The sequence below is a fragment of the Natator depressus genome, chromosome 5 (genome assembly GCF_965152275.1).
Source record: "Natator depressus isolate rNatDep1 chromosome 5, rNatDep2.hap1, whole genome shotgun sequence".
Classification (NCBI taxonomy): Eukaryota; Metazoa; Chordata; order Testudines; family Cheloniidae; genus Natator; species Natator depressus.
In genome coordinates, this window is record NC_134238.1 from 21,770,786 (window position 1) to 21,842,253 (window position 71,468).

Below are 71,468 nucleotides of genomic sequence, written 5' to 3' on the forward strand. Positions count from 1 at the left end.
TCTATCCCTTTTCTAATGATTCCTAAACTTTTTGGCCTGCTGATGCACACTGAGCAGATATTTTCAGAGCTAGCTACTAAGACTCCAAGATCTCTTTCTTGAGTGGTAACAGCTAATTTAGACCTCATCATTTTATATGTATAGTTGGGATTATGTTTTTCAATGTGCATTACTTATCAACATTAAATTTCATCTGCCATTTTCTTGCTCAGTCACCCAGTTTCATAAGAAACTTTGTAACTCTTCAAAGTCAGTTTTGGACTTAACTATCTTGAGTAATTTTCTATCTTCTCCAAATTTTGCCACGTCACCGTTTACCCTGTTTTCCAGACTATTTATGAATATATTGAACAGCACTGGCGCCAGTACTAGATCCTTGGGGGACACCACTATTTACCTCTCTCCATTGTGAAAACTGACAATTTATTCCTACTCTTTGTTTCCTATCTTTTAACCAGTTACTGATCCATGAGAGGACCTTCCCTCTTATCCCATGACTTCAGAGCCTTTGATGGAGGGACCTTGCCAAAGGCTTTCTGAAAGTCCAAGTACACTATGCTCATTGGATCATCCTTGTCCGCACATTTGTCATCTGCTTCAAGGAATTCTAATAGATTGGTGAGGCATGATTTCTCTTTACAAAAGCTGTGTCAACTCTTCCCCAACAAATTATGTTCATCTGTGTGTCTATAGTAAAGAACAGAATTATCAGTTTCAACCAATTTGCCTGATACTGAAGTGACGCTTACTGGCCTGTAATTGCCAGGATCGCCTCTGGAGCCTTTTTAAAAAACTGGCATCACATTAGCTATCCCTCAGTCATCTGGTACAGGAACTGATTTAAGTGATAGGTTACAAACCACAGTGAGTAGTTTTGCAAATTCATACTTGATTTTATCAATTTTCTCCAATACCTTCTCTTCTGACATCTCAATCGGGAACAGTTCCGCAGATTTGTCCCCTAAAAAGAATGGCTGAAGTGTGGGAATCGCCCCATATCCTCTGCAGTGAAGACTGATGCAAAGAATTCATTTAGCTTCTCCACAAAGGCTTTGTCTTCCTTGAGTGCTCCTTTAGCACCTCAATCGTCCAGTGGTTCCAATGATCGTTTGGCAGGCTTCCTGCTCCTAATGTACTTAAATTTTTTCCTGTTAGTTTTGTGTCTTTTGCTAGCTGCTCTTCAAATTCTTCTTTTGGCCTGCCTAATTATACTTTTACACTAGACTTGCCAGAGTTTATGCTCCTTTCTATTTTCCTCAGTAAGATTTGACTTCCAATTTTTAAAGGATGCCTTTTGGTCTCTGCCTTTTTTACGCTTTTCAGCCATGGCTTAGCTGGTGACCACACTTGCAGCCCTGTAGGAGATTCATAGATTTTTAAGGCCAGAAGGGACCATTATGATCATCTAGTCTGATCTCCTGCATAACGCACACCATAGAATTTCACCCAGTGTTCCCTGCAGCAAGTCCATAACGTTTCATTGAGCTAGAGCATATCGTTTAGAAAGACATCGTTTTGATTTCAATCCACTCCATCCCTAAGTAAGTTGTTCTAATGATCAATTACCCTGTTAGAATTTTGCACTTTATTTCAAGTTTGAATTTGTTTAGCTTCAGCTTCCAGTGCTTGAGTTGAGCCTTCATTAGACAAGGAAAAGGCTGGGAGGGCTACAGGAATGATGTTCCTAGCCCAGCCAGGGAGAAGGGTTTCTGTTGCACAGCTTTGGATTACCCCCATAGCAGAATAGAGGGTGCTTCAGAACTTAGCGTTGTTCTGCCCTCTTTGTGTCATGCTGTCTTGTAGTAGCGATGCAGCTGCAGCTCAGACATTAAGGGGTAACAATATATTAAATTGGGGAAGGGATGCCTGGAGTGAAAGACTCCCTTGGATTTGCAAGAGAACAAGAAAGAGCCATACTGACCGATAAAGCAATAAAAGTAAATGTCAAAATATAGAAGAGACATGTAACACTAGCCAGTTCAGTGCAGAGGATGACCTTCCTGTGGGACACAAGAGGCCATTTAGTTTTATGCAGGCTGCCTGTCTAAATCCTTGGAGCCTGTGCTGTAGTAAACCAGACAAAATGCATGAACAGGCACAATGCCATTTAGCAGATGGGCATGAGGAGGAGGGAACTAAGAGGCCATCTCTGATTGTGTTCTACAGCTGAAAATTTCTGCACAGCTATTCCTCTGCAGATTATGTACATGCTGACCATCACCGCTCAAGCACCTGACAAGACTGGCTTTCAGAAACATAAAACATTGCTTCCGCAGCTGGGCTGTGGAGAACAGAAGTGCATGCTGCATGGAAAGGAGTAAGGAATGGGAAATATAAGATTCTCTAGTCTCCTTATCAACACCCACTGCTGTGGCCTACAGTCTTGCTCCCCAATTGCCTTTTTGCTAAATACTGTCTAGTACCATTTCCCCTTAGTTTCCACGTATAAAGGCAGCAAGCCACTTCCGAAGCCTGTTAGTAAGTTACCCCTGATTCACTGGTATCTGATACAGGGAGGAAACACCAAACCAGAAGTGGTCTTTGGTTCAACAAAGCCCTACTCTAGCTCCCTCCAAACTCTGCTTCCTAGTTGCCTCTAACACCCATATCCCTCACACATCACCTTGTCAGGGATTTCTGCTAACAATGCCCCCAAGCCCCGCATAGAGCAAGCAGCAAACCAGAGGCAAAGGACAGCTACGCAAACAGGTTAGATGAGGGCATTTTGGCAATTTAATCACCATAGTCACATGAGACCAAAGAGAGGGAAGCAGGGTTGGCATGCAGAGTGAGATCCTCACTCCTGTTCCAGGCCCATAAAGGGGTCTCCGTGCAAGAAATGAGGAAGACTGCTATAAGGGTGACTTCCTGAGGACCCCTCCGTAAGCCCTGTGGTCTGGAGAGGCATGGCCATTGCACGATTGAACCCCTGTCCATTAACGGACCATAAAAATGTTTTGGGGTAATTAATACTGATAATGCAAAAACTTAGAGCCCTTTAAAACTAGCAGTTATGCTCAAGCGATTCTTAAAATAAAGGGTGATCACCACTCCTGTTAGTGGGTTAAGTCAGTGAGAAGTTAATGCTGTTTGCCCAAGTTTAGATTCCGCAGAAGCGGAGGAAACATATAGCCAAAATGATTCAAGGGACATATTCTTAACTGTAATTCCGGCTGTATAAATGAAACAGTTGGCAGCATAAGGAAACTTCAGGAACATAAATATGGAAGTTTACTTTACCCCCGTCTTCCCATACTAGAGCGTCACAATCCCCGCTCCCTAATTTTAGTCTAAGTACTTGACAGACCTAGATTCAGGCATGAACAAACAGCCGATCTTGTCTTAAAGAAACCTTCATACTTAACTAACACTGGAAAACACCATAGCTCTAATATACATCATTTGTGAAGAAATCTCCCTGTAGCTCTCTGTTGCCAAGAGGTGAGGGACAGGTGAAGAGTTAAATACTTAATTACACTTGAATTTTAGAAGAGTTAAATTCCTCATCACTCACACAAGTGGAATCAGAACTCAGAGTAAACAACAAATATATTCTATATATATATATATATATATATATATATATATATATATATATATTAAACAAAGTATAATACCAAAGAGTTAAACCTCTGAAACCTTTTCTTATAAAGACTTACTTGTGTGTTAAAAGGGGAGGTGTATTTGATCCAGATGTAGGCTTCACCCACAGCAAGCTAACATAGCACTACATCCAGACACAGATGCTCCATTTAATGAGTAGAGATGAGTGTGGAACAGGAACAAGAAACTAGGTGGTGCAGCAAGTAAACAAACTTAGATTCGTAAAGTCCAAGGCCATAAGGGACCATTGTGATGATCTAGTCTGACCTTCAAGGCTAAATCCCCACTCTGGCACTTCAAGTGCAGAAGGTGGGGGCCCACAAGGATTCTAAAAATTAATACTTGCCACTCCAGGCTTCTATTAAACTCCCAAGGTTACAGTTTTCCTCTGACCTTGGCTTGGTAAACGCTGCCACCACTAATGCAAAAAACCCCCTTGGGCCCAGGAAGGAGCATTTGGAAATTCCTCCCTGTGGGGTACCCTCAAGCCCTTTCACACCCCCCCCCCAGGGAAGAGCTGAGAAAGGAAACAAAGGAAATTAGCGGTTGCCACCAGCTAATTAAACAACATATGCACAAACCTCAAATCCAATCCTGTTCTTAAAAAAGGTAAATTTTATTAAAAACAAAAAGAAAGAAAATACAGTTGGAATTTAGGTTTTTGCTAGATTTTAAAAAAGAGCAATTCCAAAAATTAAAGCACCCGAAATAGCTTTCTGGGGGGTTCAGCTTAAAAGGTTACAAGCAAACAAAAGCATCTGGCATTAGCACAGAGGAGTCCACAAACCTTAAAAGAATAACAGAAATAAACCTAATTGCGTCTTTCTAAACATTCCTAATTTACTTACATTACACAGCATTTCTGCTGCCAAGTCTCTTCAGCCCAGAGAGAACAACAGACAACAAAGGGACAGCTTCTTTCCCAATTTTTTTTTTTTTAAACCTGGGAGACTTTTTAACCCTTTAAGAGAACAAGGTAAAAGAACAGCTACCAAGAGGGATTTTACAGCTAACTGGCTGGCTGGGTGTCCATCAAAGGGAGCTATCCCCCCTTCATTTATCACATCTGCCAAAGAAGTTTCTCCCAAATAATTCCTACAGCAGAGCTTTTAGAAAAACATCCAATGTTGATTTAAAAATAGTCAGTGATGAAGTATCCACCATGACTATTAGTAAATTGTATTCATGATCAATTACTCTCACCATTACAAAGTTACCTTATTTCCAGGTTGTCTCTCTCAACTTCCAGCCACTGGATTGTGTTATACTTTTCTCCACTGCATTCAAGCGCTCATTATCAAATTTGTTTCCCATATAGATACTTACAGATTGTAATCAAGTCACCCCTTAAATTCTTACATTTCACTGCACACAGAGCATCAATTCTATCGCAACATTTTTAATCTCAATAATCTTCATTGACAGACTTTAAAAGGTATTAATATTTTTAGGGTGAGGGAAGAGAAGTATTTTGGGACCTACTTGACATGTTAGCATTCACCCTTCTCAGAAAACTTGCTCTCCTTTGGCCTTCCCAATTTTGTCCTCTGCTGGCTCTGCAATGTGGTCACTAGAGCACTGGAGAAGGATCTCTTAGCTTCGTCTATAGCTGTAATGTAAGAACTCTTTATGCTATCGCTTGTTCAAAGTCCTAGATGTTTTTCAACACCAGCACTTGAATATGCTCTACCTGTAGTAAAAGCAACATACTCTGTCTAGGTTGTGGAAGAATCATAGAATATCAGGGTTGCAAGGGACCTCAGGAGGTCATCTAGTCCAACCCCCTGCTCAAAGCAGGACCAATCCCCTAACACTTAGGTGTCAGGGCATCAACTGTGGGATGCAACCATGACCTGCTATTTGGGGAAGAGCATGAAGAATTGGCTGGCCAGCCACTTCAGCATCCTGAAGTTATGGACACTAGCCAATCAGGACAGCTGCCCTTGCTAACACTGCTAGATCTTCAATATTACCAACTATAAGTGGCCAGTTGCAAAGGCCAGCAGGAGTTAGAATGGATGAAGAGAATCACTGTTTCTTATCATTCCAGTCAGATCCTAGAGAGAGGTAACAGGACACTGCCTTTCCTCTTCAAGGACCTTGGCTGTGGAGTTGAACAGGGTGCAGAATTACCAGTCTTTGTTTCATGTTTACACAAAGCTGTTGAGAGAAACAACAAAGCTAACAAACATCAACATGTTGGAAGACAATCATCTCAAGCCCTTTAAGATCCAGGTGGTGCCTTACCTTACCAAACATCTAGCAGAGAGACAGCAAGCCAGAGGCTTGATTTAAGAAAGCTCTGGATAAGAAGAACTATGTCAATTGTCAGTGTAGTAAGAGGCCCTGAAACATAAACCCTTGTATCAGAGGCCTGGTCTGAGGCCTAAAGCCTGAACCAAAGTACTTCCAGGCACTGCTAAGCAAAGCTGGGCTGTAAGCCAGAGGCAGGCCCTAATTGCAGAACTTGGCAAGAAAAGGGCTCCTAGAAAGCACGCGCTAATGATATAAGTAGTAATAAGAGGAACGTGTGCCAAGATGGCACCTGGACATCCCAATATGAGGACACTTCACAGATATAACAAGGAACAGCCAGGTGCATCCCAAAGACAGGGTCAAAAGGACAGCATGATGGACAGATCTGTTTGTTTGAACCAACATGATCAAAGGCGGAGACAGCACCCTAATGAGTCAAGGGGCTGTACCTCAATAAGTCAGTAGGGATGAGTAATTTGTCCTGCAACTGTATAAAAATAGGTCCTGGAGTGCATATCTTTGTCCAGCCTAGGGGGCAGTGGAGTGTCCCGCCACTGACTGAGCTGTGTCCATTGCCAGGGGGCACATATTCGTAGTATGTCCTGTAGAGTCTATAGGAAACTATTACTGTGCTTCGTTTGACAATAAACCTGGTCGGGTGCCTTCGTACCTTACTAGAGTCTGTGGTCTTTGGGGGTTCTCTCGGGGTCTGCTGTGTCAGCTATCTGCGCAGAGCTGGGGCAGCACACAGGGAATACGCACGCAGCCGGCCGTTATCATCATCGAACCAGAGCAGAGCACCTCACCGGTAGCTACTGACAACAGTCAGAGGGAAGCATTTTCAGGAAGTGGTAATATGATTGTTTCCTCATTTGAAAGAGCCTGACCACCTACCATCTAAAGTGGTTTACAATCTTGTGGTTTTCTTATTAGCAGGTTTTTGTTTGGGGGGGCAGGGGGAGGAAGGTTTGGATAACATTTGAGAACCTGAAAGGAAAACGGACTTAAGTACCAATAAGACACTCAGCTCAGTAACAGGCAAAAGATAAGGCAGATCCTGCTCCAAAAGTAGCTTACAGTCTAGACAAAACACAACAGGAAACCACTGTGTATTTTTGTGTATAAAATGGAGCTGACTTGTCTATCTTTGTCCATGAAAAATGGAGAAAGAAAACAACCATCATAATGAGTGCAAAGTGAACTTGGTTTAATGTTTTGAGTTTTAATAATCTGTAAGATATTTTATTAAAATTTTTTAAAGTACTTTGCTTTGAGAGTCTTAGAGTCAAGGTACTAATGAAAATGCACTTAGATGTTCTTTTAAAGTTATATTTACATAAAATTCTGACCCTCAGCCTACCACTTTTTGATAAATTTGTGTAAGATTCAGTGGCTAAAGAGTGCAAGCTTTCATTTACATCTCCCCCTTCCCCGAGCCTAAAGGTTGCACAATATCTTCTTCTTCGGCTATGTCCACACTAGGAGCACTTTACTGGTATACTATACTGGCAAAGTACTCCTAGTATGGACCCAGTTATTCTGGCAAAGCTGTTTGGATCAGAAGAGTAAAACTGTCACCAGCTCCCACTCCGTGAACTGCATCCAAACTTGGGGCTTCTGTCAGGGATCATACCTCTTCACACCCCGACAGACATAGCTATGCTCAAAGAAGCCTGTAGCGTAGACATAGCCTAATGGCTGCAACCAAGGGCTGTCAATTAATCTCAGTTAACTCATGCGATTAACTCAAAAAAATTAATTGTGCTTAATTGCAGTTTTAATTGCACTGTTAAACAATAGAATACCAAATGAAAATTAAAATATCTTTGGATGTTTTTCTACATTTTCAAATATATTGGTTTCAATTACAACACAGAATACAAAGTGTACACTGCTCACTCTATATTATTTGTAATAAAAATATTTGCATCGTAAAAATGATTAAAGAAAGTATTTTTAAATTCACCTCATACAAGTACTCAACTGCAATCTCTATATTGTGAAAGTACAACTTACAAATGTAGATTTTTTTTTTTTGGTTACATAACTGCACTCAAAAACATAACTAAGCAAAACTTTAGCACCTACAAGTCCACTCTGTCCTATTTCTCATTCAGCCAATCGCTAAGATAAACAAATTTGTTTACATTTACAGGAGATAATGCTGTCCTCTTCTTATTTACAATGTCACCAGAAAGCGAGAACAGGCTTTCACATGGGACTTTTGTAGCAGCATTGCAAGGTATTTTACGTGCCAGATATGCTAAACATTCATATGCCTCTTCATGCTTTGGCTACCATTCCAGAGGACATACTTCCATGCTGATGACGCTCATTAAAAAAATAATGCACTAATTAAATTTGTGACTGAACTCCTTGGGGGAGAATTGTATGTCTCCAGCTCTATTTTACCCGCATTCTCCCATATATTTTATGTTATAGCAGTCTCGGATGATGACTCAGCAAATGTTGTTCATTTTAAGAACACTTTCACTGCAGATTTGACGAAACACAAAGAAAGTATCAATGTGAAATTTCTAAAGATAGCTACAGCACTTGACCCAAAGAATCTGAAGTGCCTTCTAAAATCCAAGAGCGATGAGATGTGGAGCATGCGTTCAGAAGTCTTAAAAGAGCAACACTCCGATGCAGAAACTACAGAAAACGAACCACCAAAAAAGAGAATCAGCCTTCTGCTGGTGGCACCTGACTCAGATGATGAAAATGAACATGCATTGGTCCAAACTGCTTTGAATCATTATCGAGCAGAACCTGTCATCAGCATGGACGCATGTCTTCTGGAATGGTGGTTGAAGCATGAAGGGACATATGAATCTTTAGTGCATCTGGCATGTAAATATCTTGTGATGCTGACTACCACCATGCCACGAGAACACCTGCTCTCACTTTCAGGTGACATTGTGAATAAGAAGGGGGCAGCATTATCTCCTTCCAGTGTAAACAAGCTTGTTTGTCTGAGCAATTGGCTGAACAAGAAATAAGACTGAGGGGACTTGTAGGCTCTAAAGTGTTGTTGTTTTATTTTTGAATGCAGGGTTTTTTTGTACATAATTCTACATTTGTAAGTTCAACTTTCATGATAAAGAGATCGCACTACAGTACTTGTATTAGGTGAATGCTATCTTTTGTTTATTACAGTTCAAATATTTGTAATAAAAAAATATCAAGTGAGCTCTGTACACTTTATATTCTGTGTAATAACTGAAATATATTTGAAAATGTAGAAAACATCCAAAATATTTAAATAAATGGTATTCTATTATTGTTTAACAGTGCAATTAATCATGCAATTAATTTTTTTAATCACTTGACAGCCCTGTTGCAAACCAATGTAAACTTTAGAGTGGTCTATACTTGAAGTCGTACCAACATAACTAACTGTATCTGTTAGGGATTGGATTTTTTTTTTTTTAAACCACTACAATCATACCAGTCCAAGTACTAGATTGGACGCTACTATACCAGCATATATATATATATAAAAAAGACTCCTGCTGGTAGTTATCTCCCATCCCACATAGGAATAGCTATATTGGGATAAAGCAGGTTTATACTAATATAACTGCATCCACACTATGGAGGTTTGTACCATTTTATCCATAGACCTATAACCGTACATGTCTAGAGGAAGCAGTACAACTTTCTAGTGTGGAAGAGGTCTTTGACTTTGACAGAATGAAACAGCAGAGAGGTGCGAACTATTCCAGCTTCTCATTAAAAGATGTTTGTTATGAAGCTCAATGAAAACACTTCTAGGGCCAAAATTGTCAACTTAGATGCACGACTGTGTGTGAATTAAACATAATCGTTAATCTTATTTATTCTACCCAACAGGCAGTAATACCACCCTGCATCATTCTCCTTACCTCGTATCTTAAATGAGACAGACAAGTAACTCCTATATCACTTATACTGATGTCATGGCAGTGGAGTTACACTGGTTTAAGTTGCATCCGATGAAGTGAGCTGTAGCTCACGGAAGCTTATGCTCAAATAAATCTGTTAGGCTCGAAGGTGCCACAAGTCCTCCTTTTCTTTTTGCGGATACAGACTAACGTGGCTGCTACCCTGAAACTGGTTTAAGTGAATGCAGAAATCAGGAACTAAATGTTTAGCTGATACAGAAAGGCCATATTCAATCCTAAACTTGTGTGTAACCCTACTACTGTAACCAGTGGCAGATCTGAAGTAGATTGAGAGTAGTCAAACGCTAAGATTTGTAGCTATAGCTAACAGAACATGATAAAAAGGATATTCGTTCCTTTCCACAAAATGAATTGAGGCGAGAGTTAGTGTAGTTAATCCTCATTGTAAGCATTTTGCATTATTAAACCAAGAGACAAATTGATGGAATCTTAGTCCCCAGGCCAATGAGCACGAAGGACTCGATACAGTGAAATGCTGATCATGAGTGTAAATTAAAGGCACTGAGCCCCAATCCCAGAAAGCATCCAATCTCTGCTAAGCAGCAACAGCAATTAGAGAATTTTTACAGTTTGCCTGCCCAGGAAATTTTCTAAAGTTATGCAACATGACACCATGAGAAATAGATTGAAGATTTTTGTTTTTAAAAGTGACTTCATTGACTGCTATACAGTAACTCCTCACTTAACATTGTCCCAGTTAACGTGATGATGTTGCTGATCAATTAGAGAACATACTTGTTTAAAGTTGTGCAGTGCTCCCTTATAACGTTGTTTGGCAGCCGCCTGCTTTGTACACAGGAAGAGCAGCCCATTGGAGCTAGCTGGTGGGGGCTTGGAACCAGAGTGGACCAGTAGCCCCTCTATCAGCTCCCTGTTCCCCTAATTCCCTGTGTCGCGGCCACGCAGCAGGCTATCAATTGCCAGCAGTTCAGGTGTCCCTCCTCTCACTGCCTTGTGCTGCTCCTGTCCTCTGCCTTGGAGCTGCTGCTGAGAGCCTCCTGCTTGCTGCGCATGGGGTGGGGAAGAGGGGTGCTGATGTCGGGGTGTCCCTCTCCCCCCACTCCTGACCCCATCTCCACAATGCAGAGGGGTGGGGACAGGACAGGATAGGGCTCAGGATGGAGGGAGCTTGCTGGCAGCAGCTGCTGTCTCAACTTGTTGATCTACTTAAGAAGGCAGTGTACTTAGAGTGGTGTCAGCCTATGTAAAGGGGCAAAGCAACTCTCTCTCTCTCTCACACACACACACAGGCCTGGTCTACAGGGCGGGGGGAGGAAAAGAGAGGAGGAGGGAAGTTAAGTCGGTCTAAGTTAAGCAACTTCAGCTACAAAAATAGCATAGCTTAAGTCGACGTACTTAGAGCTACTTACTGCGGGGTCTTCACTGTGGTAGGTCGACTGCTGCTGCTCCCCTGTCGACTCTGCCTATGCTTCTTGCTCCAGTGGAGTACTGGAGTTGACGGGAGAGTGCTTGGTGGTCGATTTATCGTGTCTTCACTAGACGCGATAAATCGACCCCCGCTGGATTGATCACTTTGGAGGTAAGTGTAGACATGCACACACACCCTCCCACCCCTGGCACTTTGGAAAGTGGAGAGTGGTGCACTCCAGTGGGATAGCGTGGGCTCATGTGCGTGGGTTCAGTTTCCGCAGGGAATGTTTGCAGCCACTGCCATGCCTCTATTGTGTCTCCTTCCTCCATTCCTGCTGCTTTGTAGAGTTTGAGGTTACATTAACAATGTGTTAAACCTTGAGGACTCAGCCGAGTGCTAGTTCATCGTTTAGCAGCAAGGCATTCCCTGGGAAATATCCCACCCTCTGACTCCACCACCTCAACCGAGCTTCACAATCATCATTGCTGTGTACAGAATTAAATTATTTGTTTAAAACTTACATAAACACACCACACACTGTCTTGTGTGGCAAAAAAAATTCCCTGGAACCTCTCCCATTTACATTAATTCTTATGGGGAAATTGGATTCACTTATCATTTTGCTTAAAATAGCATTTTTCAGGAACATAAGTACAACGTTAAGTGAGGAGTTACTGTACCAAATTCAGAGGGAAAAAGTTTACTAAAATATGAATCTTTATTCAAATAAGGTTATGTTCTTCACTTCCAAAACAGATGGACAACCTTTTCAGTGTTACAGTAATCGATACATCAATACAAGTCAAAGTCTCTCAAACAGGAAACATTCAATTTAAATAACAGTGATTTTCCATTTTGCTTAAAGGGCTCAGATGACTAATTACTGTACTCGTCACCAATGTGTTGAGATTCTCTCTCCATTTCCAAATTTAGTTTTATGTGCCATTTATTCTGCTATGCTCAATTTTAAGACTCAGACGAGGCTAATTTGCCCCTCAAAACATAAAATTAGACTCCTTTTTTTTCCATCTCTCTAAGACTTCAATTGTTATTTGAAAAAAGCAAGTGTGTTTGTACACAACATTGCAACACTTAGTGGCACTAATGAAACAGTATTTTAGCTAACAAGATAGTCTGATGAAAAAGCCACAATTCAAAGTCATGGTAGGAACGAGAGTAAAGTCAAGTAGTTTCCACCCCTCCAGCAAGTAGCAAGGATAACCCATGAATTATTGTTTCATTGCTAGAATTAGGTACGATCACCTTTTGAAAGTTACACATTTTGGGCCGTCTGTTTCCACAGAAGTCAATGGCAAACTGCTACTGTTTCCCATGGGATCAGGTTCACCCGCAGCATAAATGCATTTTAATTTAACATGATAGTGTAGACATAATTTTAGATAGTGAGCTAATTCAGAAACAAGTTGCCTCCAGTGTTTTCCTCTTCCCAACACAAGATACAATACCACTGGTTGCTTCAACATTTTAATTTTCAAATTGAATAAGTCATAGCTGGAGAGATTCACAAAATGGAGAAACAAGAATGTATTAATTGGAAGATATCTTTAAGAGCTGTACATCATTTTACCAAATTTATTCTGGAAAGTATCTCTCATATGATCTTACTCTTTCAGCAGAACATACTAACTATTTATCTATCATGAAAGTGGGGTTTGTTTGTTTGACCATGTTCCAGTGCCAGAGGTGAAAGAAATAATACTGTGCATTGTTGGAGAGATAATGAACTACAATACAACAATCTGATAAAACACTGGCATTTTCTTCATTAATTTATTTTAGTCCAAGGCACCTGTAAATACTTACTGGGGTGAGAGAAGAGAGCAAATTAATTACTGCCTTGTGTTACTGCAGGCAGTAACAAGGGTTCTGCCATTGCCTGGTCTTTATCTATCTAGATCAGTTTGGGGCAGTAGTTTCTCCTATCCATGCAGTAAATAAAGCCTCCCCATAATTTAAGTAAATTTATTAAACTATACCATTTATAGTGTATCACATACTTTAGCTATACAAATAGGTGTGGAAAGGATCTAATCACACTTTATTGGTAGAGCACAGACGCCCATATTTATAGGATAGTTTAATTTAAGTAACAAAAATATATTGCATAGATTATTTTTCCAAATTCTCAGGCACAATACTAACAAATAGTTTTTCATGACACTGAACTTGACAGCATGTGTTGCCTCCTCCAAAGGAGTCAAAGTTGCATACATTAAGTTCTAGACAATTTCTGCACGTATCGAGTCCAACACATTCTGTAATAAAAACTGAACAGTCGCAACGTCCAGTTTTCATCATGTGCCTTGCAGAAACTTAAAAATACTTTAACTCTGTAGGAGAGCTACTCAAGAACAGATTACTATGGATATGTAAACAAAGTAGAGTGAATCCTTTTCTTATTACTAATTTGAGCATCTGTTCCATTTTGTCCCTGAAGCAAATGTTCACATGATAAACAGTATTAAACAATCTTCAAATCCATCAGACTGAACACTTAGTTAACTTACACAATACTGGTTCAGTAAGAGTTGCTGGACTAACAGCAAAACACATCTGAGGCAACGGCTTGTGAGGAAGTAGGAAACGTGTACGCAAAACTCCTAGCTTTCAACACTTACTATGTAAAATATTAAGCAGTCTCTCCACTGTGATATTTCGATTAGAGTCATGAAACCACTTATAAAAATAAAGGCATTGTCAATCTAAATATGCCCTTATCTCAATTGGAGTTTAAGAAATATCAGCAATATTATCTCTTTGTCAGAGAGGTTCCATTAATCACTTTATAAAATTACGGTCAGTCATGAAACTACTGTAACCCTAACAATCCCCACACGACTGCTTAAAAGGACCTCTACTCTATTAGAAGGTATTGTTTTCTCCCACTGTCTCCAAAGAGACAAGCCTTTGTTTGCTTGTTCTGCATAGAGAGGCTTTGTTCTACGCTCCAGCAGCTACTAGTCAGACTGTTATTAAAAGCCTTTGTCTTTCAGGGTCCACACATTACCAAGTTATTTCTACAGACTCTTGTGAAATTTAGATCTACAAGCCACTAAATCATTACCAAACTGAAATCCAAATGAAAAATAAAAGATTTATAACAATGCTTTTTCCCCCAAATTAGAGGAATGCAATTTTTTATTTAAAAGAAATCTCGTATGTCAGGATGCTTAAATACATTTTTCTGCACAAATCATTGGACGTGAAATACTCAGCAATAGCAACTGGACCTCTATACCCCAATTCTCTACCTTGGAAACTTATTGATCAAACAATAGGAGTATCATGGTCAAGTCCAAGTATCTACCAGAAACGTTTAAAAAAAAAAAAAAAGTAAGGTCCACAGTTTTCCTTTGTACTTTCTCCATTTCTCCAAGGGCTGTTTTTAACCACAGTATTAATGTTTTAAACAAGAACTTATTTCGTTTAACAAAAATTCAATAATTTACAATATTGAAGCATTTTCAACACTAGAATTTCCCTCATTTACAGACTTATGTAATATTCTGTGCATACATACTGCAGGCATATACACACAAAAGGAACAGATCATCAAAAGAACTTTTTGGCTGCTGCTTCTTGCTGACTCCTAAAAAAAAAAAAAAAAAAGGGCAGAAGATAATGCAAGATAATAGTACATCTCATTACGTGAAGGCTACTCATTGTTTTTCCAATAAAGCTTCAATTACATTGCAAGCATGGCACGATCAGGGACATCAGATTGGTTAACAGAACATTCAACCCAAAATTTAGGTTTTATAAAAAACAAAAAAACCACCTCCCCCCCCCAAAAAACATATTTTAGAAAACCAAGCCCAATGCATAAAAAAAAAAAGTGTTAGTGTATTTTGAGAAAGTTTAACTGAAATAGTTAAAAAGATTGCTCTGCCATGTTTGAGTTTAACAATGTAGCACTGTGCTAAGGGATATATACAACAAAGAGGAAAGCTGAATATGCTATTTTAATTTGTCAGCCTGGACAAATAAATAGTTTGTGCCAATATATAATAAAAAATTTTTAAAAATCTAACTTAGTAATACAAGTTTGTTTTGAAAAAAAATGATTAATATGGTCACTTTAACTGTACTTAAAACTATCAATCTTTTAAAGAGTAACTTACCTGTACATGATATAACCGATGAACAACACTGTTTGAACTGCTACAAAAATGAAGAAGTGAGTTGTAGATAGGCATGATGGAAACGGTGGTAATTCTGGACACTTTGGTTTCTCATTTGATGGCTAGAAAGCAAAAATTTGTTAAGATAATGCAGAAAGATGCCAATTGAATTTTTAAGACTGCTATTTTAAAAAACAACATTTTCAAAAGAAAGTTGCACGTACAGGTTTATAGAAAGAACAGGGGAAGTGAAGGAGTATGTGGGTAGGAGACTCAAGATGTAAACTGTGTTTTTATTTTTGCGTACGAGAGCTGAACAGATTGAAGTTACTTGGAGGCTGGGAGTCTGAGGATACATTTTTAGTTAAGCACCCCAGACATAACAATAATTTCTTGCAGGACTCATAAGCCATTTGAGCGCAACAGTGGTGAAGGGGCCTTGAATTATCTAATCTGGACACAGAGTAGCAGCCGTGTTAGTCTGTATCCGCAAAAAGAAAAGGAGGACTTGTGGCACCTTAGAGACTAACCAATTTATTTGAGCATATCTGGACTGTAGTTGGGAAGCTCTGAATGCCTGAGCTATATACAAAATACTCTCCATGTTAAAGCACACCAGCACGCTTGGACTTTCCTCGCAGCAATAGGGGCAGCTGCAAAGTCTGCAGATGTTATTACTGAAGCACATGCTGAAGCCAGTTACTTATGGTCTTAGAAATTGGTGAAAAGAAAAATAATGTGCCATTGTTAGGGGAACTCATCAGGTTGTGGGACAAAAGGTACCGACCTTTTCTTTCAGTTTTTCGGAAATTCCAAGAGTTTTTGCTTTGTAAATACAGAAGTTAAATATGGCATAGCCAAAAAATATTTGAGATGCATTTACTCAGAATGCATCTCAGGCCTGTTACCAAAGACAGGACCTGTCTATTATGGATGGAGCTCTGCTAAATACATTAGATGGACAAATAGGAAATTATTTGAATCAACGTTCCTAGTTTACAAAGAAAACATTGCATCACTAAAAAAACAAAAAACAAAAAAACAAAAAACACACACCACCAAGACTGAGTGATTCCAAAGGTTACAAGTTTCAGGCTACTGTACAGGTAAATATTCAAACAGCCATACTAAAGCAACTAATATGCAGTATTTCACAGCAATTCCCACACAGCTTCTTACAGCTGGGTTTTTAAACTATTGCAGCTCTTGCTTTGCAAGTATGATAAAAATAGCCTATGTGCCCCCATGCACTAACAGGTACCTTTATAATAAAAGGGTTTTTCTAATTATTAAGCATTAGCTATAACAATTACTGTAGGTCCTCTTCATGCAATTAGGAAAAAAAATTTAGTGTATTCTGAGGAATTACCTTCTAATTGGTCACAACATTTATTTTTGATCAGATTCTGAACAATGTTTGTATTTGAGTGTGCAATTAGCACAACAGCAGACATTGAGAACTCTGCATGCTCAAATGGGCAGCTGTGCATTTAACTGGCCATTTATATTAATTCAAGAATATCATGCACATTATAAATGTGATTTCAAGTTAAGGCAGTTAAAAATATCATGCCTTTTATGCCTCTTATCAAAACACTGATCATGCAGTTAAGGCAAAACAGTTTCAGTAGAGCAGCTTAATGAAAGATTAATTGTTCAGTAAATTACATGCTGGCTTTTCCCAACATTTCAGTTAACAGCCATATGCTGAATTTCTGCAGCCAGTACGCAAATTACCATATTTCGCTGTACTAAATGCTCAATGTCCCTCTTTACTATATGAAGATGCTCTTTGATGTCATTGAAGTGCTGAGTTGTTTCATAGAGTCCTCCTGCAGAGCCAGGGTGCTGAACTCCACTGACCAACCTCAGAGTGTCACCCATGGAATTTCTGAAAACAAAAAAGACTGGTCTCATTTCCTGAAAAATTCCCTTTTGCATACATGCTATAGTTATAACCTATTAAGATTAGTTTCAATTTAACATCTTACAAACAAAGGTAGGGCACTTTTTTTTTTTTATAGCTTCCATGAATATCTATGAAGAAGCACTTACTTTTTCAAAATACCGATTTTAAAACTTGCATTCAGCAGAAGAATCTCAATTTTGTAGAGAGTGCAACATGTCCCAAAGCTATAGTAAAAGCAAAATCAGCTCTATGATGAATATTCTTTCGCTAAGCATCTGCTTTGGCTTATTTTTTTTGATGAAGTCTCAAACAAAATGTTCTGAATCTGTGGATCTGACCAAAGCTTTAGGATAAACATGATATAATGCTATCTTTTAAGGAAACTAAAAGCTGTTCCAAAAAAAATAATGCAGTCATGTAAGAAATAAAGAAGAGGCTTTAGGGATAAGAAAAGATTTAGGGCCATCCATGTTCCATGATTACCTTTTACATGAGAAACTCATTTCCCCATATACACTGCTGTAATACTTAATAATGTGTTCGCATGAATTCATTTTGTTGTTACAACAAATCAAATTAAATCCACAAAAAGTTGAAACTCAATAACTAATATAAACTAATCAATGAAGAAAACATGCATGCTCCTCTATCAATATGTTCATGTAATTTTTCCCTATTGTGATGCTTTTTTTCAGTTGCAAAGAGGATTAAAGTCTACAGCTAAAACATTACCATGTGAATGTTAATCCCTTCATTATTAACAGAATAATCAAAATTTATATCTTGGATTTAATTTACTTTAAACTTTACATTTTGTTCAGACAAGACAGCTTGACAACTAACTCTTCATCCAATGGTCTGTGACTCAACTTCCAACTAAACACTCAAGTCATTTGGCTTGGATGTTTACCATTGTTGTACTGCAGTTACCAACGTGTATAATTCCACACACTATAAAGACTTAAACCATTTTTATATATTCTTTAAAATTCAAAATAGAATTACGTTTATTGTAAGAGCTACAGAGGTGAAAGCAAAGATCAAGTTTCGCTGATAGTGTCTGATCATCTATAAACATAATGGTTAATTTAAGTATTTTAATTTATAGTTATAATACAAATTAATGAACTTTAAACACTGCCTAACCTTTGCATTAATTATCAGTCACATTGTTAAACTAAGCATCTGAATTTCAAGATCGGTCTTTTTATTTTTGGAATTCTGTAAGGGGAAAAAAAATGGCAAAAGTATAAGTATCCAAAAGGTAACAGGACAATGCACCATACATATCTACAAGCACTACACCACAAATATACTATTTATCACTGCAGATTCTGTGAGTGGCTTTGCTTGTAGTAGTATTTGTATTGTTAAACCACAGCTCACTAGAGGTTTCTCCCTCCATTGTGATTGCAGTGAAGTGAATTTAGATCATTTGGTGGGGAGGATTCTTAACTTGATCAGTACTGTATATCCTGGGCTAACACTCATCTCAGTTTTACCCCAGACATAACCAGTATTGAGTTAACAAGAAGCACTCAAGTTATTTAATTACTAACCATACTGGTATAATATTTAGGTATGACTAGACTAAAAATCTATTTGTTTCTTTCAGTTACTAATATAGAAATACTCTTCTTTTCACGAGCAGACAATTAGATTTTCATCTATTTCTTGAATTTGGTTACTATCCCTAGTTTCTTTGAGGCTCAGGGAAAAAAAAAAAAAACAACATGCTAGATTTTTATTCATTATTAGGTACATTTCTCCTCGGTACAGCTTTTCAAGAATTCTACTTTTCTTCTCCACCAGTCTTCTTAAATGACAAAACCCAGGAATCCCCTTTTCATTTCAGGTTTCTCACAAAAAGACAAGAAAATAATTTAACATAAGAAGTGTCTCTCTCCACAGTACTCTGTTTAAAAGCTATTAAAGAAAAAGTGAGTTTTAAGAACACAGTTACAGTCTGCTCTTCCTGGTTAAATCTCAAATTTAGAATGGGTAATTCCAGATTTACTTCACAATCAGCAAAATATTGTCAGTCATAAATTACTGCACGACTTTTGGTATTTACCAAAAAGAAGTTCCTATTCTGAACACAATTCAAAATGTAACAGGAGAAAGAGAGGTTTACCTTCTGAAGCCATTTTCCTTTTGCCAGCCACTGCTAACAACACTAGTCAAAGTGGCCATACAAACAGCTCTCAGTCTTTCTGTATTTTTCCTCTTCAACAGTCAGAAATACAACTAGGCTTGGCAGAATTCAATTTTTTTTTGTAATAATTTTGAGAGATATTGTTTAAGCATTTTTATTTTAATCTATTTAAGTTTTCACAGTTGAGGGAAATTATGGTGATCAGGCAAAAGGGGTGACAATTTAATGACAGCAGATATTGAGATCTGAACAGTTAAAGCTTTATAGCTATTAAAACACAAATTGTCATCACCTATCAAAATATACAAATATGCTTAAATCAAGTTCTCAAGCAGCATTTCTCACTTAGCCTATATGTAAATTTCAATCATCACTGATGGAAATATTTTTTCACCAGTTTGTGTGTATGGTAAAATTGTCGTTTAAAGACATTTACCTATAAAAATCTAATCCTTCCAAGACTAAATAAACTTTGAATGTGACAAATTATACACATGCTAAAAAAGATTAGTGAACTTTTCATCCAATGTTTTTTTCCCCCCACAGAGTTTTCTTTTTATCATCACTGTATCTGAAGTCAATTTGTGAAAGCGGGCCTTTGTTTGAATTACTTTTACAACAACTCTTTTTTTCTGGAACAGACGGCATATATTTGAGAAATAATTGCTTGTAATCTAAGCCATGCAAGCTATACTCAACAGCTATAGTGACCTCCACCTAACAAACACTTGTTATAATGAAATCTGTACCAATACAGTACACTGGTTTTTATAATAATTTCTGTCCATTATATATGGAATGACTTTATGGCAGCAGGTGTTCTAACTCTCTAAATCAACAACTGACTTCTAGCACTGAGAATACAGGATGGGGTAAGATTAAAAAAAGACAAAATTAACTATGATCCATTTTTGTTATTAAAAGAAAATATTAAGTTCTCTAAATAAATGTGGGCCATGTCAAATTTAAATTATGTTGCTCCTACAAAGACAACATGCCGTTTGTTGCTATTGTCTACACTGGCAAGGATTCTTCTGTAATCAGATGATTAAGAAATCTACAAATCTTGACATGAAAATTACTTTGACAATAAGTCCTTTTCCTCCAGGGATGACCAGTAAAGCAACAGTGGGCTGTTCATTTTTGTTATTTCCTTATCTATAACATAAGACATTACTTTAATCTAAGCAGAAAATATTAAGATGTTACGCAAATGCATACCTAATAAGTAGTCACTGAAAGGGCAGACTACAATGTTAACAAGAAAATCTAATTTACTTGCTTGGCGTAAGGATTGGTCAAGAATATTAAAATAAAAGCTTTCCTGGAAGAACAAGAGTGAAAATGGAAGTACTCTAATCTTCGTTCTACAAAAAAACCTGACCTACTTAGATGAATTACAAGATGTTTCTCTTGAACTGTTAATACTAACAAAATACAATTGTTTATAATTATAGCATAAAATTGCCTGCAAAAATTTTACAAAAGATCGTTAATTTTTTAACTTTTGTGAATACAAAGTTAAAGGAATTAAATTATACAATTGTGAAACATTTTGAATACAATGTATAAACATGCCTTTCAGAAAATTCCCAATATTAAAATCCATTAGTTTTATTAATACTTAAGCTACAAGCCACTACCAAAGAACAAAGTGATAATTTAGGTTTACAAAAGGTTCAAATAAGAGTAGATGTGTGCCAATATACAACTGGGAGCAGAGATTTTTAAACATGCATTATTTGGGTCCCTCTCAATCTCGCCTGGTGAAGTGTTCCACTCTTTATAAATAGTCATTGGAGTAGGGATTTGAACCTGGATCCCTCACATCCTAGGTAAGTGCCCTAACAGGCTATAGAGTTAATTCTTACTTTCTTTTCCTGGCCAAGAGACAACTGTAATTCACGGTAGAAATTCGCTATCATTCATGACATCAAACAGTCACTGGACCAGAGAAAGACAGAATGACTATAGTGCAGGAGTTAGGGCACTGACCTAGGATGTGGGAGACTTAAGTTTAAGTCCCTACCCCAATGAGCTTTTTTATAAAAAGTAGATCTTCAACAGAACAGACTGAGAAAGATCCATATCAGAATATCCCATAGCCCAATGGCTAGGACAAACACCCCCACCCCCAGTGTGGGAGACCCAGTTTTAAATCCCTTCTCCACATCAGGCAGAGGTGGAGAAATAGAACCTCGGCCTCCCAAATCCCAGGGGAGTACCTTACCCACTGGGATAAAGGTTATAAAGAAGGCAGTTGTCCTCCTCTGCCATTTTCTGACATTTAGTTTTGAAATTTTTATGGTTTTTTTGGTTCAGTCGAAACTATTAGTCAAACTCAACACAAATAGTTTTGAGTCTACCAAAACTGTATTTTTCAGCAAATAAACAATTTGCCGAAATATTTTTGCCCTGCTCTACCTCTAATGTCATTAATTGTGCTACACAAAAGACACTTTGGTGTATTAATTGATAGATCCATTCTTTTCAATGACTTGCCACATTCATTTCTAAAATGATAAATATCTGAACAGGTTAAATGAATACAAAAAACACATATACATGCTGAAATGCACAATGCATCTATTTTGAAGTGCAGTTACTGAAAGGCAAATGTTTTTCTGACTGCGAGATTGTTAAATGTTTCTCCCGCCAAAATCCAGGAGATTGTAAGAAACACGTTAATACAATGACATAACACATGAAGAACTCAGGAAATCTGAAGTTACAGTTAACATTTCTGTATTTAATGTGCAGCTTGGCATCAGATATTGTATGAGAGAGCACTATGATTAGAGATAATTACGGTTGATATTTTCCTAACTTTTTGCATTATAAACACAGTACAAGGTTTATTTTTCTTGTATAGGATTTCTTTGCTATTTAGGCCAGAATTTTCAGAAGGGCCCAGTGCATAGAACTGGAGCCAGGTTTTCAAGAGTTAAGATACATTTTTCCCAGCTCAACACCCAGAAGCTCTGACTCACAAGAGGTTCTGGACTATTTTGAAAATCCAGCCCCAACTGAGAGCACTCAGTCTGTGTTCCCTCTAATGTGCACGCCTGCGCGGCTGCACAGGAGCCCATCGACTGCACACCTGATGAGCAGAGCCATGCAGCCACAGGGGCCTGGAGAGGAGAGAGGGGTGGGGGGAGAAGAGGGGGAGTTTGGGGTGCCTCTCCCGTGGCCCCAGAGCTGCTGCAGCGGGGAGAGGCACCTCTCCCACGGCCCTGGTCCAGGGACTGCTGCAGCAGGGAGAGGCCCTGCCACACATCACCTCCTTTTGGTGCACATAAAATCCATTCCGCACATGGATGGAGAAAATCAGAGGGAACGTTGCGCTCAGTACTTTTTCAAGTCTGGTCCTTGAACTCTCATTCCAGTGAAGTCAACGGGAAACTGACTTAAGCAGGAGCAGGACTGGGCCCGGGCCCTCACTGGGATACTAAATATTTGTTTTTAAATATAGAGGTTTGGGGAGTGTCCAAACACAAAGGACAATGATACAAGACTTACAGAGATTTGAGTAGTCTGTGAGACTAATAATGCAAACAACTAAAAAAATTCTGTGGGATGCAAACGCAAAGACAGACTACAGATCAAGGTGGAGCCGTTTAAATATCATAGCGACCAGGAAAAGGATCATCTCAACTACTCATTGTGGTAAGGAGTTACGCTTCCTTCACTTCATCTAAAAACGTGTTTTTTTTTCTTCTCTCTCTCTCTCTCTCTCACACAACACACACACACCTGCCTGAAGTGATTCAAGCAGAGCTGGTTCACTCAAAACAAGCGATCAAATGAAGTTATATGGCAAAAAAGAGCATGAAGTTAGAATCATAGAATATCGGGGTTGGAAGGTACCTCAGGAGGTCATCTAGTCCGACCCCCTGCTCAAAGCAGGACCAATCCCCAACTAATAAAGTTAGTAGGTATAACATACAGCTAGATATCTTTAAGCAAGAGGAATGGTAAAGCAGAGCAATAAAGGTTAGATACACTTAGAGGGAGAGGTCCAACTGATCTAATCATAATAATTTTTGATGTACATACTGAAGAAAAATACACTTTTAACTGAATGGTAACTTCTGAACTTTTACATACAAATATTAAAATTTATGAACTTTTGAACAGTGCTAGTCGATGTCCCTGGAAAGCTAACTTCCTTAACATAACTTGTTTGACATCAAACACATATACTGGAAATATTTAATTTCACGTGTTTGTTCCTGGCATGAAAAACACCAATGCCTGGCAGAAAATGCTTTTTTAGAAGCCAGAATTCACTAATGCAGTGGTTTTCAACCTTTTTTCAATTTGTGGACCCCTAACAAATTTTAAATACAGGTGTGGACCCCTTTGAAAATCTTAAACAGTCTGCATACCCCTAGCAGTCCGCGGACCACAGGTTGAAAGTCACTGCACTAACGTTAGTCTTTTGAGATAGTTACATTGCTTACAATATCTTCTCATGATGAGGTACAAACCTGAGTTCAAAAAAGGATTAGATAAACGCAGGAGGGATAAGTCCATCAATGGTGATTAGCCATGATAGTCGGGGACACACATGCTCTGTTTGTCCCTTAAGATCTGGTCTACACGATACACCTCTACGCTGCTCGTGAAAAATCCAGACCCATGAGCGATGTAGTTATGCCAACCTAACCTCCCACGTACACAGCGTTATTTCATGGGGAAAGCAGTAATCTGAAGTGATACAATATTAATAGTGTGAACAAAAAACTTTTATTTTTACAATGTCCAGAGCCAAATTCAAGAGGCAACAAGATTGGAGAAATATCAGCCAAATAAAAAGTTGCCTACTTTTCAATAAACTATTAATATAGAACCATCAACTAAACACAGTTAGTCTGGGTTTTAAGCTACTATGATACAAACAGTAATTTTAGGTGGTGACAGGAAGATTAGAGAAAAGAATGTCTTTCAGCTTGTTTGCTGTGTGCATTTTATATGCAGGGAAGAAGAGCTTTGTATAATCAAGGAAAGGAGATGATTCCCTAAGTCCACAAAGGATCTTGCTGTGGCCAAGATAATTTGCCTGGGAAGCACAAATGCTATTAAAATATTTTCTATAGCACTCCTCAAAAGTCACTTTCACTGTTTCCCCTTCACAGTCAGTTTCCCGGTTTGCGTAGCTCCTTTTCCACAATGAAACAGGGAAGAAGCTTACTCTTTTAAGAACAAAAAACACAGGAAAATTAGATTGTAAAAACAGAAAAACTGACACAGGGACTCAGAGGCAAGTGCAGTAACCTGAAACCTTTTTAAAAAGTTGACTAGACTGCCAGCTGTGTCGTCCCTTTAACCTCATATTGTCAGAGTAACATCTGAAATCTTAATCCCTCATTTACGTATGTATGTAAGAGACATCTGAAGAGGCTCACTTAACTACTGTCTGTACATGAAGGTCCCTCTAGATTCATGTACAAATTTTTCAGATTTGAGTTTGACCGGACCTACATTGGTTTAAATCAGAAAGAATTAAAACGAAGTAAAAAATGGAGTTAGACCTTTGTAAAACCAGTGTAAGAGATCTGAATCAGGTCTTCAACAAGACACTAAGGACACACACTTACCTCATTTCATTCACTTGTCTGAGGACTTCCTCTTGAGTTTTCACAATAGTGTCAAGCTCTTGTTGGGAGACCTGAAAAAACAAACCACAAAAATGGTCAATGCCAGAGTACAGTGCTATGCATGTAGAAAAAAGTAAACTGATTACATGATTGAATTCATGTCAACATATTAATGACACGGATTTTGAGTTCACCTGTCCTGGTTGGCCTGGAATACCAGCTCCTCTTTTGGCAATCTCTTCTGTTACTGCAGAGACATATCTCCTCTGCTCATCGAGAATCATGTCCAACTGCCTATTAAGCTGCTTGATTTCAAGATGAATTCGATTCTGCCCTTCAAAGATTTGTCTCAATTCACGATCACTTACAGTTTCATAGAAATCATCCGCTAACAAAACAAAAATAAGTAGATTACAGTTCCCCGTTTTCAGATAGTCAAATATGTGCATGCATATTCATATGCCATAGACTGTTATTTCACCTCAGCCCCAAAAAACACCCAGGGATTATGAGTACACTCATTTTTGCATTTATATTAAATACCTGCAGCACCTCAAGACCCCAGCCTAGGATTAGAGCCCCTTTTTATTAGCAGGGTGGATAAAAAGAATCAATGATTTTTTTTTTATTTAAATCAGATTTTTTTGATAAGTTTTTTCCTCAAAAAGTGTTTTATCTAAAGATAGTTTTAATTAAGTTACATTATAGCTCAAAGATATCTCATCATGGAATAGGGATTATAAATTCTAATTCTATAGTATGAGACAATATATTCATGTAATGTTTAAGAAAAGTTTTGTAAATGAGTTCCAATAGTTCATGGATTAGGGACCCAATCTTTTGAGGTTCCAGGGGCTTCTATATAGATTTAGGTTAATCTTTCTATCTACCCAACGGGACTCAGTGCTCAGTCTAGAGGATACCATCAGAGATGCTTAGTTTTGCAGTTCTCAAACTGTGGATGTGTGTCTCCAGAGGTAACATTCTTGTTAACAGCAAAAATGTTGTTAAATAAATAAAAATAAATATATAGAGGTGAGAAACAACAGACCTCAACTCTATTGTCCCTCTGCAAATTTGTGTACACAGAGTCAATCCCTTACCTCTCTCTAAAAGTGCAAAGTTTCAGAAAGTTCAGTGAATAGAAGATTGTTGGGGGTGGAATAGATCTGGACAAGGAGAAGAAGTCTGGAGATAAATGTGAGAAGCGAGGGACATATGCTTGTTTTGTTAAAATACTGTATGTTTGCTGTTGAAGAAAAAAAATCCAGAATACTTAACGTTGTAGTTTTAGTTAAATAAAACAATTTAAATGACTGTCTGGTTATGTTCTCCTCCTAATACAGCATGGCAAGAAAATGCTCCAAATATTAATGATTAACCTGTTGAATTGGAGAGAGTTCACCTCCCAATGACTTCATAAATATCTGCTTCAATTACCTTTAGTAAATGAAATAACAATCATTCATTTTCTGATATAGCTGTAAAACTAATCTGAAAAGCTTTCAAAATAAATCACTGTTTAAAAATGTATAGTGTGTACCTTCTAAAAATAAAACCTACATCTATCTCTGAGTTGTGAAGAATATGTATTAAGATTGTAACAACCAACAAGGATGCACTTTTATGTAGGAAACCATGATTAAATCACGTCTTCCTGACTAGTGATTTAAATCATGATTTAATTCCATTTGATTTAAATCAAATCCACCCTGTGTATTAGTCACAGTAAAAAAACAAAACCCCAACCAAAGACAGTCCCTGCTTCAGAAAGCTCAAGCTGCGATTCAGACAATGAGCAAGAAGGACAAGGTAATAATATGGACAGCCAAGTTCACGTAAACTAGTAGTCACAGTGGCCTCAGTAGTCACCGGCCTAACCACTGTCCATCAGGAGAGATTTGAAGGAATAATTGTAAAAGTACATTTTAAAGGAGAAATTTGAGATAAAGAGGACTCTTTCCAAATTTTGACAGGAGTTCTTCCCAAGCAATGTGGGAATGGGAGAAAAGCAGTCAATCAAAACCAGCATTCAGTAGCAAAGCAAAAGCTGAAGTCAACTGTGAATCTGATTTGAAAGGCAAGTGAGGCTAAAATGGTAGATGGTCATAAAGTGAAGACAAGAAGCTTGAGTTTGATACAGTGGGAAAGCGGGTGTCAGTGGAGGAATGCAAACTGGGGGGGCAGAGTGGTCATATGACTGGACAGAACAGATGATCCTAGCAGCAGACCTGGTATAGCTAAAATTTTCTAAACTGGGTGTCTAAATCCATATTTAGGCATCTAAATATAAATGACCTGAATTTAAGACCAGCTCACTCACAAATCTCATTTAAGTCCCTGGGAGCTACATGTGAAGGATCCTAAATACGGGTTTAGGAGCCTACTGTTAGATACTTATATTTTAAATACCATGACATTAATAATTTGGTAATCCTATTTATTAGAGGTATGGTATACAATATACTTAGGCCATAACTCAGGGTTAGGATTTGAAAGTTAACATGAGTTACTGGTATTTTTAAATATTTCAGTGCTAGTTATTTCTGCAGAGTTGAAGTTAACGGGAGTCAAATATCTGATTGAAGTTAAACACGTGCTCAAAGGCTTTACTGAATTGGGATTGACTGTTGAATTAGGGCCTTAACCACCAACACATCACAGACAGAAAGCGGATCCACAGAAAACATTTGCCTGGCTCCTTACTTTCAGATCAGCAGAAGAGATTAGTTTTCTCAATGCATCTTCAAGAAACTGTCAAACTTTTTTCCCAGCCCTTTAAAAAGCCACTTGTCCACCCATCACCCCACAGACTTCTATTTGCTCCCTCAGTTACAAAGGAACATCATACATGTCTGTTAATATTTCAGCAATCCCTTGACATAGAGAAGTCCAAAGAACTTCTGGATATAGTAATTGACATAAAGGGAGTTGGGGGATCTCAGAATTTATGGGACTTGGCCCCAGTTCTAAATACACTGGCACAGCTAAGGTAACTGAACATGCATATGATCATCTTCAAGTTTAATAACGTGTTTTCCCTGACAATTAATAATTTGTTAATTTAACTTGCCTGGTTGCCCTTGCATGTCAGGATGATCCTTCTGAAATTCTTCCTTCTTTTTATCTAGTTCTTGTTGAAAATGCTCAAACTCCTCTTGATATTTCTCTTTATCCTGTTCAGGAATTTCTGCATCTGGGATAGGCTTTAAAACAATTTTTAAAAGCAAGATATTACTAGAAATCCTCAAAATTTTCAGTCTTCTTTCCAACAAATCTCATCTCCCAGGGGCTCTCTTGTCAAGATTTGTTCACATTCTGAGGCAAAACAAACATGCTTCAACGCTCATACTACTTGCTAGAAGATCTAAAACTTATGGAAACACATACTTCAGAGTGTAAAGTTGATATTATAAGAGACTATGCATCCCTATTGTGATTCCTACCATTTTAATTTTTCCTACTGTGTTTGTGGGAATTTTTTTTTCAGTTAGAAACATCAGAACTTTCAACTGAGAGAGAGACACAGACATTGTGAACAAATACTACAGTACAAAACAAGAGCCATGCGAAGTAGAAAGTGAAACTGGTGAAGCATTTTCCAGAAAAGAGAAATAGTGAAAAATACATTTTTAAAATTTTCACTATTAATATAAATATGACAGAATGGGTATATTTTGTTTTTAAAGCTATGCAATTTAATTCAGTGCCCTTTCAAAGTGTCTAGCCTAAGATTTTTTCCACATTTTACTATTCAGATGTTATACTGTATTCATCTCATTTCCCCAAGATAGTAGACTGTATACCCACATCAACATTTTGAAACAGAAAAGAAAAACATGAAATAAGGTGCTTCAATGCTGACATTTTAATGGACTCCCAGCCACATGCTGAACATATGCACATCGGTAAAATTAATATATTCTAGTGCATAAAGATGCTTACTGCTTCTTTTCCAGGCTCAGTCAACTGGAAAGTTAGGAAAGACAGTACATCGTGGTCATCTGGATAAAAAGTAAATACAACAAATTAGTCTGAATAAACTAGTATTTAAATTACCACTACTAGTTATGAAATATTTTTCCTAACACATTATAATTTATTATGGAAGTTTCTGATTTACTACAATACAATTCTAGCCTTCTTTTGATGGTTTGGATTTTGTGGTACGCTATCTCATCTCATTAGTTGGTCACTTGGATTTGTATGAATGATGAATGGCATACCAAAGACTGAAGAAGTGAGAAAAGTCTTGTATTTGTAACTTTTTAAAGTACTGTATAGAAGTTAAAGTTTACTTTAAAAAGTTACACTAACTAATGTATTAGATAATTTCCCTTCCACGCACCTGTCCCCTGCCTGCCCACCCCATCCATACACACACACACTTTGGGAAGTACAGTCTGTCTGGCAGCTTTAAAATGTTCTGATACTCCTTTGTTTAATTTGGGATGAAACTGCCAAGTTGCAAATCTCAAACCTAAATAAATAGATGGTGTTTGTTTTTAAAAAGTTTATTTTTTCAACAATTCCTTTGATATATATCCTCAAGATTTTTTTTTTCCTATGAGCTTAGTACACATGAATGGTGTTCAGTTAATACTGTTGGAGACTGAAGTCCTCTAAAATTCACCCAGATGCAGAGAGTGGGCAGTGGGACTGCACAGGGAGCAAGGAGTGGAGGTGGCACAAGCAGGTGTCCTTCTCCATACAGTTAAAGGAGTCTCTGCTCTAGCCACAAATAGGCCAAAGCATAAAAGGTGGTTTGGGGGGAGGTCATGACCACTGCATCTATATTATGTGGCCAGAAACCACAGTAAAGGAAGACTGCAATAGTAACTGTGCCGTCCACTGGTTGACAACATTCATTCCATTACTCACACAAACCCAGAATTGATCCTTACACAAGGACCAACTACTCAGGCATTGCGCAGTGCTGGCTTCTTGATTTCACATCCATAAACCAGGTGCAGCACAGACAGCAGTTGCGCAAGCTTTTTCAGACTATCCTGCTAATATGCAGTCCTTATCTGTAGGGACAGTGGGTCACCAACAAGGGCTCCAAGTAGTGCTAATTAGGGTGATGGCTTTGCAGCTGGGCTAGTTGTTTAATAGACACTAGAGCACGATCAGCAATTCATTTCACACAGGCCAAACAGTTATCATGGCCAGCACAGCCTAGACTCTTACTTTCAGCTCGTCACCATCATTCCATACCAACCGCTTCAACATCCCGTCATTTACAACTAGCCTCATTCTATCCTAAAATGTCAGTTGCCAAGTAATGATTTACTGAAGCCCTTTACATCACAGCTCATCAACATGGACCTCAAACTTAAATATAGTGAAAAATATTACCTGCAAGCCCCCCTGTTGCTGCAGATATTCCAAAGTACCCTTGCGATGGTAGTATCATATTTTCCACTTTAGCACAAAACTCATAGTCTTCTTTATCCGGAGTAAAGCCATTGTTAATCATTACCTAGAAAGACAGACACCTAGATTACACCTACAAATTTGAATTTGATGCTCCAAACATGCCAGTTTAATTAGCATAGAACTCGCATAAAGCGAAGTGCGTTAGGTAAGTTAGAAAGAGGCTCTAGAAATTAGTAGTAAAACTCCTCATAATTTTAGCTATTAAAGTTCTAATTATGGAGTATGCAGCAAATGCTTTTTCTTTATTTTATAAATCTATAAGATTAGACATTAGACATACAGGCTATGAAATACAGATCTTTTATACCAAAGGACACCAACAGTGAAAGAAAGCAGTTAGAACTTAATTTTCCAAAGTGTAGCAGTGGAGAAAAAAAAAAAATTCTGATTCAAAGCTAGCTCCCCAAGTCAGTGATATTCAGAGGTCAGTGGTTCAGGAGCCAAATTAGTGATCAACATTACCCAAAAGAACCACAGTGGGGAGAATTCATGGCTTCACTTATCATAGTACTATATATTCATATTTAAACAGTGTGACAGGGGAAATACTTATATCTCAAATATATATCAAAACACATTTATATTAGGGCTGTCAACTCATCGCAGTTAACTCATGCGATTAACACAAAAAAATGAATCGCAATTAATCGCACTGTTAAACAACAGAATACCAATTAAAATTTACTAAATAGTTTAATAAACAAAAAAGTATTTTTCAATTACCTCATACAAGTACTGTAGTGCAATCTTTGTCGTGAAGCACAGCTTACAAATGTAGGTGTTTTTGGTTACATAACTGCACTCAAAAAACAAAATATAAAACTTCAGAGCTTACAAATCCACTCAGTCCTACTTCTTGTTCAGTAAATCAGTAAGACAAACAAGTTTGTTTACATTTACAGGAGATATGTTCTCTTCTTGTTTACAATGTCACCAGAAAATGAGAACAGGCATTTGCATGGCACTTTTGTAGCCGGCATTGCAAGGTATTCATGTGTCAGATATGCTAAACATTCGTATGCCCCTTCATGCTTTGGCCACCATTCCAGAGGACATGCTTCCATGCTGATGATACTCGTTAAAAAAATAATGCGTTAATTACATTTGTGACTAAACTACCTGGGGGAGAACTGTATGTCCCCTGCTCGGTTTTACCCACATTCTGCCATATATTTCGTGTTATAGCAGTCTCGGATAATGACCCAGCACATGTTGTTCATTTTAAGAACACTTTCACTGCAGATCTGACAAAACGCAAAGAAGGTACCAATGGGAGATTTCTAAAGATAGCTACAGCACTCGACCCAAGGTTTAAGAACCTGAAGTGCCTTCCAAAACCTGAGAGGGATGAGGTGTGGCGCTTTCTTTCAGAAATCTTAAAAGAGCAATTCTGATACAGAAACTACAAAACCTGACCCACCAAAAAAGAAAATGAACCTTCTGTTGGTGGCATCTGACTCAGATAATGAAAATGAACATGTGTTGGGCAGCACTGCCTTGGATTGTTATCAAGCAGAACCCATCATCCGCATGGACATGTCCGCTGGAAGGGACATACGAATCTGTAGCGCACCTGGCACGTAAATATCTTGCAATGCCGGCTACAACAGTGCCATGCAAATGCCTGTTCTCATTTTCTGGTGACATTGTAAACAAGAAGTGGACAGCATTATCTCCTGTAAATGTAAACAAACTTGTTTGTCTTACTGATTGGCTGAACAAGAAGTAGGACTAAGTGGACTTGCAGCTGTAAAATTTTACACTATTTTGTTTTTGAATGCAGTTATTTTTTGTACATAATTCTACATCTGTAAGTCCAACTGTCATGATAAAGAGATTGCAGTGAAGTACTTATATTAGGTGCAAATACTTGTAATCAAAAATATAGAGTGAGGACTGTACACTTTGTATTCCGTGTTCTAATTGAAAACACCACATTTGAAAATGTACAAAACACCCAAAAATATTTAAATAAATTGTATTCTATTATTTTTTTTGATCACTTAACAGCCCTAATTTATGTTATTCTCACAGCAAAATGACTGACCAAGTATTATTTTATCAACTACAATTGAGTAATAGCATAGTAAAAGCATCCTGATTAATTAACGTAAGTTATTAACCAAATCACAGTGTTTTAATATCATGCTGCAAAGAGCCATAAGACACATTAAAGAGCCACCTGCAGCTCCCGAGCCTCAGTCTAAGCATCCCTGGAGTAATACAAGTAGAGTCTACAGAATTCAGAAAGTTATTCTATTATCCAGCATGCAAGAGTATTACACAAGTTCTGACAAATGTAATAATTTCCTATATGCTTTATGATGCCACTCAAAAGCTTGGCTTCAATGTACAACCAAGGCTTAGAGAGGGCCTCCTTCACCACAAAATGCACCAAGTTGCTTGGGCTAACAGCCCTGAGATCTAAAGTATTGGTGAAAGTGTCAGGGCCCACTCAAAGGGCTCCAGGAGAGATGCATCTTTTCTGAGGCTTCCTGGTGTTTGCTTTTTGGAGGACATCTTTTACTACTTTTACCCCAAAGCAAAAGAGTTGAACATATTAATTAGCTGGAACTTGGTACTTGGGCACATTTTATGGAAGCCCAGAATTAAGGTTAAAAATAGAACGTGTATTTCATAGCTACCTCATCCTAGTGCCATTTCTTAATCCAGAGTGGGTTCATTCCATCACAAACTTAAAACAATTTCTTGGACATTTCCTTACATCATAAAAAACACCAAAACTGGACATACCTGCCAAAAGCAGCCTCGGAATGTAGAAGCAAGAATGTTGCAGGTGCATAGCAGAGTTAAGGAAGCTTGCAGAGTGGCTGTCCACACTATACTTTTCTCTGATTTCTATCAGTCCCTCATCTTCATAAGTTCTACAGTTCACTTGCCCCTTTTTTTTTTTTAAATTAAGTATGAAATTTTCTTGAACTCTTAAAGCTCCAAAAGTTCAATAATGTACTGCGTTATCTCAAGACTACCAGAGTACTTACAGTTAGTGTTTTTTCGTAATATATAATCTTTGCTCGGACAGGATAGGGCTTGTTACGAAAATCTCTCTGACAAGATGCCAATGCTTGTGTGGAACCATCACTACGAAAGAAGAGAATCTTTACTATGTACTAGCTAGAAAAAAAGGCATGAAAATTTCATTATTTTAGTGGATTACAAATGTCAAGCAAATCTTTCCAAGAACAAAAGCCCTCTGGATAGTTAAATTAAGTTTTGCATTTCCAAAAGGTTTAGGATTGACAGCATTGGAAGTGAAGTCCTTTAGCACAGGACACAAGCATGGGCAGAGGCAGTACAAGCTTCCCAATGCTACCTTTCCAATGTGCTTCAGTACTGACCCAGAGGGACCACCTCTCTATTCAGACAGCTAACAAGGGTGTCAAATGTGATGTAGACATTCGTCCATCAGGAATAGGAATAAGACCACCAATTCATTTCACAAAGGTGTCACAGTTATAAACTGGAAGCTACTTGTGATCACTGAGAATATGTGGCATATCTGAATGAGTGATCCACAGGTGAAAGGTTCTGTACCTCACCTATTTATTTGAGCCACCTTGTCCCAGTACACTCGGTATTATATTACCACAACATTCACTATGCTATTTTTAAAAAAATTTTGGCGCTCCTGTGCAGCTTCTGCTAAATTCACAACAGATAAAATAAAATTCAAAGCTATTAAATTATACTAGTGAACCACCAACACAAAAAAAAAAAAAAGCGTTTTATAGTTCTACTCAAATTCAACCCTACCATGGAAGAAGAATCTGTAGGAAAAGTGTATGCTTCTAAGTGATTTCAATCAATGCAGTTATATTATAACACACACACACTGACTGGCATGTGCACCTACATGGAACACAACAAAAACTATTTGACATTCTCTTACCAATAAAAATTAAGTGTCTTCAACCTTGTTTAAAAAGCCTCTGAACATTTCAGCAATCAGTACTACAGGTCTATCTCATTCAAATAAAATTAACAGACTTACTTCTGATGGTCATAAAGGAGTTTTCCATTGTTGCCTACAACAATTATTGATGGATTGTTTTTCTGAAAGACAAACCATATGAACAAACAGGGTTTTAAAATTTAAAATGAAGTGATTTTACAAATTATAAACAGATTCAATATACAATTTCATTAGCAGCCTTCCCAACACCACGGTAGTAGGCTATAGAGACAGCCAAAGGCTTAACTCTGATGCAGCTTTGGTGGGAGGGGAGTAGGAAAACTGAACAGTTTGATGAAATGGCACTGTGTCAGTCAACACAAAGAACGGCACCCTGCTTTTGTTCTAGAAAAGATCTGTTAGTGAAAAAAAGAGTACGGGCGTTCAGTTATGGGCAGGCTATTTTCATATTTACTATTTATTCTTGCAATTTGATAATTTAAAAATAAAAACAGAAGGTATTAGTTGAAAGATGATCAAATCCAATAAAGATACAGCATTTCATTCCTAAACACTATATACTGATGGGAGAAATAAGCACGTCTGCCTTTGGTTACACAACAACAGGAGCAGTGGGTAAAGGACAAACCCTCCATTCCACTAGTATCTTTGGAGGATGTTAAACAAAAGCTGCTAAGTTAGACATTTTAAAATTAGCAGGTTCAGATAACAAGCATCCAAGAGCTTTAAAAGAGCTGGCTGATGAGCTCACTGGACCATTAATGTTGATTTGCAATACGTCTTGGATCACTGGAGAAATTCCAGAACACTGGAAGAAAGCTAATGGTCTGCTAATTTTTAAAAAGGTAACAGGATGACCTGAGTAATTATAGGCCTGTCAGCCTGACATCGATCCTGAGCAACATAATGGAGTGGCTGATACAAGTCTTGATTAAACAAGGGTAATGTAATTAATGCCAATAAACATGGGTTTATGGAAAACAGGTCCTGTTAAACTAACTCATCTTTTTCGATGAGAGTATAATTTTGATTGATGAGGTCATAGCATTGACATAACATACTCAGATTTCTGTAAGGCATTTGACTTGGTACATCATGACATTTTGATTAAAAAACTAGAACAATATAAAACAAACAGTTCACATTAAATGGATTAAAACTAGCTAACTGATTGTTCTCAAAATGTAACTATAAACAGGCGACAGTCATTGAATGGGCCTGTTTCCAGCTCTTGGCCCCATGCTATTTAAAAATTTTTTATCAATGACATGGAAGAAAACAAAATCATCACTGATAAAATTTGCAAAGGACACAAAAAATTGGGGCAGTGGTAAATAACGACAAGGAGAGATCACTGATATAGAGCAATCTGGATCACTTGGTAAACTAAGCACAAGCAAACAATGTAAATGTATACATCTAGTAACAAAATGCAGGCCCTACTTGAGTGATTGGGAATTCTATCCTGGGAAGCAATAACTGAAAGATTTGGGGTGGAGGATAATCTGCTGAACATGAGCTCCCTGTGTGACGCTGTGGCCAAAAGTGCCAATACGATCCTGGGATGCATAAAGAGGGGAATCTCAAGAACAAGTAGAGAGGTTATTTTACCTCTGAATTTGGCACTGGTGTGACCACTGCTGGAATACTGTGTCCAGTTCTGGTGCCCACAATTCAAGAAGGATGTTGATAAATTAGACAGGGTTCAGAGAAGAGCCATGTAAATTATTGAAGGATTAGAAAACGTGCCTTATAGCGATAGACTCCAGGAGCTCAATCTATTTAGTTTAACACAGAGAATTTTAAGGGGTGACTTGATTACAATCTATAAATTATCTACATGGAGGACAAATATTTAATAATGATCTCTTCAATCTAGCAGAGAAAGGCATAATTCAATCCAATGTCTGGAAGTTGAAGCTAGACAAATTCAGACTGGAAATAAGACAAATTTTTAACCTTGAGAACAATTAACTATTGGAACAATTTACCAAAGGTAGTGGTGGATTCTCTATCACTGACAATTTTTAAATCACTATGGTATGTTTTTCTAAAAGATGCGCTGTAGAAATTATTTTGGGGAAGTTCTATGGCCCGTGTTATACAAGAGGTTGGACTAGATCATCATAATGGTCCTTTCTGGTCTTGGAATCTATGAATCTAAGTTGACTTCATTACATTCATAAAAAAAACACTTACAAATAATTTCTAAGAGACTACACATATAACAGACAGAAATATATTTGAAAGTGTTGGTTTAAGTTGTTATAAGCTTGGAAGAAACTAAAAAGATAAGAAGAGAAGATTTACAACACCATACTAACTGAAAGCCTCCAAGGGTTGAAAAGATGAATTAGTTATGCAGAAAACATAGAGTTTGGGAGACCCCTAAAAGGTGAAAAAAATTCTTTCCCTCCCCTCAAAGTACATATTATTCCACTAGAATTCTATATAATTCTTTGCATTCTCTACAACATACTCCTTTGAGAAAGAGTAAGGAAATGCCCTTAGAAAGAAGGAAAGAAATCTAAAATAGAAATATAAATTTGGAGTTCACTTTTTCCCCCCATTGTTCTTGAATTGCATTTGGGAATTCCTCCATGTTAAAGTCTACAGCAGTTCTGTTTTTTAAGCAATCTTTTAAAATAAGTTTGACTATAGACCAGAGGTGGACAAACTACAGCCTGCGGGCTACATCTGACATGTGGGCCCATCCTGCCCGGCCCTTGAGCTCCCAGCCGGGGAGGCTAGCCCCCAGCCCCTCCCCGTGTCCTCCCTCCCCCACAGTGACACTGCCATGCAGGCAGCGCTTTGGCCCGCCGCTCCTGCCGGCAGCGCAGCAGGCTCTGGCTGGGCTGCAAGCTCCTGCCGCTCTGAGCAGCATGGTACGGGTGCTGGGGGGTTGGATAAGAGGCAGGGGGTCCCTGGGGGCAGTCAGGGGACAGGGAACAAGGGGGGTTGGATGGGTTGAGGGTTCTGGGCGGTGGTGGTCAGGGGACGGGGAACAGGGGAGTTGGATAGAGCGTGAGGTCCCGAGGGGTCTGTTAGGGGGCGGGGGTGTGGATAGGGGTCAGGGCAGTCAGGGAGCGGGGGGGGGGGGGGGGGGGGGTTTGGATACAGGATGGGGTCCCAAGGGCGCGGTTAGGGGCGGGGGTCCTGGGATAGGGCAGCCAGGGGACAAGGAGCAGCGGGGCGTTGGATGGGTCGGGGGTTCTGAGGGGGGCAGTCAGGGGGTGGGAAGTGGGAGGGGGCCGATGGGGGCAGGGGCCAGGCTGTTTGGGGAGGCACAGTCTTCCCTATCCGGCCCTCCATACAATTTTGTAACCCCAATGTGGCCCTCGGGCCAAAAAGTTTGCCCACCCCACTATAGACCCTAACCTATTTGACTGTGTCCCTGCAGCATGACAAAATACAAAAAAGGTTCCTAGCGTGTGAGGACTATAGGGAATTATACTTAACAAAAACAAAAAAACCAAACAATTATTTCTGCTTTTCTATGGCTACAGTTAATCTTGGAGGTTAATTATACAACCACATTCAATTAGGTCCGTGTTTATCCTGGAGTTAGGCCATGTCTACACTTTCGTCATTAAAATTTTTGTCGCTCAGGGGTGTGAAAAGACATTCCTTGATAAAACTATTTTTTTTGCACCCCTGAGCAAAAGAAGTTTTAAAGAGGAAAAGCACAGCAACGAACAGCGCTTCACTATCGTAAGCCACTCTCCTGTCGACGAAGCTACTGCCCCTCATTCGGGGTGGTTTTATTTTGTAACTGGGAGAGCTCTCTCCTGGCGACAAAGAGCGGCTACAGTGCGCACCTTAAAATGGCATGGCTGCAGCGGCACAGCTGGGCTGTTTTAAGGTGTGCAGTGTAGACGTGGCCTAAGTGTTTTAGTGAAGTTAAAATACTTTATTAGTACCATTTAATTGTTCATTTAAGTTTAAAAGTGTCAATATTCAACTGGGACTAGTGAGTTTTTAAAATATTTGCACATAGTTCAACTAAGTTTACAAATTATTCGCATTTCAAAGGCTAATGAACAGTCAATTAAGATTTTAAGTATTTTAGAAGAGATTACATGAGCTGCTAACTTGAAGCATTCTGCATTAATTGTTAACCAGCAAGCTGATTTCTGTAAAAGGTCATGTCTGGAAATAAGAGTGGACAAATAGCGAAAGGAGATATAATGCCTTGAAAAGAGCCAAAGAAATCAAAATCAAAGAGAATAAAAAGACAATTTTTGCTCCTTAAAGAGATCTTATCATCAGATGATGGGGTTGCAATATTATACCACAATATTATCACAAGTCTTGTGATATTTGGTGTTTTTTCTAAAGCTCCAGCTCCTGAAATCATGAGACTCTCAGTTGTCATTTAAAAAAAAAAAAAAAAAAAAAAAAAGATTCTTGTCACCATGGTTGCAGAGAAAATATGGAAAAAAGAGACAAGTGAAACTTAAGGCTCAAAAAGCAGAAGGCAGAGAGAGAATTTTAAAAAACCTTGTGATTTTTAAATCAATTTCATGATTTTGAGGGCATGATTCATGAGACTTTGGGGTGGTTCGATTCTTACCTCCGCTCCCCTCCCCATATGCAGCGTTAAGGGGCCAAAGCTATGTAAAGACAATCAAATAGATTTGGATCCAGCCAGAGAGAGGACTCCTCTGGCACAGGAACTGAGGAAGACAGCCACAGGTTGTCTTTTGTGGACCCTCTCAAAAATCTCAGTGTAGAATACATTCCGAGACATAATGCTGCGGCAATTCTGAGCAGCCCTGACAGGATGCCACAACTCAGTCCTCCAGGGCTATCAAATTAGATGCCAGGGTCCACTCTGGTTCCTAGACCTTCCCAAAACTGTGGGAACATAATGGTGACTTAAAGGCACCCTTACCCCTTGTCCCCAGGCTGTGAGTTCTGTGCTATACGCTTTAGAGGTACTACATAAAATCTCACCTGTGGTCTTTAAATTTCTGTGCTGTGTATTAATAGGTGTGGTTAACATACGTACAGATAGTTCTGACAGTATTTCAAAATTGAAGAATTTATTCTAGTCTGTCCACTGTGTAAAGTTTGACTATCAGAATTCATAAGACTCACCTGCTTATTAGAATTACCAAAAAAAAAGAAAAAGTTCACATAGTTGGACATTATTACAAAACATCTTCAACAAATGATACAAAAGTTTGGATCCCTAAAGCAACTTGATCACACTGCAAATTCTGTATATTTTAGGATGTCAAAAATGCCTTAATATTTAGATAAGAAAAAACACAGGGATATACATGCAAAGTTAACATCACTGTAGGAACATTAACAACTGTATTACATTACTCATTTTAACTATTCAACCTTAATGATGCCCTTGCCCTAATAGAATTTTTATATACATTTAGTTCCCTACTGTTACTTTTTTTTTTTTTAAAACCAGAAAATACCAGGGGCACAGGTATACTTCTTGGTAGTACCATAACAGTGCCTATAAAAGTAGTAAGCACTTAGGAGTTAAGAAACCACTTTCCAGATAGTGGAAAGGTACCGAGGAGTAGACAGGGACAAGGAATCTAGAAAACACCTCACTACCCATTCCTCCAGCTAGGGAGGACAGAACTAAAACTGCCTGAGGAGCAAGGGAGTATTCTGGCCAGTTATTTTTAAAATTTCCTGTGCTGTAGAAAGTCTGCGTCATTCTGGGACAAAAAAATCCAAGCAAATAGGAAATTTGGACTGAGAGAGATTGAAATGTCTCAGATTAAGAACAAAAAACCGCCATGCTGTATTATTTAGGTAGAGTACAGGGCAGTTGGATGCAGAAGAATCTAAAATAAAGAAGCAGTGGTCATGCAAAGCTTCAAAAACATGCACTTCCTGATCTGCATACATATGCCAGTATCCCTCTCCTAACGCATAAACATTTAGACCTAATAAAATACAAGGGGTTTCAAAATGTTTAACTATCAAAACCATTTTTCCTTCAAATCTATCAAAGGAACTGATCCTCAATTACAGCAAGGTTCATCTTTCAAGCTTCAGCATTTAAAAAAAAAAAAAAAACCCATAGCCTGGTCAAAAAGGAGTCTTTTAGGAAACTGCATAACAGAAAAGTTGTAAAGCTTCATTTTCTCTTTTTTTTTAAACCTGCATCTAGCTGAAAACCAAAAAAACCCCAATATAAAACAGCAAATTTTTCACAAAAAGTATAACCATGCGTGAACACAAAATGGTAAAAGTGAAACCATTCTGGAACCTTTATTACAAGAGTTTGCTTCCAACTAACCTTTCCATCATTGTCAAAAGAGTCAAAGAAAATGCCAACACCATTCCAAGTATCAGCTGCCCCAAAAACTGGACCTTCTAAGCCTTGACCTTCAGTAAACCAGATTGCCTGTGCACAGAAATTAAATAAAGTAATAAATTAAGATTCAAATTTATAAAACAAATTTGTTTTCAAAATTAAATCAAGTTCATTTACTAGTCCATCAGCTCCAATCCGGCCTCTCCCTGTCACTCGAAATGTCACCTCAACCTCCCAGTATTCAAATATGGACTTGGTTTTTGTCCACACTGATCCTCTCTGGCTTTTTAAAGATGGAGTTATTCGAATCTGATCTGCACTAGGTATGGCATCTGAAAAAGAAAGAGAGAAAAAAAGAAAATCAACAGTGAACATATGAGAGAACATGAAGAGCACATCCTGCAATTATAAGGCAAATACTTGATTTGCTAAGCACACTTTACCTTATAATTTTGCAGATAGATGGTCCCTCTAACTGAAGAGCCAACTGTTTTCGGATTGTAGTTTTAAGAACCTAACATTTGAACAGTTAAGGGGCAATTAAAGTAGCAACATGTTTAAATTTAACATTTCATCGTCAAAATTTTACAGCTAAGGCACCTAGAGGTTAAGTGACTTGTTCAAATCCATACAAGAGGCCAAAAACAATTTGAAACTCCTAATCCTGCTCTGTAGCCAAAGAGCTAACATAACATACATTTGCTGTAGAAGATAAACAGCAAATGGGAGAGTTATCAAGTGGTTATTTACACATGGCTTTATTATCAAGCTTGCTACTGACTGCCTGCATGACCTTGAGCAAGTCACTTCAAAATAATTGGCTGAGGAACCTGAACTAGTAGCTTCATTTTCAGCACACCTTTTAAGAGTCAAACCACTTATTTAGGTGTCTAATTATAGATAGAGAGGTAAAGGCAAAGTCTACCTATACCACAATTGTGATGCACGATTCTACTTGCCTGTCTAAAAGGTGTATTGTGAGGCTTAATTCTTTAACAATAATACAGTGTTTGGAGATCATGGAAAGATAATCCATCAGCACCAAGTTTCTTTTATGCAATAAATGTGAGGAAAGCATATGCCAAGGACATGACCAAAGTCGCCAGGTACCCTCTTGAAATTGTGTATGGACACCCTAATTTGTTTATAGCCGTACAGACCAGATGCCATATTGTCACTGGACTAGTTCCAAGGATTTAACTACATGTGCATCAGTCTTTCTCCCACAAAATTGTTTTAAAGTGACTTGACATTCCACCCTGCCACAAATGACACCATATTTACCAGAGCAACAAGGTGGATGAGGTAATATCTTTTATTGGCCCAACTTCTGCTGGTGAGAGAAACAAGCTTCTGAGTCACCAAGCTCTTCTTCAGATTGGGGAAATATATTCCAAGCATCATAGTACAGTTATGAATTTAAGCTTCCTCAAAATGTGTGTTAATTACATACGCTACACAATCTGTTCCACCTTGCATTTGGCTGTGATGCTTGGAGTACCTTTCAAAGATCTGAAGAAAATCTATGTGTGGCTCGAAAGCTTGTCTCGCTCACCAACAGAAGTTGGGCCAATAAAAGATATTACCTCACGCACCTTGTCTCACTAATATCTTGAGACCAACAGAATTACAATTACACTACATACCTGGTTGTCATGACATAGAGCTGCATCCACAGTACAGTGATAAGAAACTTTTTTTTTAAAAAAAATAGTCACCCTGAATTCTTCACCTACTTTTACTGTGATCCCCAACGCCAGTTGTTCTACCACACACAGCACAGGGCACAAGGGGATGATTTCGGGGGTTTATGATTATAGACACCCCCCACCACGCTTTGCTCCAGGGTCTCCGTGGGTGGGAGCGAGGAGCTTAGGTACTGTGGATAACTATGGACTACAGAACCTCAAGCTCCATGTACGCTTGGGTGCGGTATCCCCACGCTCATATGGGGGCCAGTAGTCCGGGAATCATGTCCATAGAGCCAGGCGCCCCCCGGGGACGTGCCAACGGAGCCGGGCGTCTCCCAGGGCCATAGGGGACCAGCACTAGCGGGGGAATGCCCAGGGGGCCAGGCGCCCCCCGGGGCCGGAGGGGGCCGTAAGTGGGGGGGTGAGGTAGGCCAGGTCTCCCCTCAGCCAGAGGGAGTCAGTACTGCGGGGGGCGGGGCCAACGAGGCAGGCCCCCCCCGCAACTGGCGCTACCGGGGGTTGCGGGGGTCACAGGTCACTCCTCGCCCCAGCGCGGGCCGCGGATACTTACTGCCCGTGTGGACCCAGAACGGCACCGACCCGTCCGCCTGCACCAGGTGCGGCCCCTTGAAGCTGTACTTGTACTCGAAGCGGCGGTGCGGCTGGGCAGCGACCCCTCCCGCTGCCCCCAGGCTGCTGGCCCCGGCGGGGAGGAGCAGGCGGCAGCCCAGGCAAAGCAACGCGGCCCAAAGCACATTCCCCCCAGCCTGGCAGCACCGCTGCATGGAGACCGCCATCTTGGACTCTGCCACGGGGAGCCCGGCACGGCCAACAGGGCGCTGCCTGATTGGCTGCGAAGTCTGCTGGCCAAAGGGCAAAGTTGAGCGCGGGGCTACATGTCAGCGCCGCTTGCGGGGGCGGGGACAGGGAAGGAGAGGCCTCACCCCCCAGGACGCCCCGCTCCCTCTTCTCTTCCTCTTCCTCTGCCTCGTCAGTGCGTCACTCCGTCGCCCGCACTGCTTTCAGGCGCCTCCTTTCCCCCGCCCCACCCCCCCCAGGCCTGGAGGGGGCGGCAGAGCGGAGGGGGCGCCACAAAGGGAGGGAAACGGCTCCTCTGGAGGGGGCGGAGTCGGAGGGGAGGTGGCATCCATGGAGAGGCGGGCCTGTTCTGTTAGTTTAGATGGCATATATGGGCTGTCCAGCCTCAAACAGTGTTCAAGCAAGTGCGGGGGTTTGCCGGCTCAGTTCCATAGCAAACACCCTGTGAAAAATCCTTCCAACTTGTCCTTAAAGATACAGAAGAGAAGGAAAAACAGTGGAAGGCTTCAAACGGCATTAGACGAGGCTTTAATTTTAACGCTGTCCCTTGTGCCCTTTCCCTTTGGCTGTAAAGGGTCTTTAGAAGGAACCTCCGGGCCCGCCCTCCACCCATTTGGCAGTCTTTTAGGTGGTATTAAAGATGGTAATAACTGTCCTTTTTGGGGAAAAGTTAGTTAAGATGGAGAGCTGATCTTGTTAAAGGGAACCTAAAAGCCATAACAAGACAAACACATACAAAGGAAGGGAGAAAGAAAAGAACAGCAAAGATTAAAAATACAGCTTCCATCTGTGGTGTTGACTCTCACTTGTAACCTCACTGCTGAACAAACACAGGAACAGCACACAGTCTTATCAGGCACTCCTAGACCTGGCAAACTCGTACCAGCTGCGAGCTGTTTAGGGAATTTATTTTAGACACCTCTTTCGGGTCACAGCCTTACAGCAGTGTTGCAAAATAGACAGTCTTGGCTGGCAAAACCACACTCTTATTAGACAGAAGGAAAAAGGAGAGAGAGAGAAAGAAAAAGTAAGGTAGAGAAATAAAAGGACATATGGCGGGGGGGGGAAAGAGATAAGTCTCACATCTCAGATGGTGTTCAGAAGTCAACTGCAATGGATGGAGGTGGTGATGTCATCTGGCTCCCTCTCTCTATCCTGGTCTGCTCAGGACATCTGTCAGAATTAGGATAAAGAAGGTCCAAGGTCCTAGGAAATGATGGGGTAACAATCATGATGATGAAACTCATGCCAGTAGTGAATTTTCCCCCAAAAGTCTCTTTCTTTAAGGACCCACCAAAAAGAGTGCTGGTTAGAATAGCCCTCTCATTATTTTGTCCACCAGTTAAGCCTAGTTTCTGACACACCAGTTTTAGTTCACTGATTTCTGGTTTCCCCCCTTTTCTTGTTTACCAAGCATGATCTTAACACAGTCCTTGAGTTACGTCAGGAGGTGTCAAGGTTCCTTCCCCACTCTGAACTCTAGGGTACAATGTGGGGACCTGCATGAAAGACCCCCAAGCTTATTCTTACCAGCTTAGGTTAAAAACTTCCCCAAGGTACAAACTTTGCCTTGTCCTTGAACAGCATGCTGCCACCACTAAGCGTTTTAAACAAAGAACAGAGAAAGAGACCACTTGGAGACGTCTTCCCCCAAAATATCCCCCCAAGCCCTACACCCCCTTTCCTGGGGAAGGCTTGATAAAAATCCTTACCAATTTGCATAGGTGAACACAGACCCAAACCCTTGGATCTTAAGAACAATGAAAAAGCAATCAGCAATCTGAAAAGAGAATTTTAATTAAAGAAAAGTAAAAGAATCACCTCTGTAAAATCAGGATCGTAAATACCTTACAGGGTAATCAGATTCAAAACATAGAGAATCCCTCTAGGCAAAACCTTAAGTTACAAAAAGACACAAAAACAGGAATATACATTCCCTCCAGCACAGCTTATTTTACCAGCCATTAAACAAAAGAAGACCTAATGCATTTTCTAGCTAGATTACTTACTAACTTAACAGGAGTTGGAAGGCTTGCATTTCTGATCTGTTCCCGGCAAAAGTATCACACAGACAGACAGAACCCTTTGTTCCCCCGTCTCCAGATTTGAAAGTATCTTGTCCCCTCATTGGTCATTTTGGGTCAGGTGTCAGCTAGGTTATCTTAGCTTCTCAACCCTTTACAGGTGAAAGGGTTTTGCCTCTGGCCAGTAGGGATTTTATAGCACTGTATACAGAAAGGTGGTTACCCTTCTCTTTATATTTATGACAGGAGGTCTTTTGGTTTGGACTAATTCAGGCTTTCTGACTCCCTTTTGTACCTTTTCCCATCAACATTTGTTATTATATGTTATTGTGACCTTTTATATACTTTCACTCACTTTTTACATTTGAGCTCACAATTAGGGGAAATTTGTAGGCCCAGTTATCACAACAGTCAGAGAGGAGACAGAAGGGAACGTCATATATAGGTGGGGTGGAGAAGGTCCATAGGGAGGGGAAAGAGCTTCCTATGGATGTCTCGGGGAGGAGAGGAGTCCCCCATGTGGAGAAGGAAGGGACAATAGATTGCAGTCAGTGTCACTCCCTCCCCTCTGGCTAAATGCACAAGGGTGCATTGTGCTGCAAACTGCCGTGCCCCCACAGTACAGATGCACCCTCCTGCTGGAAGCACCCCTTAGCTTTAATGTAGAAAGGCATCTCACAGGGACGCCAGGGCCTATAGCATGCACTGTTCCATTTTGAAATGATGGGCAACATTTCTACCTAGCTGGAAGAGGAATATCCCTGTTTTCAGAAAGTGTCTTTCTTGATGTTAGCTTTCAACTAACTAACTTTTCAACTATTGGTTGGTTATTATGCGGGGAGGGAGAGCAGCAAATTGAGATTAGAGCAGGGGTCCTACCCAAACTTTGCCCAATTGAGGGTTCTGTATTAGCACAGTGCCAGGAGACTATATCTGATTTGCATGAAATAAAGCAAACTATGCTCTCCTCCACCAGCCACTCCAATTAGGATAATATGTTACCTGCTAAGATCTTTCCTTTCACAACGTGGTACAAAAGCTTACATAACCCCCAGTCCCTTAACTCTGCTCTGGTAGTACCACCTTGAGAACAATGAGAAATTCTGAGACAACCCTGTGCATCCACTATGCAGGATTATTCATATTATTAATAAGGTATTAGAGTGTGTGATGTTACACCCCATATTCTTCATAGGAATATGGTTATGATATAATTATGGCATAACTAAGATATACTTTATGCAAGATGGTTAATGTAATTTATAATTGGAAAGATTATGATTTACTGAATGTGATTATCCAATTTGAATGCATGCATCATTTCTCTATCTGGAGTTAGGAATATTGACTATGTAACAATTACAATTATGTGTGTACTTGAGAAAACGCCCACCAGACAGTAAGCAATCAGCCGGAATGAGCCATTTAAGAAGGACAATAGATACTAATCTCTCACCTTCCTGAGGAGTTTCCTGGGATGATACATTGACACTGCAAAGTCAGGTGATAATGTCACCTGATGCAAAATACCACCTTGGACATTGCTGGTACTTTTCCTCTGTAGGGGGATGGGGATCAAACAAAGGTTTCCTGCCTTAGGTGGATCCTTTTTAAGGCTAGGGAGGGGGTTGATCTTGACTCTCCTCCATTGCCTACCCAAGAAGAAAGACTGCTGAAAGTACCTGAGGGGAAAGGCAGGTGTGAGTCCAGACTGAGACAGCGGTCTGTAAGAAAAGATAACTGGAACTCTAATCTACAGAAACTCTGCATCCTGCCTAATTCAACATCTAAGGTGAGAAATTACGTTTTGTGACCTGTTTCTTTGGTGAATCAAGCTTAGTTTGCATATTTTGTTTTATTTTCTTAGTAATCTGCTTTGTTCTGTTTGCTATCCCTTATAACCACTTAAAATCTGTGTTGTAGTTAATAAACTTATTTCCTGTTTATAAAATAACCCAGTTTGTGCAATCCATATCTAGGCGGGCAAGAAGCTATGCATATTTGTCTTCACATTGAGGGAGAGGGTGGAATAAGTAATTCCTATGTATCCATTACTTATCTCACTGACTAGCTGTGAAGTTAATTTATTTGCAAAGTATGTTGAGATCCTAGGATGAAAAATACTATAGACGTGCAAAGCATTATTGTACAAAGTAAAGTTATTCTTGTACTATGGGACAAGGACATGGCAAAAGGAGGGAACAATGCATTCGTTTAAAATTCAATTAGTGTAGCATTTTGGGGAGCATAGGTGAGGTGAGCAAATTCTTGATTGTACCTTATTCAAAATACAAAATTCAAGTGTTTGGGGGTATTTGGGATTTGTTTTCAAATTGACTCTCAGAATTCCAATGTCAATTTAAAAAAGAAGCAAAGGCAACATGTTCCAGAACTATCCACTAATTCTTGGTGCTCCAGTTTTTGTGGTCCCAAAATAGGTCTCCCTGGGGTCTGACTTTCAGAGATGCTGAGGACCTTCAGCTTGAAGTTGCTACAACTTGGGAGCCCAGCAGTTTGATTTTTTTTTTTTAATGACCATAAAATTCTCTCTCTCCTCTCCCCTATACAAAGGAACAGAGAGAGAGAGAAGACCCATTATTCCTGTTGGTTCCTCTACATGCTTCCATTAGAAGAGGAGATGAAGATCCTTGACTGACCCAGGGAAAATTTCACCCAGGGAAAATTAATGACATAGCCACCCCAATCCACCAAGTCAAGATTCTCCCTCCATTACAACTGATGTCTCCGAGGGAGACCTTCTGAGGTGGCAGTCTGACTTTCCCCTGTCTTCTGAATTGAGAGGGACTGGCAAAGAGCTCCACCAGCGCTCAAACAAAGGGAGACTTTTCTGAGAGCAAAAGGCCCTAACATGCTTCACCTGCCCACAGCCTTTGAGCAAGGCTTGAATAAGGGTGACCTCTGAGCTGGAACGGGACTTGAGCCTCAAGGGTTTTTTTCCCCAGCCCCATAACACAGCCACACTGTCTCTTTAAGTATCAGGAGGTTCGTTTCCTTGTTCCTGCTTCAACTAAATGTGGTGTAAAATCATAGAAATATGGGGCTGGAAGGAAACTTGACAGGTCATCATGTCCAGCCCCCTGCACTGAGTCAGGATCAAGCAAACCTAGACCATCTCTGACAGGTGTTTGTCCAACCTCTTCTTAAAACTTCTAATGATGAGGATTCTACAATCTCCCTTGGAGACCTACTCCAGAGCTTAACTACCCCCTGACCTGTGAAGGCAGCAAGTTTTCTCCCTGAAACACCAAATATAGGCGAGGGGACAGCCTGCTACCCCTTTAGAAAAAGGGGAGAGGGTAGGCTCCTGGGCGGTAAGAGAAGGAAGATCAGGGCCTAATGTAAGAGGTGGAGGAACAAGAGGCAGGATCTGAGCAATTTCACTCCCTCGCCCTGAAGTCTCTCCACTCCACAAGGATCTCTAACTCCTTATTGGGCCAAAGGAAGGGGTTGAAATTCACTCCATCTGTTTCTAAAAAGTGATGCAAGCTCTTGTGAGATCCAGAATTTGTGAATTCTGTGAAGAGGCTTGAAAAGACATAAATTCCAGGTAGTTCACCTATTTCTAGAAATAAGAGAGTACTTTAACCCTTCCAAATGTGATAAAAGGTATAAAATGTATAAAGCATTCTGAGAGACTGTGTGTTTTTCTAGGTGGTTTTCAAGAACCCAGTTGTCATCCAGAGATTTTACTATGGCCATTAAGCAGCTACCCCGTTAACTATCATGCACAAGGATTTTTTTTAAAAACTAATTTTAAAAATGGGAATTCACACCTTTAAGACCCCACCTTCCAAACATAGAAAAATACTGGAAGCTGCCACACTAAGGAGATTCTCTATTTAAAACTAAGCTCATTGTTAGGAATGTTTGCCATTTCCCAGTCAGTCACGAGCTGCTTTTTGAATTTTTCAAAGACATGCACAAGTTTGAAAAAATGCCCTCTCTCTCTGTCCATCCTGAAATGAAGACAACCACCCATCCAATCCCCAATTATGCAAATTAGCACCAAGAAATGGAAACATTCCTTGAAGCTGTTATGCATAAGTGAGCATCTTAATTGTAAGTACATAATAATGTTGCTCATTTGTAAGAACTCTTTCACTTTGTCCAGATAATTAAATTTGTTTAAATAATTAAATTTGTTTCCAAATATATTAAAGGGGAAGAGGACAGAATGGCTGAAGGTACGGGCTGCAGAACAGGTTCATTGGTCTGCATCCAGCTGGGGTCAGTAGGGACTGACAGTTGTTGCCACCCAAGAAAACAGCTGTCTTTATCAGTTCAGTTCCTGGAGAATAGATGTGCACTCAGAAAACACCATTATATGTTCCGGATGTCTCAGCAGAGCGGCCAAGGTCCAAATAAACATAAATACTCACATAGCCTCTTACCTATTGGGGCTGAGGTTCATTGGCGGGGTGGTGTGGTACAAGCTTGTATAACCCCATCAATTGCAGGGACCTAATTATTGTGGAGTCAACTGACCGACAGAAGGCCAAATTTCTTCTGACAGTGTGCTCAGAAAGAATTAATTAATAAATTAAATAAAGGATTATCAATATTCCTTGCAAAAATATTCATATAAACAGTCTTCAAAGTCCTTATGTTAGTGCTAAAAAGAATGTCGTACAATAAATAGTTATCATTAGAACTAATCAAAAATTCCATTGAAACAACTTTTTGGACAGAAAATGACTTTTAAAAAAAATTCTCAGGAAACTTTTGTTTCATTTAAAAAAAATTTTGTTTATTTTTAATATAAAACTATTTTTCCCCAGAGTTTTCGGTGAAAAATGTTATTTTCTCCTCTAGATAACCATACATTATAAAACCATGGCACAACTGAACCAGAGTACTTTCACACACAGTTGTTTTCACTGAGCTCTAGCTGACATGATGGCGATGAGAATGTTCCTAGTAATGTGGACCTGAAGATGTGCTTCTGTGGTGGCCACCATTTGGATGATATACTGAACCATAGGCTGCTACTTCATGAAGAAAAAAGAGAGAGGCCTTGCCCCTAAGAGCGTACAATCTTGTCTATATTAGTAGAGGGTCTCAGTGTTCACTGTCCTTCAGCATCCAGGAGGGGCCTTGGCAAGAATCTCAGGTGGTGGCTCAAACACCCTTTAGCACATCCAGCATTTTCTGTTGTGTGAAAAGGCCAAAGCCTGTAATGAAGTTTGGGTTGCTATCCAATCTGGGATTCCACACAGATCATTTTGGGAAGGTTGATCATTTTTCACAGCAGTCTGTGCTGACTCTTGAAGCCGACTGGCCATCCAGACTAGTTTTGCCACCTAAGACTTTCCAGGAGTTATGGCTGACAAGAAGAAGGATCTAACCTCCATTTCCATGGTCTTGGTGAAGGTCTGAAGGAATTCCTTAGTCCATAGTCTGTGTGTCAAGAAGTATTTTTTTGCTCACAGTGTTAGTTAACTACCTTTGTGTTCCCTCTGCCACAAGTTGTCAGAGAACCCTAAAGTATTTTGTGGGTGGTGTTGTCTGGGAAGGGTGATTTAGATGCTAACATGTTGATTGCAATGAATAGTATGCGATTGTAACATTTTTCTGGGTATGTAGAAATTTTCCTAAGGAAGTTCTGGGAACTTTCTGGATCCAGAGGTTTTCTGGGGTGGACAGCTGTGATGTAGCCTTCTATTGCAATAGTGTCTTGTTATGCCTTCTTATCAGGTAGACCTGTGATGTCAGCAAGGAGAATGTGGTGGTCCATGCACGATAGGATATGCTTCATGTGTTATCTACATCCACATACAGACAGAAGATGAGGTCTAGTGAATGGCACACTGTGTGGATAGAGCCTGTGACTGCCTAAGAGAACCCCATGGTTGTTAATCTAGACATGAGGGCTCTGACCAGAGCATTGGAGCAATGCCAACATGAGTGCAGAAGTCTCCCAAAACAATGAGTGTAGCAGTGTCTATCATCATCTCTGTTAGCTCTGCTGGGAAGCCTGAACTTTTTGGAAACCTATAGACTAAAAGATGCTAAATGTTGGCTTTGTTTTTGGCATTCAGACTTTGACTGTTGGCTAGAGTAGGCTGATCACTTAAAAATCAGGGTAGTCCTGACAGAACCTTTTCTGCCTTTGATGTAACCTTCAACAGAATGTCAGCTTTGCCTCTGGCCTTCTCCATTGCTCTGATATAATGATATATGGAGTAGACTCAGGGGATGACGTAGGCCAGAACTGTACCTGTGTTGTTGTTGAATGAGATCTCAGTGATGCAGCTCAGAGGCTTTCTTGAAGTTTCTTACCAAGCCCCAGGAATTTGACTAGGTTGCAACGAGAAACTGCAGGTGCTTTGGGATCCTAGGTAGTGCACTGCTGCAGTAGAGGCACTGGTACATGTAAATATTATGTTATGGCAGGCATCACCAAGTGGTGCTTAGTCTATTCATACTCTTCCAAGTTCAAGCAAATGTTCAGTCTTGGGGAGACATGCTGTATTGTTAGTTTTTGTTATGCAAAGTTCTGTGTAGAAACCGTGGTCCTCAGGGAGGGAACTGAGCAATCAGATGGTGAGTATAGTCTCTGGCTGGAGTAAATTCTTAAAGCAGAGTTGCTCATTGGGAACTGGACACTGGTGTTGGTCTGAGTTTTCTGAAAGAAGAGATGGTGTTGTATGCAGTTTGACCACCTCTGTTCCAGGATTAATGTATATGTGTAAATACAAGAATTTACAGAATAGACCCAGACTCCACCTATGTTCTTGATTTCAACTCCACTGGGAAGCAGACCTGCAAACACCTGGACATCTGCTATCACTCGTAAGAGGACTGAAGTTGGTGTCCCAATGGGACACGTGTTAGAAGGAGGAGCGACAATTAGACAGTTCATTACAATGCGCTAGATCATCTCTGTTTAATCTAATCTAGTCTATCTAGAAGTATTCAAATAGTTTTTAATGGCCATAGATGGTATACCCCGGAGAGCTACATGAGCAAGGAATATAAACTGCCACCTGCCTGGCACTATTCTGCAGCCGCAGACCCAAGTAGAGCCCTTTGAGGAATCCACACCTGGGGAGAGGGTGGGAACATAAAATGATTTATTTCTGGGAACATTACGTTGTTCATATTCAAGATAGTAGAGAAGAAAAGGGGTAATAAATAGAACTCCAACTGGAAATGTACTTAAAAGTGAAATGACTGAAGGAAAAAAAAAGGCACGAGAGGAAAAAAGATATGAGTAACTTAAATGGTGAACATCAGTTGTGAGTACTCAGTAATGATCCCTAGCCCATGTAGGCTCATATATGTCCCTCTATCCCCCATCTGTATAATCATGGAGAACCTCACAACCATTAGTGCATTTATTTTGGGGTATGTCTACACAAATAATGAGTTTGCGGCCTAGCCTGCTGCACACTAAGTGTCCATGTGGACCCTGCTGCCGCACACTAAAATTTCCCAAGTGCTCTTTCATGTACCCCACTTTGAAACAGGAATAGATTAAAGCACAATAGCGAACTTTTAGTGCGTGGCAGCAGGGTCCATGTGGAAACGTAGTGCACAGTAGGCTAATGTGAAGTAGATTTACACCCCAGCTTGCTGTGAATTATGTGTTTGGGTAAACAAACCCTTTGCAACTACTCCCTGAGATAAGAAAGCAGTATCACCCCATTTCGCACATAGAGAGCTGAGGCAAAGAGATTAAGTGATTTGCCCAGGTCACCCAGGCAGTCTGTGGTAGAACTAAGTCTGTGGTGAGACCTAAGCCAGGGCGTTATCCACAAGGCTATTGTTTCTCCCTGTTGCTATCCTGGTTCTAGCACAGGTTCCCTGACTGGTACGTACAGCGATTTATTTATTTTTTCATGAGAACCATGTAATCCAACCCATGCCCCCTTGACTCTCCTCATAGGTAATCTATAGCACAGTTTGATAACACAGGTCTCATACAAACAAAAAGCCCTATCCACATCAGTGAAATAAACCATGCTAGAACGCCATACTAACAAGCATGCTTAGACACACACAACTGTAGCTAAGATGCTTCTGAATCATAAATGAACTGACCTTTTCTTATTAATCTTATTTAGCATATGGGCATAGGTGCTGGAACTAGGGATGCTGGGGGTGCTGCCATGAAGTAGTTTCAAGCATATACAGGGGTTACAGTTTGGTTCAATGGCTCTTAGCACCCCCACTAAACAAATCGTTCCAGAACCTCTGCATATGGGTGGAAGGAAGGTGTTTGTCAAATTTTCAGAAGTCCTAAGCAATGCCCTCCCACAACCCACTCCATGCCCCAACAGGTGATGTCCAGCAATAAATTAATGTTAGGATTTTTGCCCTATAGGTGTGGTCCAAGAGGATCTCAAAATCCACAAAAATTTTTGACAGGAAAAGAACATTTCACAACTTTTCTTAATTTCCAGGCAGTGGTCCTTGCTGGTCCTACTCAGTTGCTCTTTCTAGCCTACAAATCCATAAATGAAGTATATTACTTAATTTCAATTACAATGTTAATTATAGAAGACAAATGGATACTGGATCTCACACCGTAATTAATCTACCCGATATTTACTTAGTAAATTGCTCAGACCAGATTAAGCTGTAGCTAGGGAAGCAGGACAAGGAAAGTGAGTGACAGAAGCATTATCATGGCACACTGCCTCCCATTGGGAGAGTTCTTCTTTCTTCTGAAAGAGACGCCTTCAGGGATCATGTAATTTGAATTCCCTGTGAATTTAGTGTCATCTTAGCTTGACCAGCTCTGGAAGAACATATTAACCTCCTCTTGTGATTTTCAAAAAACCATTCTAATTTAGCAAGTAATTAAGGGTCACATGTAGGATAAAGAGCTAGATAATCTTGGATTACGCACAGGAAGCTTTGTTTCCAAGGCAACCCCAGTGGAGGGGGTGTTAATGCCGAGGTCAGTCAGTTAATGAACTGGGAATGGTTACTGGCTGCAAAACAGGCTAGGGCCAGGGAAATGGAAATAACAATTATATTACCATTTAATGATTCAGTAATAGAAAACAAATGCTTACAAAGCTGGTTAACACAGAAAATATTGGAGACAAAGGTTGCAGTCAGTGGGAACGTTCTGCTGGGTAAGGTCAAGTGAAATCGAAAACAGTGACGCTTGACAAGCCTCATATTTCTGAGCTCAAATCACTTCAGTTGTCATTCATGGATTTCATTGCAGTCTCAGTACGAACCTGTCAGTGTTTGCGTAAACTGACGTTGTTTTCGTTGGCACTAAATGCTGGACATTCATTTCTTCCTAAGGTTAGTCCTGACAGAGGTTACTACCTGTGGGACTTTGTTGGAGCGATATCAGCTGGATGGATTTAAGACACTGGGAGCAGGACACAGAGCTTCTATGTATTAAGGAGGTAGCATTGTCTGGCAGAGTTCTAGGCCTCCATGACTAATCTTACAAAAAAATCTCACGAGGCAAGAACAGAATTAAACATTATGGACAAGGTTGATGTGCAGAAGAAACTCAAGAAGCACATGGTAAAGGTTAACTAAAATTCAATCAATACATTAAAACAATTTATAACTTTTTAAAAAATGGAATCTAATGCAGGAGAGACTACTCATAAGAGATTGTAATTTGAATTATATTACCAGGTGGATACTTATGACCATTCTAAATGCTTGCTACCAATCCAATTATTCTTTTATAATCAGGCTGCCTCGGTGAACAGAAGACTATGTTCACATGGTTCAGTGGGAACATCTTCACAGAATCCCATATTCCTGCTTCTATTTAAACCCTTTCATACCTACCTCTCTCACAAGGTGGACAGATGCACATCAAGAGCCAAATTCAGTGCTAACAAATAGAAGTGTGACTTCCAGTGACTTAGATAGAAGTCAAGTCTGCTTATTCTAGGGGCTGGATGTAACCCTGAGATGTCAATGAGCTCTTGCATTTTGCAGAGCTGATGGTAAGCATTCCTTCATGATTCAACGTTTGGGGCTAACTTGTTAAAATCTGGCCACAAAATCCTGTGTTTTCATGCACAAACCGGCTAGCAACACAGAGGAAACATATGCAGTGTTATTGTAGCCATGTTGGTCCCAGGATGTTAGAGGCGCAAGGTGGGTGAGGTAATATCTTTTATTGGACCAACTTCTGTTGGTGAGAGAGACCAGCTTTCAAGAGGAAATATTGTTTGTTAATTTGTGTTGAGTTTTTCAGACTTAGTGGGCACTTGTTGTTCCACCATGGAATTGCCTCTGCAGATCCCTGCTTATGAAGTCATGTGCCATGCCTCACAGGTACCTCCGAATGTTCCAAGCATGCCTGTAATGCCCTATGTGCGAAGGGTAACCTTCAGCATTGTACGTTACATGTAAATAGGCCACTGAGACATGGCGCATTCCTGGCTCTCATACCAATCACACATCATCCTGATTCTAATTATATAGACACTATCAGATAAAATCTCACCCCCAAAATGTAGATTTTGCAAAAACGAGTTTTTATAAAACCTCGTTGCAATGAACTGTGGCCACACATACACACACCAGTGATAAGCACTGATCAAAAGCAGGCCCTTCAGCACTAAGACCCTGATTCAGCAAAGCACTTAAGCACATACTTAAGTTTACATCCATCCATGTTCAGCAAAGCACTTAAGCACACGTTTGACTTCAATGGGACTTGAAGCCTATACTCAAAGTAAGCACCTACTTATTTGTACTGATGAATAGAGATGGCCTTTGCTGTTTCGGTGCCCCAAAGCTTAGGCATCTCTAGAAAACTGCTAAAGCAAAACTACTTTACCTTTACGTCAGTGATACTCAGACCTCAGTGTTCAGGAGCCACATTGGTGATCAACATTACACAAAAGAGTCACAGTAGTGTGAATTCATTGTTTCATTTACCATATATCTCTCGCTATATATATATATCTATAAATGAAACAATTAATTCATATTTTCTCACAGCAAAATGACTGACCAAGTAATATTATATGATCAACCTCAGTTGGCTAATAACATAGTAAAAGCATCCTGATTGGCTAATAATTAAATCACACTGTGTTTTAATACCATGTGCTGCGAAGAGCTGCAGGAGACACATTAAAGCTCAGGCTTCAGAGTAGCAGCCGTGTTAGCCTGTATCCACAAAAACAACAGGAGGACTTGTGGCACCTTAGAGACTAACAAATTTATTAGAGCATAAGCTTTGGGCTGTAGCCTATGAAAGCTTATGCTCTAATAAATTTGTTAGTCTCTAAGGTGCCACAAGTCCTCCTGTTCTTATTAAAGCTCATGAGCCTCAGTTGGAGTATCACTGCTTAAAATAGTACACTGTTGCAGTGGGGGTGCTGAGAGCCATTGCACCAACGTGTAAACCCTGTATATGATGAAAACCACTTCAAGCTGGGGGGTGCGGCAGTGGAAAAGTTTTCTGTTAAAAAATGCAGTTTTGTCTGAGCCAAACTGTTGTGTGAGGATGTTTCAATTTAGACTAAACTTTCAATGGGAAATTGTTCATTTTGACTTTCTTGTTCCATTTTGCTAATGTCAATATGTTTCACTTCAACATTATCATTTAAATTCGTTTTGTTTGGACATATATTATCTCCATAACTAATTTTAATACTATATTATATTTAATCTTTTAATAATATATTGTAACACTGTAAAAACTGTAAAACTGTAAACAAAACTGACATTATTGAAACAAAACACGTTTAGCCTTATTAAAATGAAACATTTTAACATTATTGAAATGAAAAATTTCAGTGGCTCCAAACTGAATTTTTTCAGAATTTTTGTTGCACAAGAAATTTCAGCTTTTTGTTCTGATTCAGAACCACCATTTTTCCAGAATTGCCTGCAGAACAGAAATTCTGGTTTGTGATTAGCTCTAGTTTCCATGAAATACTTTTAGAATTCTGATGGAGCAGGCTTTTTAAAAAGTAAATAAATAGCCACCTGTAGTGTTTGTAATTCAAGCATTGTAGCATTGTGTTAGTGCATGTGAATCTTAACATTAAACTAACTAAACAAAATGAAAGTGACAATCTATTTTCATTGCCCAAACTGATACAAAAATCAAAAAATAAACAAAGAGCATCCATTATAAAAAGTAAATTTCATTATTAAAATTCTTCCAGACTTATTAATCTAAAGCAGTATTAGTACCAATAGGAAGGAAAATTGTGATTTTTAAAAATATGATTTTTAACCAAACATTACTATTCTCATTGTTCTCAATAAACATTCAGAAATATTGTTTCTTTCTTATCCATTGTTTTCATTTGCAGTCTAATAGCAAAATTGGAAGACACATTCTGTTTTTCTCTGTACTAATCCTGTTCTCTTGCTGAGATAAACAATTTGCTCTTTCAGTTTATCCATTTGCAAATGAGATTATTGTCTCATAAAACAGCACAATAGTAATTTTATAAATTATGCAACATGAAGAGTATGAATGATCTATTAGGTTTTTAATGTTTTCTTAACTCATCTGTATCCACAAGTTCTCTCCTGTGATCTGTTGAGAGGAAAAACTCTGCAGGTGTTTTTCACCTTTGTTTAAAATAAATTCCCAACTATTTGCAATATTCAAATGAAATCAGTGTCTTAGAATGTGTTTTTAATAGTTGTTAAACTAGGAAACATTTAACTTAATTTTGGGCCAAATTGTTTGAAAATGTGCATGGATTAGGGGTGTCTCCTATAGGGCAACTGATTTTTGGATGCCATCTGACTCCACAATGGTTCCTACATGCAGCCCCCGAACATGTGCATAGTTTTGCAGCTTCTAGTATATCTGCATTCATTTGGGGGACTATGGCATACTGAGGCAGACCCAGTTACTTGGTACACATACTGCACTGTATAAGTAAATATACTTTCCCCCCAGTGTATATACTTTAATATATAAAAAGGAGAGAATGTGCAAAAAAACAAAAGTGCAGCTGGAAATACGTGCCACTCTGTGTCTGTAAGATAGTCTTCATTTAGTTTTATTCTTCACATTTCACAATGAACAGGATAAAAATGTCACTGTAAGTAAATAATTTAGCCTTATGCTTAAGTAGATTTCACAATAAGCTACCAGATGTACAAGAGGTTACAAGCAACTGGTCAGTTCAGAAGTTCCCCAGTGCTGCACAGATTTAGAGGCAAGGAGAAATCTTAACGCTAGGCATTCTGATTGCAAAAGGATCAAAAGTACATTTAAAAGACATAAGTGAATCAATACAGAAGCCTGGAAAACCAGGAGTCATCGTACAATGGATTCAAGTAGCTCATCAAAATTGGACTAATGCCAAGTTTCTCAAAATAATGCATCCTGGTTCCCATAGTACAATGAAATTATTTTGTTGTCAAAAAATGGTGCTGTGTCACATCCGTTCAGTGTGAATGGTTTGGGTTGAGTATTAGTCTGCCACAGACATCCACTAAGCAAATCTAGACATTTGTGCCAAATTGTTTTGAGGTTCTGTAAGACGAATTTATCTAGAGGTTGAACAAATATAATCAAACTGACTGCTTAATTGTTCAATTCCAGGCTGCAAAGTAATTAATCACTAGGTTTATTTGTCTATTTATACAATTTCAAAACCCCAATACAGCCTGAACAGCTAATGGAGGCATTTAACCTATTGTGATTCCTGGCAAGTCTTAATTCAATATTTGATTTGGGAGGTGTAGCCGCCAAAATTTTCCAAGAATAACAACTTAACAATGGGATTAATCAGAGTACTTCAAGTATTAAGCAGTGGCAAACCAGCAAACATCATTATAGACATGCTTTGTAGCTCTCATACAAATACTGTACAGTCAGTAATATTCAGTAAACAAACACTTGACTTCCCAATTGACTTCAGTCTTTTTCTTCTCAACATTTTCTTTAAGGAAACTCTACCAATGCCTGATGTTTCCATAGAAAAGGAAGCAAAAGCCCTTCACTGTGCAGAAGCCTTTATGGAGAGGAAGATAAACTTACGTGATTTCCTTTTTTTACACTCCTTCCTAAAACAGCTGGCCACAGTTAACAAACCAGCCTGACTGTGAAATGAAGGCAAGATGTAGCCTTTTCAGCTATCAATGCAGGAGTGATATAATACCTAATTTTGGTGGGGAACACAACATACTAATTATTACTCACAAAGCAGGGACAAAGTCATAGAGATTGCCTAGCCATTAATAATTATTATTTAGAAAGCACACCAGAACATTTATATTCTTCCTAAAATAATAGGTCAACAAATCTAGTCATTTTGTTCAACATCTAAAATACTCTTTTTAAAAAATGTGAGCAGAGCAGACACTGCATCATATTGGGACCTGTAGGTCACAGTGATACTCACCATCAATTACATTTCCTTGTTTCTTTCTCTCCTTTTTTCTTTTTTGGCTGATTATAATATATTTATATCTGAGGGACTGCTATTTTGTAAGAGATCTCACTATCTTTTGCAGCTTTGGACAACCATGTTCAGGTCGAATTTTATTAAAATGAACAACTGACTTGTTCATGTTTACTTCAAGCAGGGATGAGCTGAACAGATTTGAAAACATCTGAAATCCTTTGAACGTTAGAGGTTGGAGAGTTTAGACTCGTTTAAAGTAAATGACCTGGAAGTGAACCATGAAAAACATGGAAGCATCCTAGGCTTTGAACTTTGACTTCTAGAACGCACCCATGAGAAGCATGAGTTACTCCCTTGGAGGAACTCATGTGATCCACTCCCTCACTTGAACCACCAGATTTTCTTCTCTCTTGTTGCTACAATTTCTTTCCTTTTCAGTTACCAAGGATTCCTTCTCATTCTCAGTTGCCAGACCTTTACCCTGATCTACCCAACACCTTGCCTTCTCCCTTCCTTGCCTCCCACAGCTGCTACACCTCTTTTGTCTTGCTTGCAAACCCTCTCCACCCCACATCCATCCATCCATCCCAACCTCTCTTTCACTTTCTTTCCATTCTCTCAGTGACATTCATTTTCTTCCTTTTGCCAGGTCCTGTCTCAGTTGCCACACACTCTCTTTCAGATGCCTTATCTCTTCTGTGGTACAGCACAACTGCCAGCATCATAACACTGGATAAGGAAGGAGCAGTGCAGAAATCCATAGTGCAGATTTCCTGTGATTCACTGTAGGAGCTCCCCTCTCTAATGGGATCTGCTATGTGGGATCAGGCCATTAGTCTGTATTGTCCCAGGAAATGGCCAGTGACTAATGGTCAGAGGAAGATGAAAATACTAATGATGCAATGCTGCTGCTTTCCAATGGTGTTGACCATACACAAATAATTGCTTTGAACAACACAGTGATCTTCTTCAACATGGATTGTGATTAACGTGAACCTGGAAGTACTAATTAATGAAACCAGGAACTAAAAGTACCAAAACAATAAGAAATCCTTCTACTCTGGGGAAAGATGGAGATACATAATAGCACTACATACTAGGCTTTCAGGATATTTCTCAAGCCCTCATATATAATTCCTCCAAAATCCCAGGGCTCTGGGCCATAGGTGTGGCAGCCACAGGCATTGTAACCATCAAGGTGACACTGAATAGACTACAGGAGGAATAGGGAAAGGGGCCACATCCAGTAAGGCTGCAAAGAACACAAGAGAACCCCCTTTGGCTGCCAGCAGGAATTTGACCTCTCCACTCCTTGGCTCTATCTTGCTGCTGGTGAATGTCACTGAATCTGCACTCTCCACCTCCTGCTGCAGTGGCTTCTCTTCTGCCAAACTGAGAATGGCCTGCTGGGGACTTCCTAGCTAAGAAGGAGGTGGGGAGAATGAACAAATGGGTCTGTGAGAGAAAGAGGGAGTAAGAGCGAGGATGCAAGAGGAGGATACTCTGGGTGAGGAGAGACGGAATGGTCAAGCAAAGGTGAGGAAGGAGAAGCAAAGAAAATGGAGTAGAATGTAACAGCAGAATCTTGCCAGTGAGCTTCATAGAACCCCAAGGTGTGTATTGTATTTTACTGCATGTTCCAAAACATCAAACCACACAGAACGCTAAGCTAAACCCACTTCCCCTGACAGGACACGTGAAGGAAGTTGTCCTCTCAGCACTGAACTGATATTAACAACTAATCCAAAGCTTGATCCAATAAGCATACCTGGGTGGAAACTGGGGAACAATAGGGAATGCACATAAGGAAATAGGTACCAATTAGGATCCTGGGAAGAGAGAAACAAGGAGGAAATGTCCATTGGGGCCCACATTCTGCTCCCAGTAAATCCAGTCACCCCCCTGATTTACATCAGTGTAAATTAGACTGGAAACCCGGATGCCAGAGTCCAGGAAGGAAACGTGTAGGAGCGAGAGAGAGAGAGAGAAGAAAAGGCTTTAAACTGAACATGTGTAAATGAATTGCTATTTTAAGTTGTTTTCTTTTAAAAAAAAAAAAAAAGCTTCTCCAGTGCTTGTGTGTATGGTCTTATCTGTGTCTGCAGTAATCCTAACGTCAGCTGGGAACACAGACTTTGCTAGCTGGGAGGAGAGAAGGCTGTATTTCCTGACACGTCAGAGACATGATGAGACACTCTCTTCAGGCAGAGCAGCTGCTGCCTTTTAGTCCCTTTGCCCAAAATACCTGCTCTTCTGGTCTCCCATGCCAGAGGGTGACCTGAGGTTGTGGCTTCCTCCAAAACCTAAAGGATTAGGGAGAAAGCAAATGGGGAGATTGTGTCCCAGGCCACTTTAGGGGGTTACATTAGTCTTGTTCCTGTCTCAGCAAATATTTCACCTTGGGTGTATTCTGTTGTGTGGATGGGCCAAACCCTGGAAGCCCTTGGCCAGGCTGTGCACTGGGGAGTTCTGGGATGCACATAGGAGGGAAGGAATCCTGCCTCCAAAGCTACTGAGAAACAGCAGCAGAGCTACAAAAAGGCTCTTGATGCAATGTCAGGATTGCAATAGATTGCCACTGTGGTCCACAGCCAGGAGATGAAAAAGCTGATGTATTGCCTAGTTATGGAGCTGCCAGCCCAGCTCACTCCCCTCACCACAGCTTGCTCTTAGCCCACCACCAATCCACCCTGCAGGCGGGGGCAGAGGGAGACTCTGCAGGACAGAGGTCTGCATGGGTCCCAAATCCTGCCCTCCCCTTGCCACTGCAGAACTGGGGCAGTTATGTTGGGCTGGGCCCTTTATGGCTACAGAAAAGGCTGCAGAATTGGTCCCTGTATTGTTTGTAGGACAGTGAAACATGAAGGCGTAACATAAGATGACGGTTGTCTCATTGGGGTTCTTACAGAAGGGATGGCCTAGTGCAGTGCTACTCAAAGTGGTGGTCCGCGGACCGGTGCTGGTCCGCGAGCCATCAGCTGCTGGTCTGCGCACACATTGGAAAAAAAAATTGCCAGTCCCCCACATCAGATAGCTTGAGAAGCACTGGCCTAGTGGTTAGCATGCTAGCCTGGGACTTAAGCGACCCATGTTCAATTTTCTGCTTCATCAGACTCTCCACTGTAACACTTTGTCTCTGTGCCTCAGCTCCCCATCCGTAAAATGATGAAAACAGAACTTCCCTACCTTACAGGGGTGCTGTGAAGATAAATGCATCAAAGATTCCCAGGCGCTCAGATACTATGGTCGTGGGGGCCACAAAAGTACCTACAACAGATACATGTTATGTGAGGTCTCTCTTACCCAGCAAAGTGTTTAATAAGATAAATACGAAGACTTATTTAAAAAAAACAACAAATAAGCAGGCATGTACACTGCACCTGTGAAGTGTGTGTGTTCCCAGGCAAGTTGTGTGTGTGCAGGTGTAATTACCATCTGAACATGCAAACTGGGTGCAAGTCAGGCCCCCTCTTTTTGTTTTCAAAGTCGTCCTCTAACTTTGCTGCAAGATGCTGCCAAACAGGTGGACAGCTCAGGATAACTGAAGTCATTCAAGCGTACATTCCTTCCAGTTTAGCTTTTTGTGAGTTTCCTCAGTCTTACTCATCCTTGCTGTAATGTTACTTTAATTTATGGGTGAGGGATATGTGAGTAGGTGAGGGAGTAGTGAGAGTAGTGTACCAGATTACAGAGCAATAGCTGTCTTTTTACACAGACTAATTTTTTCAGCTGTGAGAATTTATTGCTCCGTGACAGACCTACAAACGTAGCAGGGAAAACAGAGCGGTCGAAGAATTAAAGAAAGACAATCCTTCTTTTCACCTTAGAGCAGAGTCAATGGATGTGTGTCCTGCTGACATTGTTATTCAATCTGCATTTCGCGAAAAGCGGTGGCTGTTGCTTTACGCAAAGACTAACTGTACTTCAATTATTTCAAAAACTGACCCTGGAGCCAAGATTCTTTTGACACTAATAAAAGAGATTCATTTGTGACTAGTGAAAGGAACTGAGAGATTTGGATTTTGTAGCTAAGACAGGAGGCATATCCTTTTCGGAGTAATTGTCATCTCCCCTGCACTACAGATAACCTGTGAGGAGTATGCTTTTTAACCTGACAAACCATTACAATGAGAAACCATTCTGATTTGAACAGAAAATTTCCTGTAGCTTAAATTATAACCATTTAAAATGACCAGAGGTGTAGCCAGTGAAGTCTGACTGACTCTCTATTATGGCTTGTTCCCAACTATTATAAATGGTGCTGACTTTTGCATATCATGAAACGTGCCTTTGCTAATGTGGGGGTTTGAGAAAAAATAAACATATTTATAATTATTAAGTTCCATGGTTGTTTTTTTTTCCATTTTCAAATCACATTACAAATATTAACCTTCAAAATAACTCTGTAAAATAGGTATAATTTTGGAGCCAGATCTTCAGCTGTTGTCAAATGTTTTAGCTCCATGGACTTCAACTGAGTGACAATAATTTACTCAAATTGAGGATCTGGCCCTCACATTTTACAAGGCCAAATACTAGTAAGTTAGTTTCACCCAGCTTTCATTCCCTGAGGTCAGACACAGAATATGGCACATTGAAAAGTATTTGCTAGAACATAAGATTTAGAAGTTTGATGTGGTAATTTGACACTCTGATATCAGGGGAGAGAGTAAAAGCACTTGTCCTTGAGGAAAATGGCAGATTTTATTCCCCATCTATCAATAACATTCTTCAGATAATTTATCCTTTCATTTAAGATTTGTTTATGCATAGGAAGGTAAAATGAATTATCAGCTATTTCAGTGTAGGTTTGTTTATTTCATAAGATATCAAATATATTATTACCTAGATGATAGATAGATAGATTAGTTAGCCCATTAAAGCTAAAAAAGCCATGTTAAAATTCCACAGCTACATTATAATCTTTTAACCTTTATTAGCCAAGGTCATCTCATGGCAGTATCAGGCACTGGGTCATTTGATCTTTTCTTAGAGCCTGTTCAATCCAGCGAGACACCGGAGTGCCTTTTCCAAGGTCCTCTGCTCTCAATTGCTGGTGCTCAGTATTTTGCAAGACAGCACTTTGTATCTCACAGGATCATGCCCTGGGACATCCTTATCAGAGCTAGAACAGTTTGTTTCCAGCCACAAAAAATAAAACCTATGGAGTAGCATATACTGTACTGCGTATTTGAGATGCCACATCCACCTGTGAGGAAGTAAGAATTCTGAATTGACAGACCTCATTCTTCAGTGAAGCCTATGCTAATACACTCGCCAGAGAATATTAAAATCCTCACCAATGACATTGTTGAGATCTTCACTAATTACTGATAGTTACATGGTTGTTTTAGCAGTGTCAGTCCCTGGATATTAGAGAGACAAGGTAGGTGAGGTAATATCTTTTATTGGACTAACTTTTGTTGGTGAGAGAGAGAAGCTTTTGAGTCACATGGAGCTGAAGAGCTCTGAGTGGCTCAAAAGCTTGTCTCTCTCACCAACAGAAGTCGGTCCAATTAAAGAGATTATCTTGCCCACCTTGACTCTTTGATAGTTACAATGACGAACACAGCAAGATAGACATATTTGAGGCCCAGTTATCATTGGAGTCTCAAGCTAGCCTGTTTGGAGCATTTTCCTGACACTAAAATTCTCAAAAGCAGGCAATGTGTTGTAATATGTGAAAATTCTACCACTGGTTATGCCCGTTTGGGGCACTAATATGTGCATGCAGATTTCTGTGCACAGAGAGATGGAGAGAGGCTGGGGTCTGAAATATTAGGCCCTTTATGCTCTTTGCTGTGTGCTTTTTATGAATGTTGCATAATTTCTTTTGTGTTTTCCATTGTATGCTTACGTGTCATCATTCAACTTATTCTTATTCTATTCTAAACTTTTTAAAAAGGGAAAAATAAGGCCAGAGGACTTAGCAGAAGGCACCACGTCTGTCATGATTTAGCTTTTATATACAATAACCATTCCTGGATCCCAGGACACAGTACACACCCTGATCATAACCAACTACATCTTTACATTTAAAGTTCATTCCTCCCAGCTCCAATATTGACCTCAGTTTTGTACAACTGCACAAAAAGGGGAGCCAGGAAGAAGGTACAAGGAACCTGCCAGACTTTCATTAGGAAATCATCTTTCTTGCACTCACTATGTTTTCTAAGCCTTCCCTAATACCTTTCAGTTATTTTCTTTGGCATCAGAGATTTTCTCTTTCAATAATTGCCTGGCTTGTGTTACAATACTCCTCTGTCACTTTCTCTTTACATCATCCCTAGTACCTTTCCCTTGTTCATGAGCTTTGTAAATAGGCTTTACTGCCCTTCGAGGGGGCTTAATTATTTAACATTAGCCCAAGTGAATTTGTGCTGAACTAGCACTTCCACAGTGATCAACATGAGGAAGTACCAGTGTCATACTTCAATGGATGGAGCAGCAGGAGGGGGAAAGAAAGAAGACAGAAGAGGAAAGGAACAGAGGTGTGTGTTCACCTCTCTCTTGCTGTCTTTCCCCAAGGACCTTGCTGGTGGTTAATAAATTACTTTTATGCACCAGTTTTTACCTGCTAATACACCTCACATATGCTTTGGTGGGACAGGGCCCAATCATTTACACAGGGCCCGATTCAAAAGACTCCCATGGATTTCACTGGACTTTGTTTGAGTCAGGTCCATAGAGAGAGGGTACCTGAAACCTTGCTGCGGTTGTGGGAACTGAAAAATGCTCTTGTCATGGGACAAGTGCAGTACTACTAATAAATAGCACTTTGCCTTTATATGGTGACTTTCATTCCAGGACCTCCATGCACCGTACAAACACTTGGTGAGATAGCATATGTATCAGTATCCCCAATTTACAGCTAATGATACGGTGGTCCAGAGAGATGAAGCAGCTTGGCCAAGGTCACCCAGCAAATTCATGGCAGAACCCAGATCTCCTGCCTTCCTCCCCATCCCTGTGCCTTAACCATAAGATCATCTCATTCCCCTTCAGAAAATGACAATCATTCCAGGTTAAAGTGTCACATAATCCACCACGCTCATTAGCCCTTAGGGGATATGAAGCGCAGGTACTGACATTGACTGAGGTAAACTGGGGAGTATAGCACACGTCTAAAGATTACAGCTCAGATGTGGGAAATGTACAGCGGCAGCCCACTGTTGCACAGTGTGTGATTTTACACCCCATGTTACATTGACTTGTGGTAACCAGAAGCTATTATTGCTATGGGAAACAAAGGAAAACAGAAGGATCTTGGGAGAAGACAAGCAGGTTAGCCGTAAACAATGAGGAGAACAGAGATCACTGCAACTGTGAGCTACAGAACAAACATGTCTGGAAAGCACTTTAAAATTTGTAGCTGCATAACACATAAGAGTGCAATGAGCTTAGATTTGGACAGGTATTAGATCAAGAGGCAGACAGCAGGTTTCTCAGCTCTTTTTGTTTTGTGGCTGTACCGAGTAATGGGTTTTGCACAGTGTTTGCTAGTTGCCCTGTAACTGCAGCAACCAAATAACTCACATTTAGAGGAGTTAATTGTAACTTGTTCATAAGGAAGTTTCTTTTTCTGAGCTAGTAGGAAACCCTTAATTTTCATGACAATGGAAAGAAAAGCAAGTGCCGGGTACAAGATTCAAAGGCATCTTTAGGAAACTAACTCCCAATTTAGAATATGAATAGGGGCCACAAATTACCTGGGATAAACATTTAGCCAGTGTTTGACTGCTTGCAAACTAATTGATTTTGCCAAGTGCACTTACATGAAAGACAAAAAAAGAGTCTTTAATGTTAGTTTCACTTCAGCATAAATGAAATATTTCTGAATTGTTTTAAAAATGGATGCTCGGTCCACGCAATCTGTTCATTATACATATTTTATATTTATATTTTATATTTATAGTTTTTAAACTATAAACTAAACTAAACTAAAATTATAGTTTTTAAATTTTGGAGGTTCTATAACAAAATGAAGACACTTACCCCCTCAAACATCTATTTCCATGCAACTTGCAATATGTTGTTTGATTGTAATTTGCAACACACACTGCAACTAGCAGAAATTTCTTTCATAGTATGTGTGCTCAGGGTAAAAACAATACTAAACACTGCTGATTTCATTTGTCACAAACTTTTGCAATGACACCTTTGTGAACTTTCTTTGAAATTTTTTCATAAATATTGGTCTATGGCTAAGCTATAAGGATAGTATGCTTGGACACTCTCCATCTGGGGAGTTCAGAGCACTTTAGAAACATTAGTTAAACTTCAAGACACATCCCTGAAGTGCAGTAAGTATTGTTTATATCCATTTTGCAGGTTGGATTAATAAAGCAGAGAGAGAAAGATCAAAAGCCCAATCCAATGTTAATTGGAATCCATAGAAAGACACCCCATTTTGGATCAGGTTCTAAATGAATTTCTCAAGAACACAATAGTACTAGAACCCAGCAGCACCCCTAATCTTTTGCTCTAATGCTAGATAGATTAATTTTTTAAAGATACCTTGTATAATAATACTGATAATAATATTTTGCATATATAGTTAAAAATAAAATACCCACCAAAATTTTCAAAACTGGTTCCTTTGACAGGGATAAAGATTTTTTTTTTAGGTTTTTTTTCCAACAATTTTCAGGGATTTTTTTATCCAAACTTTTATTGAAAATGTTATCAACATGATTAGTGAATCTTTTAATCCAAAATTTGATCCAAATTTAATCCAAACCATTTCAAAAATGCCTTTGTAAAGATGAAAAATATTAAAATGATAACATTTCAATAAAAATACCAGATTTTTAAAAAAGAAAACTTTTTAAAAGTATTTTCAAAAAGAAAGGCACACAAACTGCTTTTTGATTAAAATCTTTTTATTCAAAAAATTTCAACAGCTGTGGTTGTTGGCTTTGCTGTGGTCATGGACATATTTCATAGAAAGCGAATGACACAGATTCACTGATAACATGCCTGCTCAATATTTTTTTGATGTCAGTTGCAGACTTAGAATAACTAAGAGCATCCTGTTCTCTAAAGGGGAAAAGTTGTGTGTATCGTTAAATCCTCCAGAGGTTGACGTTTACTTCTCACTGACATGCTTCCAGTCTTCCCACCAATATCTCACTTATAAGCAAAACCCCCACAAACGATTATGGACTATGCATATTTTGGGCCCAACCTTGCAGCAAATAACTCATGCCAGTGACACTTACTCACCTGACGGAGCACTAGTCATGTTGACTGAAGGTTTTCTCTCTCTTTATCACCAGGTAAAAATACCTTCTTAAAACTCACATCTTCCACAATGTCTTCTAACAATGATTTCTCCAAGATAGCAATTCCAATTCAAATCAGACATGTCTGTGTGTTTTAATTGTCTTGCCTCTGACTGTTTTAGCACCCCCCAACCTCCCCAGACAAGCTGTCCCAGAGAACTAGAAGAAACTCCTAGAAGTAAATGCTGTGGGATTGGCCTTTAAGATTATATGCTTATTGGGAAAGACACTATGTATTTTATACATTGATACAGCTCCAAACACACTGGTGGTTCTCTATTATAATTTGTATCGTGGTAGTTCCCAGAGGTCCCCCTCAGAATTGGGGCCTGTGCTAGGCTCTGTACAAAACACATAGAAGACCGTCCCTACCCCCAGGATTTTACAGTCTAAACAAATAAATACAGACTAGATGTGTGTTCAAGAACACAACTGCAGCTAAGGTTTACAACACATGTGTAACACATGAGCAGCATCTCATGTTGGCATACAGGAAAGTGAAGGAGGCCTAACTGAATGGAAGTGGCAACAGCCCTAATTCAGGTAGATGAGAGGGGTCTATCAGCTTTGAGTGGTTTGCTTTGGAGGGTGCTTTTATGTAAGCCTATCAAGAGAATAACGAGCTTAGTGCATGTTTGCGGCATTTAAAGGGTAGCTGGCTATTTGTTCACATTTATTGCAGGTTGTGTCCTATCCTTTACAAAATTCAACTGCCCAAAGCTATTTATGTAAAACTTACCCCCAAGCCTGAAAACCCCCCATACTTCTTGATTTTTTTTTTTTAAATTTTTTGTTGCTAAACCCTCATTAACTCCACTCACGCTGTCTCACTCTGTCTGCCACGGCTTAAGAAGTGCTTTTTTTAAAAAGCAACCAATTAGCACCTCATCAGCTCCAATTAGAGGAGACAAAAGCAGTGTAAAGATAACTCAATGAGAGGGGGTGGCACAACATCATGTAATCACTTAAGACAGCATTGAGCATTCACTGTGCTAACTGTGCTGGGCCTATTCACCTTTTTTTCTTCCCTTTAGATGCATTTAAGACTGTTTTGCTGGGAAGCCGGGCCTCCCAGGAGTCTCATAGTTCCCCATTCAGGGGCTACCTGTTTACAGCTCACAGAGCAGAAGGACCTAAACAATCCTATATTGTACGCTTAGTGCTTCCTTAAACGTAGGCCTCAATAATGGCATGTTTTCAGTGGCTGGGCAGAATAAGTTAAAGGCTGGCTTTATACTCATTAAGTGTTCTAGCTGTACTGTCTTCTAATTACACGGGAGGGCAACAATATAGTTTTTTCAATGAGAGTTCTTTGGAGCAGTTAATTTGGTGCCTGTACTAAATGCCCCAAACATTAATTAGTGTGGAAGGAACCCTAATTTCCTCAGGAGCTTTCCTCTCCATTTACTCCCCTTGTTTTCACATAGGCTTGGATGAGCCTCTATAATGAAATTACCTCATTAATGCCTTTATTCTTGCACAGTAACTCATTCAAGATCTACCATTTAGCTTTAATTTAATGCTGTCAAAAGCAAAAGGTGCATTCACGGCTTTGATGAGTGAATTTTTTTCTCTCTAAAGGGTGGACAGATTTAAATTATTAAGATGGCAAGTAGTGAGTTATAATTGGATACAAGCAGCACTTCAGTGAATATTAAATGCTTTCAAAGCCTGGCCTATGTAGTCTGCTGACTATTAACTGTGTCCAGCAGGTTTTTCTGTGGTTTCTGAATTAACGGCATCTTAACTACTGTGACGCAAATTAAGTTTAATTTTTCTTTATAAAACCAGTGGCGATGCCTTTTATCCACATGACATTCAGTTCAGTTTTTCCCATTGTCCTAGCCTGACCTCATCACTTGCTACTACTGGGAATCTGGGGCTTCATCCTGTACTCCTTATACACACACAAAACTCCCACAGTGCCTAATGGGAGACTTGCCCGAGTGAGGAGTACAGGACAGGGATAAATTGCAACTGCCACTTAGCTCTTGATGCTCCCTATAGGGTAACCAAAGCCAAATGAGCTTTCAGGTAGAATCCACCTATCTGACACACAAACTAGCTTGCATTTCCTTTTTAAAAGTAATGATACTTAGCACTTATATAGAGGTTTTCATCCATAGAACTCAAAGGACTTACAACTGCCTTCACCAAACAGGGGCACTCCACCAGAGGAGTAAATCGCATCATGGAACAAGCCGCTACACCTACACTGAGAGAACCTGCTTTAATACAGAAAAAAAAAAGACAAAAAACCCCACAAACTGCACGCTCCTTGTTGTCACCTACCACCTCGCACAAGAACTCATATGGGGTATCATTAAACAATTATAACTCATACTTGATGGGGCCTACATGCTAAAAGAAACTTTTCCCAAACCCCCTCTTCTGGCCTTCAAATAACCCCCCACCTCATCAAGCTCATCATCGGACGCAAGCTCCCTGCACACGAGGACACACCAACTCAAAGCAGCACCAGACCCTGCCATAACAACAGACATAAAACCTGCAGACAGATCTCCACTGCTACAATGATCAACACTCCTCAGAACACACCTTTCAAGCTTAAGCTTATGCTCAAATAAATTGGTTAGCGAAAGCTTATGCTCAAATAAATTGGTTAGTCTCTAAGGTGCCACTAGTATTTCTT

At 39.6% G+C, this 71,468-nt stretch overlaps 1 protein-coding gene across 1 annotated transcript; it reads right to left on the reverse strand.

Annotated features, from left to right (window-relative positions):
- Nucleotides 1-11,906: 11,906 nt before the first annotated feature.
- Nucleotides 11,907-43,316, reverse strand: LMAN1 (lectin, mannose binding 1). Its single transcript, XM_074952414.1, has 13 exons — nt 42,915-43,316; nt 40,830-40,984; nt 40,635-40,742; nt 34,436-34,497; nt 33,426-33,525; nt 30,343-30,466; nt 28,930-28,988; nt 28,058-28,190; nt 25,179-25,372; nt 24,985-25,055; nt 17,058-17,211; nt 15,321-15,442; nt 11,907-14,788 (listed from the first exon to the last, which is right to left on the reverse strand). Exons 1-13 carry the CDS (start codon nt 43,138-43,140, stop codon nt 14,752-14,754), a joined length of 1,545 nt encoding a protein of 514 aa, XP_074808515.1. The 5' UTR covers nt 43,141-43,316; the 3' UTR covers nt 11,907-14,751.
- Nucleotides 43,317-71,468: the final 28,152 nt, after the last annotated feature.

Bases quoted from the DNA above. Each gene is read 5' to 3' on its own strand.
- LMAN1 (XM_074952414.1), bottom strand. From the start codon at position 43,140: ATGGCGGTCTCCATGCAGCGGTGCTGCCAGGCTGGGGGGAATGTGCTT. The intron at 17,212-24,984 runs GTAAGTGTGTGT...TTTTGTTTTCAG, and splicing joins AGACAAGTGAATGAAATGAG to AAATTCCATGGGTGACACTC. The intron at 14,789-15,320 runs GTAAGTTACTCT...TTTTTTTTTTAG, and splicing joins ATCGGTTATATCATGTACAG to GAGTCAGCAAGAAGCAGCAG.